Source organism: Castanea sativa, chromosome 11, assembly GCF_040712315.1.
Source record: "Castanea sativa cultivar Marrone di Chiusa Pesio chromosome 11, ASM4071231v1".
Classification (NCBI taxonomy): Eukaryota; Viridiplantae; Streptophyta; class Magnoliopsida; order Fagales; family Fagaceae; genus Castanea; species Castanea sativa.
This window is the reverse complement of record NC_134023.1, coordinates 26,205,723-26,276,633: the sequence shown is the minus strand read 5'-3', so window position 1 is coordinate 26,276,633 and position 70,911 is coordinate 26,205,723. Positions and strand designations below refer to the sequence as shown.

The following is a 70,911-nucleotide window of genomic DNA, read 5'->3' as shown; positions in this document are numbered from 1 at the left end:
CCAAAAGTCCCTGATGATGGAATCCATTTTCTTGCAAACAGTATCAGGAACTTTAAAGCATGAAAAGGTGTACAAAGGGATTGATTGAAGAACAGATGAGATAAGAGTAGTTCTGCCAGCCTGAGAAAGAAGTTTAGCTTTCCATCCCTGTAACTTAGAAGTTAATTTATCCACCAAGAATTGGAAATCAGCCACCCTCTTCCCCCTTAATTTAAAATCTAGGCCAAGGTATTTACTAGGTGAATGAACCAAATTAACCTGTAAAGACTCGGCAAGAGAGATTTGATCATCACTGGACATATTAGGGGAGCAGAAAAGGTATGATTTAGGTAGATTCACACTTTGTCCCGAGAGAGCATAATACCAGTTGAGAATCCTTTGAATACAGTCTAGAGACTTATCATCCTTCTTGAAGAAAAGAATGGCATCATCAGCAAAGAAAAGGTGTGTAAATGAACATCCATTCCTACCTAATCTAATCCCTAGAATCTCTCTTCTTTGTTCAGCTTCCAACAAGGAGAGGGAAAAAACATTTGCACGTAACAGAAAGAGGTAAGGGGATATGAGATCCCCCTGTCTTAATCCTTTAGCAGGTAAGAAGGATTGAGTAATACAACCATTGACCAGCAAAATGTATTGCACTGTTGTAACACACTCCATAATCCATCCAACCTAAGTAGGACTAAAATTCATGGCCAATAGAACCGCCTTCAGAAAATTCCAATCCAGCCTATCATGTCAATCTCTAGCGCCCCAAAACAACCTTTCCTACCCTTCATTTTGCCTAACTTATTAAAATTTTATGTGCAATTAAGATGTTATCAGATATGTTCATCCCTTTAATGAAAGCATTTTGGAAGGAGGTGATGAGTTGGTCCATGAAAGGTTTAAGCCTATTAACTAGAATTTTGGAAATAACTTTGTAAATGACATTGCATAAGCTAATAGGCCTAAAATGATTGACATTCTCAGGACAAGAATTTTTAGGAATAAGAGTAATGAAAGTTTGGTTCAGGGTTTTAAGTAAAAAACCTGTGTGGAAGAAAGCTTGAACACAGTTAAAGATGTCCTGTTTCACCACATCCCAATATTCCTGATAGAAAAAAGCTGGAATGCCATCTGGTCCAGGTGATTTGAAGGGACCAAGTTGGATGATAGTGGTTTCAATCTCTTCATTTGTTATTGGGGTAATAAGGGTCATATTCTGTTGGTTAGAAATCTGTGGAATATGCAATGAACTGATGAAATTGCTTGAAATGTTGTAAGAGCAGATTTTCAATTCCTCCCTGGTCTTCAATTACTTCCCCTTCTTCAATTCTTAGCTGTAAGATCCTACTCCTTGCTCTTCTTTGTTTCACCACAGTTTGGAAATACCTCGTATTTCTATCCCTTAAAACCACCCAATTACACCTAGGCTTCTGAGACCATATCACTTCCTCTCTGTGCATCAGAGTTTCAAGTTCCTCCCTAGTCAGTTTTTCCTTCGTGACATCTTCTACTGTATGAATAGAGTTTTGGATACCTTGCAACTGAGCTTGTCTGACCCGAATGTCATTCTCCACGCTACCAAAAACTTGCTTATTCCACCTGATGAATTCTTTCCTCAAATTAGACAGTTTAGTCTTCAACTGGTATGCTCTAAAACCCACAACACTAAAATTCCAAGCTGCTTGGACCACTTCTTTGCATTTAGAGTGAGTCATCCACATTCTCTCAAATCTGAAAGGCCTTCGCCTGAAGGCTTGAGTGATTTCAAAATCCAGCAAATTAGGACCATTATCTGATCGAGCGATAGGGAGATTTCTAAGAGAGTAACCCGGATAGGCATTCACCCAATCCACACTAGCAAATGCCCTATCAAGCCTTTCCATCACAAAATCTTCCCCATCCCTCTTATTCATCCAAGTAAATTTCTGACCAGAAGCGATTACTTCACACAAGTTTAGATCACAAATAATTTGCTTAAAGGAGTCTGCCCCTGCTACAATGCCCCTATGAAAAGAAAATTTGTCTTCATCATTGAGGACTTGATTAAAGTCCCCAATACACAACCAATTAGAATGGGCAGACAACTTCAAACTCCTTAATGTCATCCAAACCTCTTCCCTTTTTTACTCTTTAGGATGACCATAAACAAAAGTAATAGATAGGGGTTTACCTTTAGTATCCCTTAGATCAGTATGTACAAGATGCTTTGATGCGTGAACAATGTGTAAATTCTGTTGTGGCCTCCAGGCAAGCATCAAACCTCCACTGAGTCCTTCTCTCGGATATTCCCATCCTTCAGTAAAACCGCATTTATCCAAAATTTCTTTGCTTCTATCCTTCTTCAATCGAGTTTCCATAAGAAATAGTATATCTGGCCTGAACTCGAGGGCAATTTTCTGACATTGCAGAACTGTAGAGGATTTGCCCAAACCTCTACAGTTCCAACTGATTACTCTCATGGTTGCTGGGGAAGCTGATTTGGGTCAGCTTCCCAGAACCCATCTTCAGCAGTACACCCATCTTGTCTAGTTTGTTGTACATCCCCTATCTCTGTATCATACACCACTCTTTCAGCAAACACTGAATCTTCGAATTGGCCGTAATCGGTAATCTCCTTCTGAAAAAGACCACACAATAGTTTACGGCGGATGTTCCTCCCTAACCTACCTAGCTCTAAGTGAAATCTTTTCCTGCGAGGTCTATTCCTAGCATTCTGAATCGTAGCAGGGTCTGAGTGCTCTCCTCCACTCAAGTGAGGTAAAGGGCAGGGGTCTGATCTCACTGAATTGGGGGAACACGTCTCTAAGTCTAAGGATATTAGGCCGGGTTGCAAATTGTACGTAAGCCTGTTTCACTAACAGGAAATGGGCCAATCATCTCCCCAGTATTAAGACCAAAGTCCTTATGTGTTGGGCCGGTATTTTGGGCCACTGCATCCTGTGGAGAATTTGAGTTGATAGACTGGGCTTCATTTGGAACTAAATGTGGCTCATTGCTAGAATTCCCAACTTCAAACCTGAACCTGCCACGATCCACTCTTTGAACCAAAGTCTCAATCATTGAATCAGGTGATTCTGGTATTTGCCCTCTGTTCCAAGTTGAATTTGGTAACACTTCTGGACGTTCCGTGTTCAAGTTATCCAAATTAAACATTAATGCAGTGATCGAGTCACTCTCCGTTTCTGGACTGAAGCACTCTGTATCTCTCCATTGACCATTGGTGACGAACGGACCATCACCCTCAATCCACATCCATCTTAAGGTCAATGATCTAGGGGGGAAACCTGGAGGACATTGGGTGAAAGTAGGCACATGTGTGTGGTTATTAGATTGTAAAGGGGTTGGTTGGCTTGGGCAATCTGTGACAGGTGTGGAAAGTGGAGGGGATGAAATTGGAGTGTTAAATGGAGTCCTCAGGTAAGAGTGGTTGTCAAAGTTTGAGGAGTGGACGGTTTGATTTAAGGCGGCTTGGGTGGAAGCCTGAGTATGCCCTGCATGTGATGGGTTTTGGGGATTGTGGTTCCTTTGTACAAAGGTAGATGAACTAGGGTTAGGGAAATGGGGTGTTTCAGGGTCAGGATATCTAGGGAAGATCATCATCTCTATATCGTCCATACTCAGAGTGCACATTTGTTACAGAGCTTGTGAACCCATTCATACTTGCATTGTATCCAAGTCTTTGACCTATTATCCATCTTCAACATAAATCTTGAAACCACTGGTATCCATGGATTCACTCTCACTCTGATACGCATAAACCTTATGTTCCGAGGCATAATGTCCTCCTAGTCCACTCTTTCAACAATACCCATAATCTGTCCTAGTTTCTCAGCCAACTTCGGATATTGATATTCGAGTGGCAATCCGCGTAAGTGGACCCATAAAGAAACAAAGTTCAGGTGTAGTCTATCCAACACTAGGTTAGACCGCCACCTCTCCAGTACAAATAACGCACCATCTACCGCCCAAGGGCTATCATTACACATATCATTCAGATCCTCAATCAAGTCAAAATGTAGCAGGTAGAAGTTTGAATCCCTGCCCACAATGGTCACTGACCCCCGAAGCCTCCATGCAGCATTAAGGATGTGTTGGAGATGACTGATTGAGAACTTCCTATAATCTAAGATAAACCTAATAGCACAGTAGTTCCAAAACCCTCTCTGATTCGCTAAATCCTCTGGATCTGCTTCTATGATGGGGCCATGGCGAGCAAAAGGTACTTCTACATCCTTACTGGATCGAGACACCAACTCAACTTCATCTGCAAACAACTCTGCACTAATCTCCGAGTCACTACTTTCAATCCAACCATAATCTCTGCCATTTATAGGGTCAGCCATTAGGACCATAAGAGACAGAGTATGAAGGTTACATGCAAGGCAAAAGGCGGAGGGAGAAAGGCAAGTTGACCAGAGAGAAAACAAAAGATACAAAAGATAGGAAAAAGAAAGGTGTGGAAAAGAAGTCAAACGACGGCTAAAGGTGAAAAACATGGAGCAAAAAAGGCAGGATGAAACTATGAGCTTGAAAACAGGGATACATCCTACACATGCAAGGGGTGGTTTAGAAGTACAAGGAAGAAATTAAAGGTGGTGGTTGACAATAAAGGAAAAGGACGACAGTATTGTAGAGAACAAGGAGAAGTAATAAGTGATAGAAGCAATGATAAGTGATAAGAAAAGAGGTCAGAAAGTAGACGGCCGGCAAAAACGCCTTAGGGAAAGGGAGAGCTCTCCTAGAGAGAGAAAACAGGGTGAATTCAATAAATAAATCTTTTTTTTTTTTTTAATCTGAACCTTGATTGGCTTTCATTAATCACGAAATTGAAGTACAACTGAGAGAAAGGATACAAACTACATCTGAACTACCTAGACTTAACATTTGGACCTGTCAATAAGCAATACATTCTGAATTATAGGTGGAGAACATCCAATCCACGTTTGAGATGTCTTTGTGCTCCTGGTGATCTAAGATATATTATGCGCTACTCTGTTGTAGTCCCTTTTTAGATGTTTCACACTCCAACTCCTAAAGGAAGACAGCATGGTGAGAGCTCCTTGTAGGATAATACCAAATTCAGCTCCAAATGATCTAGAATTCAGCGCGTATACAGTTATAGCTGAATCAGATTCCAGCAATATTCTAGGCAGCTGCAATTCACATGCTAGCTTTATCCCTTTCTCAATAGCATAAGCTTTAGTCACCTCCACAGTGTAAAGGGCAGGTAGTAGCTTCCCTCTTGCTACAACTGCAACACCCCTACAGTCTCTAATAATCACTCCCACACTAGACAACATACCACTCTCTGATGTTGCTCCATCAACGTTAATTTTGCACACTCCAAGAGAGGGGGGGGGGGGGGGGGCTGCCCACCCCACATTAGGAGCCTGTTGCTTTAAGAAGCAGGCAGTCATGGCCCCATTATAATCTCCCAATAGCCTTTGGGCATACCCCCAGATTTGTGAGAATGGCAAGCATTTTCCTTCATGGACTGCTTGATTTCTGCTATACCACATTGACCAAGCCATTGTGAAGAACACCTCTAGGTCATTAGGCGTGCCAGCTTGGAGAATGCGCAAAGCCACATCCACCAAGTCATGGTTTTCAGCCATTATATTCACTGGGCAGGTTTGCCAGCTCCACCAGACCTCTCTAACCTTACCACACAAGAGTAGTGCATGTATGGTGCTTTCCACTTCTTTTCCACATAGGGGGCATAAGGCATCAGTGTTAACTCCTCTTCTTCCCATGTTTAGCATGGTTGGGATGCCATTCATACATGCTCACCAAGCAAAAATTCCGACTTTTGGTGGGATCTTGAGCTGCCACATCTTTTTCCACAAAGGAGTTTTGCAATCGCTAGATGAGCTCTCGCCTGCCTCAGTCTTTTCCACAATAGGGAGCGCCACATAGTAAGTGCATTTAACAGAAAAAACACCTCGCTTGTTGCCAATCCACACAATACTGTCATTAGGTAGGATGTAGCTCAACGGGATGCTGAGGATATTTTCAGCTTCAAAGGGGAAAAAATGGCTCTAATCAAACCTGCTCTCCATCTTCTCATGTCCACATCAATTAAGGAGGAAACCATGGGGAAGTCATCAAAGTCAAGCTGAGGGGAACAAACCTTATGAGTGGTTGGGGTGGGGAGCCATTTATCCTCCCATATTTGTATTAGCTTTCCATTTCCAACTCTCCATCTAGTGCCTCACCTTATGACTTCCAAACTATTGTAAATGCTACACCAAGCATACGAGGGGCTGCTCCTTAACTTTGCTCCTATAACATCACTACTCGGGTAGTACTTAGCTCTATAAATTCGGGCAACTAGTGTTGATGGGTTTGTGAGTAGTCTCCAAGCTTGCTTTGCTAGCATAGCTAAATTAAAAACTTGGAGATTGTGAAACCCCATACCACCTTGAACTATTGTTTTACACATTTTCTTCCACCCTACCCAAGCCATTTTTGCTTCCTCCTCTTTTTGACCGCACCAAAAGTTCCTCATCATCCCTTCCAAATCCTCACATAACCCCTTCGACAATTGAAAACAACTCATCGTATATGTTGGGATTGCTTGTGCAACCGCCTTAATTAGAAATTCCTTACTACTATGGAGAGCATCTTTTCTTTCCACCTGGAAAGTTTCTTGTGAACTTTCTCTTTTATTTCCGCAAAAACTTGGTTCTTAGACTTTCCAATAACTGATGGTAAGCCCAGATACTTGCCATGCCTCGTATCTTGCATAGACCCCAAGATGTCCAGCTTGTCACACCTTGTTTTGTGTGGAGTGTTTTGGCTAAAGAAAATCGAAGACTTATCTGCATTAATTTTCTGCCCTGATGCTGCCTCATATCACTTAAGAAGTTCAACTAATTTGTGACCCTCATGTCTTTCTGCCTTACAAAAGAGGACGTTGTTGTCTACAAAGAACAAATGAGTGACTTTGGGGTAGCCCCTGCATATGGAGATTTCTTTGAGCTCATGAGAATTGTTAGCGTCAGCAATAAGAGCCGAAAAAGCCACTGTACATAGCAAGAAAAGATAGGATGAGAGTGGATCACCCTGTCGGAGCCCTCTTGATGGCACAATGCTTCCATATGCTTCCCCATTTATTAGAACAAAGTATGAAACAATGGTTACACATTTCATAATCCAGCCAACCTTCTTTTCATGGAAACCCAATCTTTTCATAACCCCTTCCACAAAATTTCATTCAACCCTATCATACACTTTGCTCATGTCAAGCTTGACCGCCATAAAGCTCTCCTTCCCCTCCTTTTTATGATCTAAATAATGTATTAGTTCAAAGTCTACAAGTACATTATCAGTTATTAACCTTTCTGACGAAAAAACACTCTGATTTTTTGATATTATATGGGGTAGAACAGTTTTAAGCTGATTAGCAAGAGTTTTCGATATAAGCTTATAGACAACATTACTCAGACTGATAGGGCAAAATTCCTTCATTCTAGTTGGTTGTTTAACTTTTGGCACAAGGTCTATGTTGGTTTTATTGATATCAGCTATAGACATGTTAGAATTAAGCACATTTAGCACCATGTTTGTTACATCAGCCCCAACAATTTTCCAATATTTCTTATAGAAAATAGTTGACATACCGTCAGGTCCGGGCGCTTTTGTTGGATGCATCTAAAAAAGAGTTGACTGAACTTCCTCGACTATGAATTCTTTGATGAGGCTTTCATTCATGCAGTGCCGGCTCAAGGCCTAGGCAACTTAGGCCTAGGCCTAAGGCCCCACAACCAAAAAAAAATTCCCTACTAAAAAAAGGCCCCATTTTCATTTGTAAAGGCCCAAAATTTTATAAAAATATAATATTTTTAAAATAATTAGTACTTTTTTTTTAAAGTGATGTTAAAGATACTACAAATTTTACTATAGGTTTAAGTTTAAATTTAACTAACATGTCACCAATCACATAAAAAATTAATTCAAACACAAATAAATTAAGTTGTTGAATTTTATCAATTACAGTCATTATCACATTATATTGTGAACATTTTTAAAACCAATTGTTTATTTCTAACAAGGCTTCCAAAATAGGAGACCAATAGAAATTAAAACCAATTGAAACCCTAAAATGTTTCAAAAAAAATGCTGCAAATGTGATAGAACATCAATGATGACTAATCTCCTCTAATAGTTTGAGATCTTAATTTTTGTAAACTAATATCCTACAAAGCCACGCACCAAATAATATTTATCTATCTCTTTCTCTTAAAAAGAATATATAAATTAAAATTTAGGTTACAACTATACTTAACTATGCATAGTTATATATCCAAGTTATAGTAAGTTTCTTTTTTAAAAATATAATATTTTTTTCTAGTTCTTTTTGTTTAAATTTATGGTTCAACTATGATATTCAATTCTCTGTATGAAATTAACCTTAGTTTAATTATTATTATTCATCAATTTCTGTATTTACATCAAATTAGTCTTAATTTAATTTGTATTATATATATTTATTTAATTAATGTTTACATATAAAAAGGCCTCATATAAAATTTCCGCCTTAGGCCCCAAATTTTGTTGGGCCGGCCCTGCATTCATGTCCACCGTTACCTTGGTTGGGATAAGGTGGGTCACTTCCTGAATTTGGCTAGGAAGCGTTGAAGTGTATATATCCTAAAAATAGGATATTGTTGCATCTGCAATACTACTCCTATCCTCGCACCATTGCTCATTTTCATTCCAAAGTCCGGTGATTGTATTCTTTTTACGTCGCTCAGAGGCACGATTATGAAAGTATCTGGTATTGCGATCCCCTTCACTCAACCACTGGACACGCGATCTTTGTGACCACCAGGTTTCTTCACTCTCTAGCAGCTCATTAATCTCCTTTCTAAGCTTGTTTATTTCCTTCTCATTGTGTCCATCCTTATCACTTTTGGTTAATTTAGTCAAAAGCTTATTTTTTTCCTGAATATTTTTGGGAATGTTGCCATACACCTCACTACTCTAGCTTGTCAAAGCAGCCTCACAACACTTAAGCCCCTCGACAATGCTTGCTGGACTTCGTGGGTGCTTCCTCTGCCCCACAAACCCTTTTAGACACTCTATTCTCCTCTGCCTCCAGTAGCTCTATTTTTCCCATACGTTTAGTTCCCACTTCACCCTCGTGGCCCATTATAGAATTTTCACCCCGTGGGCCTTGCTCCCTAGCTAATTTCTTCAACCTGCCTTTACCTTTCTTCTGCCCATTGCTGCTTGGGCCTAAGTCCAAATGACCAATGATGCCTTCTTCATGAAACTCAGTCTTGGGCTTTATTGGGCTTGTCACCTCCCCCTCTTCCTTTCTTTGTTGCTTTTGTTGGCCCATTACTGAGTTTGCATCTCCAACGGCTTTTTCCTTTTTCTTTTTTTCCAACCCGTATTTCAGCAGTTTCTGCGGGTCACTGGTGCTACTCCCTATCTGCAGCTCAGGTCTAGCTTTCTCCAAGCTGTCTCGTCTAGTCACCTGTCCATCCCCCTGGTTTCCTGACTTGTCCAAGTCACCTTGAGCCACCCAATTTTCTGCTTTTTCCATCTCGTGATCTGCACCATCGGTGTGACCATCTGCATTGGACTTCACCATCGTTTCCCTTGTTTCCTCCGTCGGCGACTGTGACCGTTCCATTCCTACCATCCCATTTGAGTGGTTGCTACTATCATTTCGGGGTTTGCTTCTTTCATTGCTTCTTTCATTGTTTCCTTTATATGTGTCGTTGGCTCTAAGCCAATCACCATACTGGGGTTCATGATTTTGTGCAACTATTGGTACTTTGCAATGCCTAATTTCATGACCAATCCTTCCACAATAAAAACACATTACAGGGAGCCTCTCGTATTTAAAGGAGACCCACAATCTTGCACCTTCAGGACTTGTGATATACCCACCTCTTCGCAAAGGCTTGTTCACCATCAGCTCTACCCGAACCCTCATAAATTTGGCTTGGTCAAAATTTTCTGACCTTGTCTCGCTCTCCACATACGTTCCGATTCTGCTTCCTATGTCTCTCCCAGTGTCCTTTGACATATACTTAAAGGGCAATCCCCAAATTTGGACCAAAAATGGGAAGTGTGTAAACTCCATGTTTGCTGCAATCAATCCTTTATTCCATCGCCGAAGAAGTAGTAGGTTATTATCGAAGTTCCAAGGGCCATTTTTTCCCACCCATTTCATCTGATATGGAGAGCTAAATTTGAATTGGAGAATGCTGTTACCTACCTCAACGATTCTGAGGATTGAGCCCATCTTCCATGCCGATCTTAGTGTGCTCTTCAAAGCACGTTGATTCTGCTGCCTATTGACTTGTAGCTTACCAAAGAGGCTTAACGCACATTCCTCTAAATTTTCTGGTCTACTTTGGTTTGTGATCTGAATGTCTTCTTCTTCTTCCTTAGTGAGTTGTAGATTTTAGAGGCTATCTAGTATTGTTTGCTCCATTCTAGTCGACTAAGAGGTGGCCACTGCCTGTGGTTGACAGCACTGCCTAAAGAAAGAGCCCTAAGGGAGGAAAGTAGCTCTTACCATAGAGAGAGAGAAGGGACTCCTACCAGGGGAGAGAGATCACTTATTCAGAGTTCTAATAGAGCCCATTTTAGAGATCAGTCTATTAGGTTCTTAGGATTTAGTCTCTTAGTTCTTTAGGTCTGTAAGGAAATCTTCATCATATGCTTTACTTTTTTACTTAAAGATTTAAGTCATATAACTCTCACGTCCTAAATACCATTTTCAATTCATTTACAAGTGTATACTTTACATTTTAAGCATTTTGCACTGGTTAGAAAATAATTCTATTCTTTTTTGTGTGCAATGCATCACCTTTTGCCTAGTTTTGTAAGACTTTTTCTATGAGCACCACAGTAGTTTGATCGATGGACATTAGTAGTGAAATTTTTTATTTAGGTCTTTCACCTTAGATTTTTTAGTCACTCCCCTCAAAACTAGTGACTTTGATTGTATTTAAGAACAAAGCCATTTAATTTTCCTTTTTATGCTTTATTAAATGTAAATTTAAGTTCAATCAATAAAATGAGGCATTTTCAATATGCTTTCTAAAAATTTCAATTCAAACACTGTAAATGCATGTAAAACATTCGATCTAGGGGACAAATGTGATCAATCAAACCACTCATTAATTGTGAGAGTCAATTAACACAGCATCAACCATTCATGTGGGCATATTTATCCTTTAGGTCGTGATCTCTAACATTGCCATATTACAATTTTAATTAACATTTAACACTCTGATCACATCAACACCTCTAGTTTCTCAATCTAAGGCAAGAACCACTTTATTCACTCATGCTTCGACATGACATTCTCTGCCTTATTACCACAAAAATATCAAGATTTTTTTTTTTTTAAAAGTTAACTTTCATTACCAAAACATTACAAAGAAAAGTTAAAGATATAATTTTTTTTCCAATTACACGGATACAAATAGGCAACATCTAATTTTCACAGTTTAGGTACCCAATTTATGTTTACTTACAATTTTTTTGTTAATTACATGGGTAACAAAATTTTACGCAATATCAAATTTTCACTTGTAAGGTACACAATTTACACCCGCTTGATTTTCGTTTTTGCGAGTTACTTACACTAGTAAGGTACACAACATCAAATTTCCATGACCAAAGGTACACAAATTACACCTAATTTATTTTTATTTTTAGAATTACACGGATACAAAGATCATACACAAAATCAATTAAACAAAATTGAATGATATAAAAAATGAGCACAAGAAATTTATTTTAAAAAACGTTTAACCTTTAAATCACCACCGAAACTTTAAAAGAATCAAATCGCTAACCATTGTTACTGCTTAGTCAAGAAATATATATATTTTTTAAATGGAATATTTTGTTAAGGTTATTAATAACAAAAATTATATGTTGATTTCTTACGAGTCTTAAGAAAAAGGGGAGAAGTTTGTGTCCAGTGTCCAGTTCTACCAGACACACTAGGATACAGACACATGTCCGCATCTCAACGTATCCAGTGGAATTGGCCATTGGACACAAGCCCAATCCAAGAAAGAGATTGTCAATTTTGTTACTATTTGAGTGGAGTGTTATTCCACTAAACCTCAATGGAGGATTTTGTAATTAAAAAAAAAAAATCCTTATAGGAAAAATTCCATAATATCCCACACACAAAATTCAATAAAACCAATTAATAAATAACTAATATAGTTTTAACGATTATAATCAATAATATAAATACACAATAGAATTCAAATAACAAATCCAAAATAAAAGTATAAAGGTAAAAACAAATAATAGACACAAGATTGCAACATAGCTATAGATTTGAAGGTAATGTTCATGAAAATTAAAATCATATCTTACCATCTTCTTCTTCTTCAACAACTTCCTCTTCTTACTTAGCCTCACCATTTTTCATCCTTATCCTTGTCATCGTCACCGTTCTTGTGGCCATAAGTTCTCCCCTTCCATGACCAGCAACCATCTTGAAAACTCGAGCTTTTTAAATCCCCCTCATCGTCTACTTCATCATCCTCCTCATTATCACCATCCTTAATTTTGTACAACTCAACCACATAATCTTTGTCATTGATTTCCTCATCATCCATCTACATGCTCAAAAGAAAACCATATGACATATTAGAGAAGTTTACATACCCAAAATTTAGAAAAATCACATGACCCTTATACTATCAAAACATAAACGAACAAGAAAGGGAAAAAAAATTGAATTTAAGCATGCTACTACTTACAAGCCCAAAATAAAAAGACAATCATTGCCAAAATGGACAAAAAAAAAAGTGAAATTAAGTAAAACTAATTTTACTTTATGCTAATGTCAATATCTGCCATTTTGGCCAAGTCTAATAAATTTATCAACTAATGTTGTTATTCATTTTTTAATGAGATTTAGGCCAAACCATTAGGACAATGGCAAGCCAAAATTTTATTTTATTTTATTTTTTGGGGGGGAGGGGGGTAGGAGCTAAATATAAAAAAAAAAATCAAAGAATAATCTACCATACATACATGCACACACAAAATAATAATGATTTTTTCCATCCAGTTAGTTATTAAACTGTGAACTATATTTAAAATCATACTAACCACAATTAATGTTCTTTAAATATATTAAATCAATATCTTTTTTTAAAATAATTTAGAGATTGCATAGTTAGAGTATACTAATAGTTTTAAAAATTATTAAACATGTAAAGTTTAATTAATTTTAAATAATAAATGTCTTACATACCTAAAATATACAAGTCAATATAAAAAAAACATAACAATAATAAAACTAAAGAAATACCTTACTTTTTCATAGATGACAAATGCAATAATGATGTTTAGCTCCTAACCACGGAACCCAAAATTGTCCTTTTATATAAAAATAAAAAACTGAAAACATGTTGTCCATATCTCTAACTTTCTAAATGACAAATATAAAATAAATAACTAAAAAAGTTTTGTTTTTGGAAAATAAAGAAAACTTTTCTATTTCTTAAAACATATAATTAATTATTAAATTTTTTTTGATTTAATGAACTATGTAAATTGATATGCCAAATAAAAGAAGAAAACAAAGGAGAAGAAGTAACCTGTGAAAGGATGAGGCTTGGAGCACCCTAATCAAGCATCACATTCAACATCGTCTGTTTGCACATATTTCCAATCAATTTTGATGTTTGGGATATGAGAAATCTTGTACCAATCCTCTCCTATCTCCTTTTGGCAACGTTCACCCAGAATTGGACATTGAAAGATATCTAATTTCTTCAATGGAGTTGTACGAAGAAAATATGGCAGAACTTTTAGCTTAGGGCATCTAGAAATTGTCTAGTCTTGAAGACATGGCATTATAGTAGCACCATTAATTTCTTCATTTCTCATTCCTCCAATCCCAACCCATTCTTTCCACTCTTCAAAGAACTAAATTTGAGAGATTTCAATTGTGGGAATATATAGTCTTTTCCAATCCCAAAAATTCAACACCCACATTTTCCAAACTATCAACATCAATTATGCTTAACGACTCAAGGAACGGTAGCTTCCCCAGGGGAGGCAAACCCTTTAACCTTGGGCATGCAAAGAAACGAAGTGTTTTCAATTTCGTCAAAGACATCATCCAATTAGGATATAGCGTGGTGCCTTGATAGTCATAAATCTCTAGATATTCCAAGTCTGGATGTGGCTCTAAGTCATTTAGAACTAATACATTATTATTAATTCTTCTTCATTTTCATCCTCTCCTTCAAACCCTAGATACAAACCACGAAGGTGTGTCTTCTTCTTGAGTTGTGCATTCTTGGCCTCACCTACATCTACCACATTTCCCAACCACTGTATTCTAAGGGTACCTTGAAGCTGGTTTAAAATTTTTAATTCACCAAGTTTACATCCTTTTTTATTGTCCTTACCACTTATAATGAAATGACTTAATGTTGTAAGAGAAATCAATCTCCCAATCCCTCTTGGAAATTGTGTCATTGCATATGTATCAAAAATAAGATGCCTTAAGTTTATTATTTTACTCATCCCTTGAGGCAATTTCTTCAGACGATAACAATTATCAATACACAAAGTTTGTAAATTACAAAAATTACAAATGGTTTCAGGTAATTCTTCTATTTCAACCTTGGTTGATAAAAGGAGAAATCGTAAATGTATCAAATTTTCCATCACATCTGGAATTTTCTTAATTGGACAATCCAAAATTAAAGTCCTTAGACATCTAAAATTTTGGAATAAAATGGATATGAGCATGTTAAAGTTACAATCAATTTCATTAGAAAGAAGAAAGAGACTGCGGATATTTTCTGCATGGTAGACAGAAACAGGAAATAGCATTTCTTTTGAAAGTTTTAATTGCAAATGATGAACACTTTTATAGTCTATCTCCAACTCCTTGTCACCATCAATTGCTACAAATTCATTTGTTATCATTGACTGAGCAAAGTCATGCACTACATCATGCATTTTGCACCTTGTTATCGTGTCATCACTCTCATCTTCCTCAAAATCTTGAAAGAAAGAGCGTATAGCTAAATTTTCAAAATATTCTCCCGCTATGATTTCCATCTCCATTTTTACCTTTGACTCAATATATTCCTGTGCCATCCACTGGAGGACTAACTGATCTTTAGAAAAGAGATAATCTTTTGGAAATACAGCACAATATGAGAAACAACGTTTCAATGCTAAGGGCAATTCATAATAACTCAATAATAAGGGTGCCAAAAGACCTTTTCCAAAATCTTCTAATTCCCACAAACTACTATCCAACATATTCTTCCATTGATCTCTACTCCTCTTGTTGCGCATGAGACCACCTAGAGTCTTTGCAGCAAGTGGCAAACCTTTACACTTATTTGATAGTTGTTTGCCAAGGTCTTCTAAATCTTTATGTTGATCATTATCAGAAAACACTATTTTGTTGATCATCAACCAGCAGTCCTCATCAGAAAGTACACCCAAATTGATGATGTGGACACTCTCCATTCTCTCTGCAACTCTATATTTACGTGTAGTGACTAGAATTTTACTTCCTTTGGCACCATATTCGAGTGCAAATTTGAATGGCTCCCACATCGTGGAGTCTTCAGTCCACACATCATCTAAAACAAGAAGGAACTTCTTTCCCCTAATCAAATCACAAATTTTATGCAATGGAGATTGCAATTCAGTAATATTATGAGGGGATTCAGAGTCAAGCTCTTGACAAATTGCTCTAGCAATCTTACATTGATCAAAAGGTTCAGAAACACAAACCCACATTTTTACTTGAAAATGGGCTTGCACCTCAGGATCATTGTAGGCTAGTTGGGCAAGAGTCGATTTCCCAATACCGCCCATGCCCACTAAGGAGAGGACCTGAGGTTTTCTATCTTCTTGACTACCTTTGCCTAATAGGTTGCTTAGTAGGTCACCCCTATAGTTATCACGACCAATTATATTGGACACATCAACAAAGGAAGTAGTTTTTATATGCTCAACTACATCATGTTGCTTGGTCAAGTCAAATCCATACGTTACTCTGTCTTTGGCAATCTTATCTAATGTTCCACTCAGTGTTTTAATCTTGTGACCAATTTCATGACGCAGAGCAAGGTTTTTAACACGACGGAAACAAAATGATAGGGAAGGTAAGAAAGAGCATACCTTCTTCACAGCACGAGATTTATCAGTTTTTTCTTCTTCTTCTTCTTCTTTCTGAATTTGTGATTTGATCCTTGCAGTGTTCCAAGTGTCCAACACATCATCCATCATGTAGTATACGTCTTTGAGCTGATCAAACCAAAGCTTCACAGCTACGTCGGACACTTGTCTTTCCTCAGCATTGTTGAGCATTGCCTGGACGATTCTGAGACCATCTTTAAGCATTTGGACTTCTTTGTCAACACCCACAATCAACTTTATCTCTTGCTGAGCCTGCTGGGCAGCGATTGAACCCAACTGCTTCAGGAGATCGGTAACTATTGCGTCAACCATAGTTGGAAATGGAAGTTTGATAACAGAAGAAACTGAAAGATGAGAAGGTAATCAATTGAGGTAATGTTCATTTTCTTCTTTCCAGCTTTTATAATGAACAGGAAAATGCCAAAGATTTCCACCTGGACACTCGACATTTGATTAAAGGCAATTATGTAGGGACAACTTATCATTGCATTTTGGCATTGTCAGAAGATTTGCTACCGAATACAGTAAAGCACAAACTTGGAGACAGATAACACAAATTTAGAAGAAAAGAATCAAAGGATGTTCTGATGTTTGGTAGGCTAAAGCTTTTTGTGGTGTTGTTAAGAGAAGAAATATAAGCAAGGAAGATTATAAACATTGCTTCTTGTCTTGATACAATATTTACTCTTCTAGTTATAGTGTTAACTTAAAATAAAAAGAGACTATACGATTACTCTTTGCACTTCGAAAGCTTGATGCGTCGTATATATAAAGAAAAGAACAACCACACAGAGAGAGGCAAAGAAAAGGGAAAAAAAGAATAAGTGAAAGCCGAAGGATCCTCTCACGTGTTAGGGTCAAACTTTTTGGATGCTGTTAAAAAATAATGTACATTTACGCAAGGGATATGGGCATTGCTTCTGATGTTTGTTAGGCTCAAGCTTTGTTGGATTGTATTAAGAGATGAAAGTTTGCCCATGCTGTTAAAAAATGTGCATTTGCTCAAGGAATATTACAAGCATTGCTTCTTGTCTTTTGATAGAATATGTATGCAGTATGCTTCTAGTTATTGAGCTTAAAAAAGAGACTATGAATGCGTTTGGATCCAAGTCTGCGTCCCACGTCCACGTTTTGCTTCCCTTTTTTTTTTTTTTTTTTTTTAACCCAGCCGCAGTGTTTGACTATTCAGCCATGAACAGTGCACAAATGCACTGTTCATGGGTCCCACAAATTTCACTTTTTAACAACTTTTTCATTAAAAATGGGTCCCACAGTACTATTCACACATTTAAAAATTATTTTGCTACAGTGTTTTCAGTTTTCAGTTTTCAGTTTCAGCAAAATAAGTTCTATCCAAACGGACTCATATATGACAGCCTTTGCACTTTGAAAGCTACATGCTTTGCCCCTACAAATGGCAATGACCTAACTTTAGGCTTTTAATCATTTAGCATGTACTCTTCATTTCCTTGTCTAAAAAATAGTTGAGTAGGTTTTGAAAATCTTTGGATGAAAGGGGATCAATCAGTTATTAATAATTCCTATGATTGAGTTGTTACTACAGTGAGTTTGGATAGAAGGTGAGGAGAGGGGGATAGAGGGAAGGCATGGGAGGGATGAGAAGGGTTTAATTGACCTTTTTTGGATGTGTTTTGAAACGGGAGGGGAATGGTTCAAGGGGATTTGGACTATAGTGGGTATCAACCTTCTTAATTTTTAATTGTTCCAAATGGCATAAATTTGGAGGGGAGGTGTTCTAATTATACTAATATATATATATTATCAAAATTTACCCTCATCTATTTCTTTAAAATTAGCAAAAGATGGGTATAATTATCCATTTTTATCATGTCTTATCATTTCCTCTAATTTCCCTTATAATTTTTTTAAAATAACATGTAAGTAAACACCATACAACTTATTGAAACCAAAGAATATGAAACCATAATTTACAATGAAAATGATTTTTAGCCCCTCAATAGATTAAAAAGGCATGCAAATACTCACATATCGTAAAGTCAGTATGTTGCAATTTGGTATCAACATCCTTAATTTCTCATTATATTGAGAAAGTATGGCAACATCATCTTTCTCACAAAATGTGAATTACGTAATGTCTTTCTCACAATATAAGAACTTCGTTAATGTGAACTACGCAATGTCTTTCTCACAATATGAAGACTTCGTAATGAACTTTGTATCATTACAAGGTTCGCACTTTGTGAGAGATGATGCAATTGTTGAACACGAGATAATTATTGCATGATATGGGACATGTATTGTATTTCCTTAATCAGATTCTCTCTTTTTTTCTACGGTAAAATATCATTTTCAGCCCTAAATTATTACAAAAGTTCGTTTTTCGTTCCTAAACTTTAAAAGTTTGTTTTTCGTCCCTAAATTTTACAAAACGCTCTTCCTTTCATTATTTTGTTAATGTCCGTTAGTTTATGTCTTATGTGGCATAATGAAGATCTGAAGTGGTAATTGACTTGAACTAAACCATTTTATTTAAAAAAATAGGGAGATGTGGCTTATAATGATTCGTGCATGTGGATTAAAAATTTTAGTGAGACAAATTTATCCTTCACACTAGTCGTAGTCGTGTGTTTCCTGATGGAAAATCCTCAACTGGAAACCCCATCACCCAAATGTTAAAATTGAATACCCAACGCCCAACCCCTCCCAGAAGCTCACCTTATAGAAGAGAAGAAATGATTGAAAATTCTAAAGCTTAGAGCGAGAGAGCGCTTATAGCTTCATTTAATTTTAATCCACTCCAAGGCTACCGCTTCAACTACAAACCCATTTCACTAGAAGTATTGCCTCACACATATAGCTCCAAATCAAGCAAAAGTTTTTGAGTCCCAAACTATAAAATACTTTAATTTTTCGCTCTGTTCAAGAAATCGTTGTTTATGCATATCCAAACTTAACAACTAATCAAGGTAGTGGGCTCCAAGTTATCTTTTCTTTTCAAATCTATAAGCAAATACAGAATGCAAGGATTTTTGTCAACCAAGGGCTCCAGATTTCATTGGGCTCAGGGGAACGGGTTAGTGCCACTGTATCTTGTTTTTGTTGCTGGCGCCTAGATCTCTTCTAAGAGAAGCTAGGTGCAGTTGGTCGTAAGAACCGAGCAGAAAGAATCATTAAAAAGGGTAAATTTGTCTCGCTAAAGTATTTATTCCATATGTACAAATTATTGTGAGCCACGTGTCCATATATTTTTAAATAAAATGGTTTAATCAAAGTCAGTCATCTCGTCAGTACTCCATTAAGCCACATAGGCCATAAACTAACAGGCATTAACATAATGATAAAAAGTAGAACACTTTGCAAAGTTCAGGAATGAAAAAAAAAAAATTCCGATAGTTTAGGGACCAAAAAAAAACTTTTGTGAATGTTTAAAAATGAAAATGATATTTTACTCTTTTTTTTTTCTATTTGGTCGTACTTATCTATCAGCAGTGCAAACGTACAAAGGTTAAGTAAATTATAGTAGAATCAAGATGAACCAATAGTTATAGATCTGCATTTGATGCGAACATTACAGATATTCTCTAGATTTTCATTCTGAAGGACCCAAGATATAAAGATAATAATGGTTAATGAAAGGATAAAAGATACGTCACTTGCTTAGAATCTAGAAATGGTTAATGGAAAGATAAAAGAGAAGTAAGATCCATCCTACGTGTTTATACACTTATATTCCATACACAATCATTGGCATTCCTTCTGTCTAGGCTCAGACTGGCATTTATCATCATACAAACTACATGATCAGTCAACTGAATGAAATTCAAAAAATTTACAAGATTCAACCTAGTTCTCATACAATGAAGGAGAGAAATTCCTCCATGATTGTGCCCAACACATTACATTGACTCATTTCTTTGCCAGAAACTTCTTAGGAAGCTTATCCAAAGGCGTAGATTTCAGCAGGAAAAGCCTGGCAGCACGCTCTTGCAAAGTACCTCCACATTTCAACCCATGTGCCTGCAATTCAGACTTTAACCTTTCCATGCCAAGAACCTATCATTATAACAGTGGAAAAAGAAAACATTAGACTGATGCTGTAGAATCAGTGCCCCACTGACTAAAATCTGGGATTAGGATAAGAAATGACAGTGACATTACTGGTAATAAAATTGACAACATGAAATAACTATTGCTTGCACGTGGCCTTCAAAAAAAGTCATGTTCATAAATCAAAAGGGGTGGAAATAAAGTTGATACATTCAACAAAAGCCATAATGCATAAAACTTAAGTCTCAAGATCTAAACAAAATGCAGAAAAATAAAGTGCCTTCCTTCTGATGCAAAAAATTCTTTATTTACTTGATATTTGGAGAGTAAGCTTAGTGGTGCGAAAAACCAAATTAGACCCATACATACCGATTGATTTCATTGGACCAAACTGATCGCTATTGATGCTATTAGAGAGGTTGGTTGTTATTTGAATTTTACTTCCACATATCATGCAAAATCTCATTATGAAGTTACCTCCTTTGCATCTTCGGTGTAATTTGGGGGGCCAATGAGCTCTAACTCTACTGGCACCTTCTCTCCTTGCAATGTTAGGTGAAGGGGGGATCGTAGGTTCAAGAACCATTGGGTTTGTGAGTAAATTAGTAAATCACCACTGAAAAAAGTGGGGGCTCTATTTAAATGGCCTACGGATTTTAAAATAAAAAATGGCGTTGAAGTTTTATTTATACTGCAGTGCTGATTCCTACATTCCTATCATACTTGGTGCTGATTCCAAGCAACTTTAGGTACTGAAATCTAGGTTCTATCTATTTTTCTCTTTTTATTTATAAATGTTGATTAAGCAAACCCTATGGGCTGATTCTAGGTCGTATCCCCCTTGTTTTGTTCTTTTTTCCCCCCTCAAACATGAGTCCCCCTCTTAGAGTATATTGTCATGCATCAAATTTGGTATCAGCGAAAACCACGATCCGAATTCCAAGCAAAACCATTGAAGCCACAACGAGAAGTAAAGTTGCTCCACCACCACCATGAATTCCTCCCTTCACCATCCACAAAAATTCAGAACCAACAAAACCTCTAGCTGCTATCAGTAATACAACCTAGATCACCAAAAAAAGAGGAAAACAAAAAAATCAAAATCAAATTACCAAGTGCCATCATGGCAATCACAATCAACAGTACAACCATAAACCCGACCTTTAAACCCACTCGCTCCATCCACAAACACCAAAAATAGCAGTCCTCCACACCAGAATTGGCCCAATCGATCAAACCTTGTTAAGCCAAGTCATGCTAACTCTCTTTCATGACTGATTGAGAATCTTTTTTTTTTTGATAAGTAAGAAGAGAATATTATTAAAGAGAAAAACGAGAAAAATACAGAGAGTTCACGGTAGTGAACACAAGAAAAAGGAAACAAAAGACAAAAGCAGCCCCTAGTCTATCCTAATAGATGAAAGAAAATCCAAAAGGGTAGAACAATCCAAGAAACCCCAACATTGAGACCAATCAAAGAGGGTCCGCTGGCAAGACTCTAATAATCGAACCACAGTTTTCCCCTCATCCTCAAAAGACCGCTGATTCCGTTCAGTCCAAATAGTCCACCTTAAGCAGCCTGGGACCAAATTCCAGATGTCAGAACTATGCTTCCCAAGCCAATTATACCAACAAAATAATAAGTCCACAACTGAACCTGACTGATTGAGAATACACCATAAGATTTTTGACTTATTGCCACCACAATCAGCCAATGCTGTGAGGTTCAGCTCAGATGCTGAGACCTAGCTTCCTATCATGCTTGGTGCTAATTCCAAGCAGACCTAGGTTTTGATGCCTAAGTTCTATCTATTTTCCTCTTTTTTATGGCTTGATGCTAATTTCAAGCAAACTCTAGGTAATGATTCCTAGGTCTATCCCTTTGTTTGTTTGTTTTTTTCTTTTTTTGTTTCCCAAACACAAGTCCCGCTCTTAAGAGTATATTGGCCTACATCAAGCAACCTGTTTGGTGTTAATTCCTACGCCCATCTTGTATCTTCCCTTTTTTTTTCCTCGTTCTATTTTCAATAATCTCCTTCCTATTCCTTTTGAATTTGTCCTGCATCACTCATGCTTTCTAATCACCATGGGAGAAACTTCGACATGATGCAAGTCCAAGGAAAATGTCACTAGTAAGATAAAGAAAGTAAGTGCAAGGAAAGCACATAGAAAAGCAGAATCACCTATAAAATGACTGCACAATAACTTATAATGTTGACTACAGAGGATTTAATGTTATGGAACTAGGAATTTTTGAGATGTGCAGTCAATAAAAGAAGATCACTCAGAAAGAAAATTGTTCTAGAAGCAAAGGGAGAGAGGAATCAAGAGGAAATGCACAATAAGGAGTTGGAATCAGAAGTAAAGAGGTAGGCTACGTTGGAGGATGTTTAATGGTGCTAAAAATCAAGGGCAATATGGCTTTAGGAAGGGTCAGCAATATTAGATCCTTTGATCATTAGCAAACTCACACTGGTGAATATATCACATTTAAAAATTAGAATTTTTTTATAAGTACATTTAAAAATTAGATATGGATGGGGATGTCTATAATGAGGAAACTGAGGTTAAGAAACAAAATGTTGGTTTCTATGAAAAGCTCTACAAAGAACCAGAAGATTGGACACCACAGGTGGATGAGTTGCAATTCTCCTAGTGTAGTCAAAGGCAAATGGCAACCTTAAAGCCAAGTCCTTATGATACAAGACAATAAACTCTAGGAGAGGACCGTAAGTGTTGGAAACAACAAAAAATAAAGCAAAGGGATATGACCTAGGAATGAGCAACTAGGATTGCATGGAATCAACACCAAGTGAATAACACAGATTATATAACATAAGCATCAATACCAGCCATATTAGGAACCCAGTAATCAGCACATGGACTTGGTTTGAATTAGCACTAAGCATTGGAAGAAAACATCCAACCCAACATTTTTAAATCCATCATCAACTAGTTACAATAGTGAACTTTGGGCCTTTAATATAGTCCCCAAATTATATCAAACATGAAAAGAAAATAAACTCATAATGAGATTAGAATCATTAGATCATATATGCAAATAAAATTTAAATAACAATCAAATATCTCTAATAGCATCAATCAATGTCAATGAACAAAAATCAAGATCATTTAGTTCCAACAAAATCAATCACCATTAATAGGCCAAATTTTGTGTACTCATAACTCTCCCGAGGTGGGAGAATCAGAAACTTGACACATTGAGTATAGCTCATGCCAACACTAGATGGGTCACAAACCTTGTGCTGGGTAGGGTTAAGGAGTGCTTGAGTTAGGCCTTTTTTTGTATACATGGGGGTCAAGGTAGGTTGAAGGGTTTGGTTGAGTAAAGGAATAATTTGGACAGGGATTGATTTTTTTTTTTTTTCCCTTTTAAATGGAAGGCTTGTGTGCCAAGAAGTTTGGGTACATGTCTCTCCATTTCAGGGCTGAAGTTCGCCAACTAAGAAACAATTGCAGGTTTGGGTAAAGGTGTGGGTTGCTAATGGATTAAGTTCTGAGTTGTAAAGGTTCAGGCTTTCTTTCCTGAAAAGGTCAGGTGGGCTTCATAGGTCAGGTCAAATGCAAGCCTAGGGTTTTTAACAAACCAATGCAGATGCAAGTATCTTTTCATAGTGGAGTGGGCAAAGTCTAGCCACACTGATCTTTTTTTGTTTTGTTTTGTGTTGTGTTGTCTTTTTGAAAATGGGTTGGGTGAAGCACTAATCGGGTGGGAGTTGTTATTTGTCTTCACAATGAAGCTTCTCCTATTATGCTTTTAGCAGCAGTGTCAAAACTAAAAGTACATTTGAGTAAGAGTGAGACTGTTCCTATGGGAGAATTTGAAGATAATTCACATCTTTGGCAAATATCCTATGTTGTTCCTACAATAACAGATTTATGAGTGCAATAGCTTTCAAAGATTAGTAATTGGAGTTACTTGACTCTCTCTTTGACATCTTACACTCCAACTTCTTGAATGAAGATGGCTTTTTAATCAATTGAGGATAAAGTTGAATAGGTTTAGTGTTTGCACTTTCTATAAGTCTCTAAGAGGGTCCAATGGAAGATTTCCTTGGAAGAGTATATCCTGCACAATGGCTCTGGAAGACTACATGGTGCACAACGGCTCTAAAATAATGTTGCTTTCTTTGTGTAGACAGCAACATGGGCTCTTGACAGGTGATACCTTATTAAAAAGGACTGTTTTATTAGAGTTGCATGTGTAAGTATAGCAGTAAAACTGTGGACCATTGTTAATCCACTGTGAAGTAGCCTGGCTGTAGGACATTTAGACCTCTGTTCTAACCATGTTTGGAGTCCTTTGCTCTTAGTATGTTAACCATAAGTTCTAACATGGATATGAAATCCTCCATGTGTAATTGTGTATAGATGTGAAATTCCCAAGTGCAGCACCATTTTCAATTGTATCTTCTATTACAAACCTCTAATGTGAAATGGAATGAATGCCACAAATTGGTAAGTCCCAAATTGTGCATGGTGCATGCCTTAAAGACCAAAGTTCATGTACTCATCCTATACTCACTCACCAAATGATGCATATAGACTGTGGTCCTGACTATAGATATAATCTGATATCAGTTTATTGACAAAAATACTTCACCCAAGTATACAAGATGTATATAAATGGGATCCACACCAAATTTTCAGATGCACTGCTGAGTTCTATCTATTTTAATTTTACTGCTAGTTGTTCAAGCATGTAAACATTCAACAATGCAAATGATACATATATTAAGTTTATGAATATGTTAAAACAACTAGAATCCATTTTTGGGGTGAAAATAAAGGAAAAGAAAATACACACAAGAATTGTAAGTAAAGCAATTGTGGACGCATATAGAAAACACAAAAGGTACAAATGAGAGATCGTATTTAAGTTTTAACAACATACCTCCATTTCTTCTGCCGAATTAAATTCATCAAAATTGAGCGGCTTTTCCAATTCTGCAGCATTAGTAGTCACAACTGTTTCCTCATGAACACTCGATTTTGAGTCCAAATTACCATTGGTTTGAGAATCAACCGATAAGCTCTTGTCACAAGCTTCCCTATTTCCAAAGTTCAAAACATTGGCAGTTTCTTCCACAGCCACAGCCTCAGGTGTAGAATCTGAAAATGATACACTTGTAGTCTCAGACATCTCCTTGTCGCAGATCACAGGTTCAACCACCTCAGCGCATCCATTAGATTCCACTATTTCTTGCAAAACAATATCTTTCTCTCCCTCAGAGCCACTCTCACTCTCACAAGCAACCTGCTTCTCACCAGTAACCGAACCAGAACTCCCCTCAACTTCCTCCTTACTCAAATCAGAATGATTCTCGCCATTCAACACAACAGATTTCTCCTTCCTCTCCTCCTCATCCTCATCCTCATCCGTGTCGTCACTATCACTTTCGCCCAATTTTCTCTTTCCCATCCTAACCAACCACAAAAAATTAAAACCATAAATAGCAACATACATACATACATACATTCAAACACACATAAATACAGAACAATTTAATCAAAAACCATGAAATGCATACCAAATGTTAGCGCGCTTTGCCTCGGAGGTTGCGGCGGGACCTGCCTTGCGCTTCTTGAGGGCGAGGGCGTCATTGACAGAATCAAGCACCTCCGCGACGCAGCGTTCGGACTCTTCCCGATACTTGGCGACGTACTTATGAGCAAGGCCGTCTCCGACGCCTTTCTTCCCCTTCTTGGCCTTCTTTTTGATAAAGTCCTCAGCAATCTTCTCCAGCTTCCTCTCCTCCTCCTCAGCTTTCCACTCCTCAAGCCGCTTCTCCGCGTTGACGTGGCGCAGCCTCCGCCCGCTCATGTCGCGGCACGCGTCGAAGTTGTTCGTCTTCTTCTGCCCGGCCTTCGTCGCCGCCCCACGCAGCAGCGACCCGAACCCGCCCTTCCCGCCCGCGAGTCGACCCGACAGTTGCACGCTCGGGAACAACGATGTGCCCTCGGGGCACCGAATCAGGGTCTCGTCTGACACGGAGCAGAGTCCGGTTGTGACCAGGCGTTGCTGCCCTAGGGGTATTTTGGTGATTTCATGGACGCGGTGCTTGATCGCGAGGGCTGGTACGGTTGGGGAAGGGAGTCTTAGGGTTAGGGTTTTTCCGTCTAATAGTTTCACGAAGAGATGGTAGATTTTGCTGCTGTTGTCCTCCTCCATGGATGAAGCTTCGATCAAAAATCGAATTCTCTTCTCTGGTTAGATCTGAGAGAAGCGAGAGTTTTAGAGTTCTAGAGAGAGAGAGAGAGAGAGAGAGAGATCATATACACTAGTGGTTGACTTTTAGCGACGACATTAATATTCGTCGCCTAAAATAATCTTCTGCAACCAATGCTTAACCTCTATCTAGACGTGGGAAACGGGTCGGTCGGATTGATTCGTATTTTTTTACCTGAAATTCTTTTTTAAATAAAACAAAATGTATTTATTATTTGAAAAGGGGTAATTCTAGCGTACCTTTTTCTGGATACAGAACTCACTAAGGCAACCTGTTACACAAGGTTACCAGAACATCATATTTAATGGTACCATTTTTATACTGTGTAATACTAATATTATATGTAATTGTATTTTTGTCACATTCGGTGGTTCTTTTATTTTTTTCTCACGTTTGATGGTACTATCTTCACATTGCACAGTACCAACATCACATGTGGCTGTACTTTTGTCACATTCGGTGGTTCCCTTATTTTTTTTCTCACATTTTATGATATCATCCCCACATTACGCAGTACCAACATCATATGTGATTGTACTTTTGTCATATTTGGTCGTTCCCTTATTTTTTTTCTCACATTTTATGGTACTAGCCTCATATTGTGCAATACCAACATCATGTGTGACTGTACTTTTGTCACATTTGGTAGTTCCTTTTTTTTTCTCACATTTGATGATATCATCCTCATATTGTGCAATACCAACATCACATATGATTGTACTTTTGTCGCATTCGGTGGTTTCTTTTTTTTCTCACATTTTATGGTACCAGCCTCACATTGCGTAGTACCAACATCACATGTGATTGTACTTTTATCACATTTGATGGTTCTCTTATATTTTTTCCTCACATTTTATGATACCATCATCACATTGCGCAGTACCAACATCACTTGTGACTGTATTTTTGTCACATTCGATAGTTCCCTTTTTTTTCTCACATTTTATGGTACCAACTTTACATTGCGTAGTACCAATATCACATGTAACTGTAATTTTATCACGTCCGGTGGTTCCCTTGTTTTTTTTCTCACATTTTATGTTACCAACCTCACATCACACAGTACCAACATCACACGTGACTGTACTTTTGTCACATTTGATGGTTCCCTTATTTTTTTCACATTTTATGGTATCATCCTCACATTGAGCAGTATCAACATCACATGTAACTATACTTTTGTCACATTCGGTAGTTCCCTTATTTTTTTCTCACATTTGATAGGATTATCCTCACATTATGCAGCACCAATATCACATCTCACTGTACTTTTATCACATTCCCTAATAGTCTTATTTTTTCTCAAATTTAATGGTACTATCTTTATATTGAGTAGTACCACCATGCCGCACTTTCATATAATAAAAAAAATTTAGTCTCTGCTCTCAGTTTCTGAATCTCTGACTTTCTTCTCCTTTCTCTTGGTTTTTCGATAGTCTATGCCTCTCCAGTTTCGTCTCTCAAATTCTTCTCGTCCAAACCATCCACAAAAACCTATCTAGAGCAACGATTGCTAAACAAAACCCAAAGCAAGACCCATAAATGAAGAAACAGATCCCTAAGCCATGAACGGTCCCTCGCCAGCTCTAGCGAGGGAATTGTTCTCACCAAACAAAAGAAATTCATTGTTTATTTGTTGTCCTGTGTTCCCTCTCTCTCTCAACATTGCTCTCTTTCCTCTCTCTCCAACTTCACTCCATTTTCAAAAAGGACCTCACCATTAATTGACCTCGCCAGTGCAGGGAAATGGGTTTTACATGGCAACGATCGAAACCCATTTTAGGTACTGTAGAGTTGGTTTGAAATTTCCCCAAATTTGTTTGATTTGTGCTTCATTTTTTCGCCAAAATTGCTTGATGATGGCATTTGTGAGGTTTGTTCATTCCAAGTTGACTTTTTTCCCCCTATGTTCTATTAGAAGAATTTGATAAAGTTCACATTTTTATTGATTTTTTGTGAGGATTTGTGTTTGTTTGGGGTTTGGTTTTGATAGGTATTTATCGTTTTGGTGATTGGTTGTTTTGTTTATGGTTATATAATCTTGCATGCATTTCATAAATTTGGTATCCTCTGTTTGGTTGTTTAGAATGTATTGGGAAAAGAGAATAAAATGGAATCTCAAATTTCAATGTTTCACGTTGTTTTGGATTTGAAAAAAAATGATAACTATACATATGGGTGGGGGTTTACCCTCCACCTTGTCCTTACAAGGAGGAGGACCTGCCCTTTGAGCTAGAACTCATTGGTCTTGTAACAAACTTAATATGAATGGTCTTTGATGACAACCTGGCGTTCACTATACTTCAACACTTTTTGATCACTTTATGAGCAAATTTATTCCCCTTCTAGTTGTCAAACAATGCCTTTATAGCCGTTACAATGACTGTAATTTCATTGTTTTGACTTTTTTCAATTGGTAAGTCACGTACACCCAGTGGGTCTTGAACCCACTTTCAACTTTCTCAACCAGGGGTGGAGTTGCCAATTGAGCTAGTGGCTACAACTCAATGGTACTATTTCAACTTTGCTATCATCATCCAACATTTCACTGGCTAACCTTCTAGATGATTGATCTATCGTCCTTTATTATAGCCAGATTAATTGCAGAAACATCTTTTGACCAAAATCCCTTCAATGAACTTGTAACTACACCTTCGCTAATATATGTTGAAATTAAAATTGGAAGATAGAGAGAAAGTCTAGCTCATTCTTATTGAATTCTAAAAATGCTTATTAATCAGTCAACCTTGAGAGTTGACACCAATATTGTAGTAATAACCACCATAAACCACTTTCTAAAACTCATTATTGACCATGATCTCCTCCAATGGGGCATTGAAGGCAAGAATGATGGCAGCGGCCAGTAGTGCAATTGTCTGATAGTTTCACCATGATGCAGCCATGCTATTCAGCATCATTATGTTGGATTTATTAATGATGTAATTAACTTAAATTGTCAAAATTTGCAGATGGCTACCATTGTCATTGTTGCTCCTAGTTATAAAGTCAAAGATGTCTAGGGGTAAGTGATATGGCTTGCAATGGAGATTACCAGCCAAAAACTACAAAGTACTTGTGGAGGGCTTAGCATAACTTGCAAGAATATGTACATGTGTTTTATACAAATGGAGGATTTGTGTTTGTTTGGGGTTTGATTTGATGGGTATTTATCGTTTTGGTGGTTGGTTGTTTTGTTTACGGTTAATTAATCTTTCATGCACTTCAAACTTTTGGTATCCTCTGTTTGGTTGCTTAGAATGTATTAGGAAAAGAGATTAAAATAGAATCTCAAATTTCAATGTTTTGTGTTGTTTTGGATTTGAAAAAAAATGATAACTATAAATCTGAATGGGGGTTTACTGATTTTTGTTTCCCTGGGTTTAAATTGATGGGAAATTTTGGGAACCAAAAGTTTGAATTCCCTTCACTTTTCCCACCTCTTCTCTGTAACTAAACAGAGGTGCAAGGCTTTTGCAATTTGCACTGTAAGCTTTAGCTTTTCGTGTAATTTGTCAAATTCATTGGTTGTACTACAAAGTTTGTAAAGGTTTATCAGTGCTAGGCTTTTTGTATTGTTATCTCTCAGTTCTCAGGCTAACTGTTTAATTGGTATTTGATTTCCCCCATTTACCTCATTCTATGAATAGCAAATTACTTAAAATGAAACCCTTTTCTTGTCTGAGCACTGACATGTATTTTTTGGCTGATCTCAGGAATATGTGTATAATCGGCTTCAATTCAGTTAAAATTTAAGTCTTGTGCATCATTTTAATTTGTTCATTTGTCAATTTTATCAGTATATTTACTTATTTTATTGGTTTACAATTATGGTTGGTATTTCTCCTTTGTGCAAGGTTTTGTCTACTTGATACTCATATACTTACAAGATTTCACCCCCAAGTAAATGGTGAACCCTTGGAAGACGTATGTGAAACTCTCTACTGTTCTTACGAGTTCTCATGGATTAACAAAGGGGTCCTTGTCCTTTCGTAATTATCCAGCTTAAATCATGCTCAAACCACAAAGGTAAATGGTGAAGGAATATGTGTTTGTGTCAATTATAATTTTTGGTTTCTACATCTGTTGTTGATCATCTTCATTTTTTTATAATTCGGGAAATCTAAATAAAACTTTTGAGAATTTCACTGTTTTGGATATCATTTGATTGAGCCATTTGTATACATTATTTGGAAATGTAGAATATCTAATCGAAGACGCCTTTTCTTTTTTTGACATATGTGTTTGTGATTGTTAGAGTTCAGGTCTTGCCTGTAATATTACATCCTTGTAATATTACCTTCGTTTTACTGATTAAAGATCTTGTTGGTTAGATTGCATGAAGAGTGGGGTTTTTTATTTATTTATGGTGGTGTTAATTACTCTAGTGCTTCCTTTTATTTCCTCTATATTTTGAATTAGATACCTTTTGTTTCAATCATGTTTCTTGTAGAGTTTCATTATTAAGCCTAGTTCCATTATTAGGGTGGGTTTATGTACATTTGCTGCTTTCTGTTTTCTAATGTGGGTGTTTTATTAGTTTTACATTGCCTAATATATGGCCTAGGAAGTGACTTTTGATTTTGAACTTTGTGGGTTTTTTGAATTTCTATATTGCTATTTTTGTGAGTAGTGTGATTCTTAGTATGCATAACAAGTTTTGTATTAAAAGATCAAACAAGACAGCAAATTGAATGATATGATTTTTGGGAATATTGATTCGTTATTCTGATTTAATCTTGGTGTTGTGATTTCCTGCCATTTATTTGCTGGATTTAATTAGTTGGCCTTAATGTTTTGTGAAATTTTCTTGATCAGGACTGTGATGCTTTGGTCCCTTTGGGTGACAACAAAGGTTATAAAAATCATTTCATACCCAATCATACCTTGAGAGGTGTTGATAATGTTGATTTCATCTAGGAGGAAGTTGAAAAGGCTTGGCCGGGTGGTACTTTCATGTGCTGATATTGTTTCTATTGCCACTAGAGATGGGATTATGCTAGTCTGTTCTCTATCCTGAATTTTCGTATGTTCTCTCTCTCTCTTTAAGATATATTTTTTTTGTTAATATTAAGGGTTCTTTAAGCTAACGGTTTTAGTAACAGCTTAAGGTTTATGATTTGATGATTGATTGTGGATAATGATATGCTTAAATGAAACTTGGGGAAAATGTAAGAAATAGATTTTAAAAGAGTTGTCATTTTCATGACATTTTTATATGTTGAGGACTCTATCAATAAGTTTGTAAAGTACATATTGATTGTGGGGAAAGCTTAAAAACTTAATGAATTGAAAATATGTTCCTAGTGATTTTTGCTTTTTTGTTTCCACAAATTGTTACATAAAACTTTACTAGTTGTTTCAGGAGCTTGATATGGACTTTTGAAGTTTATGCTGAGAAGCATGGACTTCTTTTCTAACTTGACATTGATTTTTTGAAGTTTATGCCAAAACAATTGAAATTTCTCACATTAGTGAAACAACTATATAGGATAATCATTTAATGTTTTAATGTTCTTTATGATTTGCTTAAAGCATCGTGATTAACTACGTATATGTTATGCTTTCTTGGACTTGGAAAAGTGATTATATTAACAATAATGTTCATGTGGAGAGGACCATGGAGGTAATGTATCTGATGTGAATATTAAGAGGACAAATGGTTGATACTGACGGAAAAAGAGGGAAATTTTTTTTCTTATAGTAGTTATGAAATTTACTGTGTAGAATAATGTCTTTGAGGTTGGGGAAAGTTTTTAGTCACTGTCAATGCATATACTTGTTATGTCATAGTTTCCATTGGAGACAATTTTAACTATTTGTTTATCGTTTGGAGAGATTAACAGGCTTATATCCCTATTCTTCTAGTTTTTTGAGCAAGTGTTTCTAAGTTGGTGCTAGATTCTGTTTTTGAATAAAAGAATTAGATTGCGAATGCTGTGGAAGAGGAACTCGAAAATGAATTTCTCTGTCTGCTACTCTGGTTTAGTATTAGTCAAGTTACTTGACTAAATTTATTTATCTTATGTGGTGTTTTTGTTGAACAAGCTACTAAGCAATATGATGGTAATACTGAACAAGCTTATGTGGTCTTTATGCTGAACAAGCTATTGAACAATATTAAGGCAAATCAACTAAATGCTAATTTCCATTGCAAGAAATGCATTTCAATTTTCAGTACAATATAATATAATGAATGGCCATTACAATTGTCATTACATCAAATAAGATTAGAAACTGACTATTTTTTCAAAACAATTGTCACTACAATCTTTTACAATAACTAGACTACAATTCATCTATTCTAAATACAAGTCCTTGGCCATTTGCTTTCACATTGCCAAACTAATTAGCATTCTCTAACTGCAGAATTTTAGCTTCCAACTTGTTAGCCTTTCGTACTAATCCGGTGATAATTTGCTTAGCTCTGGTACAAATTTCTCCATCAATCCATTGTACAAAGTTGTAATTTACACTTTTCTGCAATTTTAAAATATGCAGACAATTATCCAAGTTTGATAATCTGACCAAAATCTGACCAAAACTGGGTAACCAACAAGCATTCTATCCTTAGTAGGCATGCCTTATCAGCCATCACTTATCTTTGCGGCCTTATCAACATTATCAATACGCACTCTATTAGCATTAGCAACATGCACTCATTGCAATTTCAGAAAAGCTTGTGTCATATTAGAGCCAATGTAGAATACAAAAAATTTATAAGTCACATAGCCAAATTCCTCTCTATTTATGCTACTAAGTTTCAAAATCAACAACATTGTGGAAGTATTCATGCTACTTAGTCTCAAACACCATGCCAACCGAAAGGTACCAAATCAACCATAGTATCCATGCCTTGAGAGGAATTTTTGTCATCCTATTTAAATAACATCAAAGCAAACAAGTGAGCTTAAGTTTTATACAAAGAAAAAGACTATGACTAACAAATTCAAAAATATACAAAACAAGCCTAGAAATATACAATCGACTTCAGGAATATGCATAACAAACCTAGAAATATACATAACAAGCCTAGAATCAGGACAAAAACACTGCTAAGAACAAACATTATAATCAAAATAGAAAAAAAAAAGTTTTTTCCTTTCAATATACTTGAGTTCAAGATATATATAGGACAAGCTGGGCAAATGGGACAAAAACATTACTAAGAACAAACATATCATCAAAATAGAAGAAATCAAGTTTCTTCTTTTCAATGCACATGAGTTTAGAAATATACAGAACAAACCTAGAACGTAACAAATTGTCTACAATAAGAAATTGGTTCAAAGCAAGGTGCTAAGAGAGGGTATACAATCCTCCAAAGGTCAGAAGTACCACAATATAACTAGTTAAAGGCTACAATATGGACTCTTCAATATCCAAGAGACTTGCCTGACTTACTACCACCATCAGGTGCAAAAATGATAAAGGGCTAGCTGAATTCATCCAATCAGCATACAAAAATAACAAACGGACCAGAAATCATTCAAAATGTACCCATTCAAAATGTATTCATCCAATTGACAAGGTGCTTAGAGTGACTAGAAATCATCTTTTTTATTCTTTAGTTACAAGGGAAATCGAATGTTGCTTGCACCTTAAAATCAATCATTTAAAAAAAAAAAAAAAACTAACCAATAGCATCCAATTATTGCCATGAGGGAAAGGGAATGAAAAAAAATGTGATAAATGAAACCAAGAAAGTTTCATTTATAACATAATAGAGTGACACTATATCTAAACCTTCACAGCACATTCATATATCAAAACATAAAGATTGCAAATAAGAGAAGAAAGCACTTTGAGTTGACAAATAGCTCCTTCACCATATAAGAAATCTCATCATCTCACATTTTTAAAACATATAAGAATTAAAAAAATGTGTATAATCATATAGAAAGCCTCAAAAAGATTTGGTATATAGTAGAGAGTAAACAAAGAAATATTACTACTTGTCTCAGAGATTTGCACCAAAGATGACCCAAAGAAATATGAGTAATCATATAGAATTAAAATTCAAAGATCTACAGCCACTGCCACAACCACCAGAGAAATGAAAACAACGAAAACACAATAGATAGTTTAAGCAAAATCAATCTATATAGCTGATTATCAAAAGATCTGTTCTTTTTAACAAAATAAATTAATAATTAACAAAACAAAGGAATAGAAAAGAAATTTGGATCCCAGATCTACTACAGCAAACTATTGTTCGTTAAAATTCTGAGAAAATGCAGTAAAATTAAATTAAAAAAAAAAAGGAAGTTTCTGAGTAAATGAATCTCCCACTAGTTACTAACTAACTAACTTGTTCCCTTTCCATTACATTACATGTCTATCATTACAATAAACAAACAAATAGAAGGGAGCACATGTTAGCTTGTCTAAGTAGATTGCCCTATGTTACCACAGTTAATATCTTCAACTCATCGTGTCTCAACCAAGGTTTTCAGAGCCAGACCAGACCAGGAGGTCGGACCATGAAAACCGAGAACCGTATGGAAATCCAATTTTTTAAACATAGAGAACCGAGTATATGTGGCAATTCCGTGAACCCCTAAAACCGGGATTGAACCCCTAAAACCGTGCGGTCCAACCCCTTAGCAATTTTTTTTTTATAATAAAAACAACTTAACACAATTTTATTTTAGTTAATTAAATTATGCATCTCTTAAAATGAATAAAACAAAATTATAATTAAAATCCTTCAAAGATATTCAACTTTACTTCAAAAATTAATCATAAGTTTTAATGTTTTCATGGTTATTATTTTATTTTATTAACTTTCTTATTTAATTATTAAATATATGCTTAAAAATCATTAAATTTCCCTCACATATATAAATATATTAGTCAATTTTGCTAGTTTTATAAATTTAATATCTATATTTAGGCTTTAATTAATTATTAAATTAATTATAACATCATCACAGTTCGACCCTGGTTCAACCTCTGTTTGACCTCAAAAAGCTTGAACATCTCACTTTTACGGTTTAATGAATGGTCTGGGTCTAAAAACCTTGGTCTCAACCCCAACATAAAACAATGCTATTATTAAAATGTTTGCAATTCATCAATTTCATAACATATCAGACCAAAATCTTGACCTGCCCATCATGTTTAACTCTTCTCTCTCAATTCATCTCTAAAAAACACAGGGGTCTGATTCTAATGATATCTATGTGTCTATAAATATAAAACAATAATTATAATCAAAACCCAAAATGGGCAGGTCTCAAAAGCAACCAAAAACCCAAATAAATCCACAACCCATGAAGAAACAAAAACAGCAGAAGCAACAAATCTCTCAGCCAAAATAAGTTAACAAACAACACCCAAATCTCCTATCAAAATAATAAAAATAAAAACCCAAATCGGTTAATAGCATTAGGGATTACTAACAATGAATAAAACTAAAGACAAATCATGCGTTGATAGTCAAAGAAACTTTAATAATCTGTATATTAGTAGTAAAATCAACTTTGTCTGAGAGAAAGACAAACCTATTTCAAATATCCTCGCCGGGCAAAGAACGGCCGATACTGTTTTTCTTTTTTGGGTTTTGTTTAGCTGCCCTGGGTTCTTGTGGTTGATTAGTAAGAGAAGAAGCCGAATTCTGGGTTCTTTAGATAAGCCGACTCGGAAGCGTGATATAGAGTCCGAAGCGTGATAAAGAGAAAGAAGCATGATAGAGAGAATTTTGTTTTTCAGAAGAGAAGTGCATAGTGAATACTGGGTTCTATTTGTTTTTTAACTTATATATATAACTTGTTTGACCGGTAGCAAGTGTTTACTCTAAATCACTCAAATTTTTTTTTTTTTGAGAGGAAATCACTCTAAATTAAATGAATGGTTCAAATCAAATTTTTATTTATTTAATGGTTTAGATTTAGGTGGGTACCATACCCCAAAAAAAAGGGTATGGTAGAATGACCCTATTCATAGAGGCGCAGTTATCAGTAGGTAAAAGAAACTGTCTGCATTCTCTCTTTCATTTGTAAAAATATGTCCCAAATGAGAGAAGTGCGTCCGCAACAACCAATTCCTCTGCTAAGCAAGAACCATCTGCTGAACTACATAATCTTATTCAACATCTTGGCATGACTATCGGTAAAATCAGTGATAAGATTTAGGTGCGTTTCCAAATCCTTGGACTCCTCGATCACCACCCTTCATCTCAACCTACCTTAATAACAACAACAACAACAACAAAGATAATGATAATGGTGATGTCATACATATGCAGTCATTGGATACACGTGACTTGAATTCTTCTTACACTAACAGACCACCAGTCTGTATTGTCTTTTTTAACCGCACGTTTGATAGGATTTCCGAGGTTGGAATTCCCTTTCATTTTCCTTCTAGGTATGTCGAAATAGTCGGTTCGTGCAATGGCTTATTGTGTCTCGCTGATTCTGATAATGATATATATTTGTGGAACCCCATCATTAGAAAATTTAAGAAGTTTCCTGATACTTGCTTAGGAAAGCTAACCAATGTTAAACTCAGGTTTGCATATCATTACGAGAATAATGACTACAAGATTGTCAGAATTTCATCTCCACCTTTTTTGCAAATTGTGCCTCTATCTGAGATTGAGGTGTACACATTAAGTTCGGATTCATAAAGAAGGGTTAGAATATCGTTGAGAGCCAATGGTATCTACTGCTTTAAAAATTATCTTTTGCCAACCCCCTTGGTTAGTGGAGCTTTACACTGGAGGGCAGTAGTCACAGAAGGAGAAGAGAATCCCATAGATAAAATGATTTTTATGTCATTTGATGTCAATAGTGATAAATTTAGAAAGCTAGCACTGCCTCATGATTCTACTTATAACAACCCCATTCAAAGATGTCTTTCATCATTCAAGGGGAAACTAGCTTTATTACAAGTGAAGGTAGAGAACAATCTGGCTTTCAATACTCAATATGGTTGATGAGGGACTACGGTATGGTTGAGTCTTGGACTAAACTTTTGTTGTACCATATGAAAGACTAGCTCACGGTGCTGCCTTTACTGAGTATGGTTCACTTCTGTTGTTTTGGTACATCCACAGACTGGGAAATAAAAGAATAAATACAAGTTTGTTTTGATTGACGCTGAAACTCTACTACTGGAGAAAAGGGATCTTGATATCCAAAATCCTCCATTTGTAGCTAATTTCATGGAGAGCCTACTTTTACTTGATGGTGCAAACGTGGCATCTTACTAAACATTGGTATGGATGAACAGAAACCTTTGTTATTCCTTTTCCTTTAGTTGTAGTCATGATAGTATTGGTAAAAGTTTCATCTTTATTCCAGGTTTACGTGGCTATTATAAATTAGTATATGAGATTTGTATGTGAATGGTTGTTGCGTTATAAATGTTGTTATTCCTTTTCCTTTTGTAGTACTTATCTAGTACTTACCTAGTGAGCATGTTGCCCTTCCAAGGTCATGTCTTACTTCCCTGGTTCAAGCTACACGGTCTTTGTTGTTTTTGTATTATATTTATTAATTTAAATTTAATATCAATGAGAGGGAGCTAATTTTTATGACATTGTGTCGGTTGCGCAATATGTGATCTTCCTATATCATACTATCTCTGGCCTCTGACAGATGTATCGAGGTGAGGAATGCTATATAACTATGCTTAGCTGGGTTCAATTACATGTTTGATGTCAGCAGATGTGGATTCACGTGTTTAGAACTTTAGGGGCTGAAATGTTGTGTTTCTATGAGTACCGCTGTGTTCTTTATTTTAAAGAAAAATGCTATGGTTTATACTACTAAGAGCATTTGCATTTGGTATTGCGAATGCTATATGTAAGAAAATTTTAGTATTAATGCACTAAACAAGCCCAACATCCGGACTTGTAAAAACTAACTATTGTAAAAAAATTTGCAATAATGCTACAGTGCAATTGTAGCTCAATTCTATAAAAAAGAACTAATATTTTATTCACTTTATCAATTCCTCTCTCTCTCACCGGGTTTTGGGTTTTTGTTTTTATTTGAGTTTTGGGATAAATTATTTTATTGTGTAGAAATATTATTTTAATATGTTGTATTGTAAAATAAAAGTTGGGATACTGAGAGTATTGTAAAATAGTATGATATAATTGATAAAATAATTTTTTAGGATGGTAAAATAAGATATGATAAAATTTTGGGATGTGAATGCTCTAAGGGATTTGTTCGCTAAATTTGTTTGGTTAACGAGGAAGAACCTAAAGGCATATTATAGAGATGTTAGGTTGTGAGGTACATTTACTTTTGGCGTAAATGCACTTTTAGTCCCTACATTTTTACATGATTTCTATTTTGGTCCCTACATTTTATTTTTACTACTTTTAGTCCCTAAACTAATTAACGTGTAACATTTAAATCCTTACCGTCACCCAACTAACAGAAAATGCTGATGTGGTTGATGGAGGAATTAAAATATACTAAAAATACCACATCACCCATGACACATCAGCACGTCAGCATTTTAATTAATAAAAAAAATAAAAAAAAATAAAAAGCTAGTTTAGAAAATGAATAAAAAATTCAAAATAAACATTAATATTTCTTTTTTCTTTTTTCTTTTTTTCGTAAGAACCTTCATGCTCAAGCTTAGAAAATTTCAAAACCAGAAAAATGAATAAATCTCTTTTATTCAGTTGAACCAACATTCATCATCTGCTTCCAATACCCAAGAATTCATTTTTCCATTTCTTTTCATTGTTCTTCGGAACCAAACAAAGCACAACTAGATCAGCACAAAAAAAAAAAAAAAAATTCTTTCGAAAACCAAATAAACCCTAGCAATTAATTTTCTTTCTAATCATTCTATTTCCCTAGCAAACAAACAAAACACAAGAAACTCAACAAAACCAAAACTTTAGCTAAAAAAGAAGAAACCCAGATCGGAAAGAAAAACCCAAGACGGATTTGCAGACGGAGATGAGTGGACTAAGGATCGACTTGGAATCGGCGAGGGAGTACTCGATCGACTTGCAGACGGAGACGTTTGACGCCATTTTGACGGTTGTTGACAGCGTCGGCAACTTCCTTGGTCATCGTTTTGACGATTCTTGCACTGGATGTTCTTCCCACGCTTCGATTAGAGTCTCTGTCGCTCCTTTGCTCCAACAGTCCTCACGTCCCCCTCCTCCTCCTCCGCCGCTGGATTCGGATCTCGGGTTGGGTCGGGTGGTGTGGCGCGAACCCGGGTGATCCATTTAGGGAGATGGGTCGGAGGTTTGAGTGGGTTTGGGGATTGAGAGAGAGAGAGAGAGAGAGAGAGAGAGAGAGAGAGAGAGAGAGAGAGATGGTGAGAGAGAGAGTGAAGAAGAAGCATCAGACAAAATGGTGAGAGAGCATGTAGGTTCTTACGGAAAAAAAAATAGATTAATATTTATTTTAAAATTTTATTTATTTTTTGGGCTTTTTATTTATTTTTATTTATTTTATTAATTAAAATGCTGAAATGCTGATGTGTCATGGGTGATGTGGCATTTTTTATGATGTTTTAATTCCTCCGTCAGCCACGTCAACATTTTCTGTTAGTTGGGTGACGGTAAGGACTTAAATGTTACGCGTTAATTGGTTTAGGGACTAAAAGTGGTAAAAATAAAATGTAGGGACCAAAATAGAAATCGGGTCAAAATGTAGGGACTAAAAGTGCATTTATGCCTTTACTTTTCCTAGGCATTGATGGGCTTCTAGTGACCCAATTTATTCATGAGAAAATTCGGTTGATGAAGCATCCATATACCACTTTAGTTGTATGTCATCCCAAGAAATATTTTGAACCAAAATTAACTTTTTGTTTTGACATCAACTAGTCATCAACTGGCTCTACTCCATCAAATGAAGCTGATTCCAATACTATTTCGTTTTTATTTGCCTATATAGTTGAGAAATTACATTGGAAAAATATCTAAATTCATTTAGTTTTTTTTAATTAATTTTGCTATTCTTACGAAATTAATCTATATATTTATACTCTTCATCATGGTTTGACATTCAGTGGAATTTTAGTCCGACCTTAAAACCATAAATCTCTTTAATATTCAGTTCTTTTTAACTGTATGGTTTCAAAACCATGAATTAAGTTGAGTTGTTTGAGTCTTGGCAGGGTAAGTTTGGGCGACATCGTAACATAGATTTTTGGAGACTAGTGCCACATTGTTTGATATGGTGCATTTGGTGTGAAAGGAATGCTAGAAGCTTTGAGGGATGTGAACGTTCTATGCTAGAGATTAAGTTTTTTTTTTTTTTCTTGCACACTCTCTTTGATTGGAGTGTGGTCTTTTCTCATTTTCTTGTTCTTCCCTTCCTATTTTACTTGATCGTTGTAATTTTGGTTCTTGATTTGTGCCCCCATAGTACATCTCCAATGTACTCAATTTGGCTCTTTTATTAATAATATTTTTAAGTTATCTATAAAAAAAAACATGGATTAACCTGATTCTTTACCTCCATTGTGTTTTGGTAGAATATTTGGCGGAGAGGTGCAAAAAGGAAGAAAAAGAGAGAGGACTGTAATGTTAACTATCTAGTTTCTAGGAAGCAACTGACAATATGAAGGTTATGGTGATTTCCATTCATGTTTAATAGTGTTTTCTTTACAAGGAAAATCTTGATTTGCTTCATTAGCTTCACTTTATGCTTTGCTTTGAGGCTTTGTCTAGAAAGAAGGTGAATTTGGGTAAAGAATGAGAGGAGGGCAATGATAGGCATTTCGGGTTGAAAGGTGAATTGTCACCCAAGGCTGGCCCTTCCACTAGGCCAATTAGGCAATTGCCTAAGGCTCCCAAGTGGAAGGGGGCCCCAAAATTTTAAAAAAGAAAGGGTATTAGGGGCAAAAAAAAAAAAGTTTCAGATGAATTACAAAAATCTGGCACATCCTTTTAACCAAAAAACAAAAATTTTGGTAGATCCGGTTAATCATTGGTTCTAAAAAAAATCATTGCCCCAAAATAACATTATTATTCTCTAGACAAACCAAAAATCAATTAAATAAACTACAAATCCGATCTAAGAGATTAGCCACAAAACAATCACAAATCAAAACAAATAAAACAACTCAAATCCCTAAAAATTTTACATTTCTCTTTGCTCTCCGCCTCTCTCTATCTCTCATTCTCTCTGATTCTCTCCACTGTTCTCATCTACTCAACAGCTCAAGCAAGCTTCCTCAGTTCCTCTGCCTAGACCACCTTTCTCAACTGCTCAAGCAAGCTTTCTCGGTTTCTCCGTCCCTCTCAACTGCTCACCGTATCAGGTTCAGGTATAAATATTTGGGCACTTGGCTTTCTCTTCATTTTATTTGTTAAGATAATAAGATTGGGCCCTGGTTTTGTTTATCAGTTTATGGCTGCCTGGACTGGACGTTAACTTCACGTTTGTTTGGGCCTTCAATTTTTTTTTTTTTTTATAAAGCCTGCGTTTTTTTTTTTTGGGGTTATAGATAGGATTTGTTTTGTGTTTTTTTGTGGGTGGGTCTTATTAATAAGGGAAAAATTTGCCAAACAGTATAATATTGGGAAAATTTTAGGCGGATGGCATGCGTTCAAAGTTTATTAGTTAGTTGGACTGTTTTTTGGAAATCGAGTACAGCAAAATCGACTTCCAGCCAAAATTCCAGTCAAAATCGAGTTTACTATACTCGACTTCCTTTTTTATCCATCTTAGAGCTAATTTTCGATAGGAAGTCGAGTATATTAAACTCGATTTTGGCGATTTTGGCTGAAAGTCGATTTTACTATACTCGATTTTCAAAAAAGAGTCCAACTAACTAATAAAGTTTGAACGCATGCCATTCGCCTAAATTTTTTTCAGAATTATACTGTTTGGCAAATTTTGCCTATTAATAAGCCTTGTGTTATGGCTGACTAACTGTGCTTAAATTTTTGTTATGCTTGTGCTTAATTTAATTTTAATTTAAATCTTGTGTTTTTATATATATATATTTTAGTTAGTGGTTATATATTGAATAAATCTTTATTTATGGAGGTTGAGATTGCTAAAAACTTGTTATTGTTCAGTGAAACTACAACAATACTTTTTATATAAATCAAGTTCTATTTCTCATTTGCTCTACACTTGAAAGTTATTTTTTATTTTAGTCTTTATAAATATATTGTTTGATTAGAAATGTCTACTAGAAAATATGCATCTGGATATGAAAAACTTAAAAAAAAAATTAATTGAGTCTTAAAAAGGATCAATGGATAAATTTGTTATTAGTAATAAACAAAATTTAATACAAAATTTAAATGAAAATATCATAAATGAGCAAGAAATTCACCAAAAAGAGTTAGAAGATAATGAAATGATACAATTGCAAGATAACAATGATGTTCAATTTTACAATACAACAAATATTGATAATGAACTTCGAAGTAATTTAGAAGAAAATGAAAATAATAATGACATGTTGAATTATATTCCTTCTAATATTTATGATCTAGGTAATTGGAAAAATATTGACACAAAATTAAGAGATTTATTAGTAGAAAGATGTCTAATTAGAGACAATGATATAATTTTTCCTAGAGGTGATGACACTAGACATTTTTTTGCTATTCATTACACTCAAATATTATCAAATGGGGAGAAGCATGATAGAAAATGGCTAGTGTATTCAAAAGATACGGACCAATTATTTTGTTTTTGTTGCAAGTTGTTTAAATCTAAATGTACTGGCCAACTATGTAATAAGGGAACTCGAGATTGGAAAAATATTAGTTCTAAAATTAGAAACCATGAAACAACTAGAGAGCATATGACTAACATGAACACTTGGCTAGATTTGGAAATGAGATTGTCAAAAAATAAAATAATAGATAAAAATATCCAAGAACAAATTAACAAAACTTATAAGTATAAAAAAGACCCAATTTTTAGTTCTCGCCTTAGACCCCAAAATGTCTAGGGCCAGCCCTATTGTCACCCATATCTTAGGTTGTATTACCAATAATATTTAGGTTATTTGCCTAAATATTATTCAAGATTTTAGTGTACATTGGCAACATGCCTTTTTTTTATTAATAAAAATTGTTATTTATCCAAAAGAAAATGTTATTCAAGATTTTATTGAGGGTGGTTGTTTATATTTTAGGGCTGTTCTATAGTGGTTTCGAAGATGCTGTGTGTGTGTGTGTGTATAGAAAGGCAATATTACTCTTATCAAGAGCACTCTTTTGAACTTGCTGACCTTACTTGTTCATATGGTAAATGTGAACTAAATGAAGTGTGTTGTAGTAAAGGAATGATAGAATAAATGAATGCAGAGTGAGGAGGAAGGATGCACCAAAAATTTAGGAAGTTAAAAATGAATTCAATCTTATTCAAATACCTCAATCTGTAGTACATTGATATGTATATATACTTGTGTCTATATGTGTATTGAAGCCTATCTAATCTTTATAGCTCTACAATTTGTTGTAACAATACAAATCATATCAGTAAGTACTACAGACTTCAAACTAACTCTAACAATTGTAACTAACACTACTATACTAAAAGAAAACTGTCTTCAAACAATGATAGTCGTTTAGCACTATATCATTGGGAGGGAACGATCATTCGCGTTGTACCGAATTGTCTCCTTGCTTGACAAGAACTACCTGTTGAGATTGAGTGAGATGTCATTTACTTGCATAATAACTAGCATGATCTTAAGCAACATTTCATATTGTCTCAATAGCAAAATAGGATTGAGAAGTTGAAGTAAGAATTCTCTGACGGTGGTGTAGGTGACAAGTACATATAGTTTTTTAGTTTAAATTCATTAAGGATCCATTGTAAAACTCCTCTTTACATCCACCAATAGAATAGTGTATTTTCAAATTAATGAATATGGGCTAATGCACACAATCACATCCTTGTTAATAATCCCAAACTAATAGTTCAATTGAAGAGTCGTTGAACTAGGATGCTAGGTGAGGAAGGCAGGAACAATGGCATTAAGATGGGTTTGAGGCAGGGATTGACATATGTACAGTATATGCATCGTGTGAAAAGGTTGGTTGTAGAGGAGAACAATCTTAGGGACCATTTGGATTTGAAGGGGAAGGGAGGGGAAGTAGAGGGGAGTAGAGTAGAGTTTGCTGAAAATAGGCTAATTTTAGGCAAATTCTACTCTACTCTACTCTACTCCTTCTCCCTCCCCCTCAATCCAAATGGTCTGTGTCATTCAATGATTTAATAACCATGGCATTGAGCCGCTTAAGAAGATTCTTGAAGAGTGATGAAAATCAACAAGCATTCAAGGATCCATTACATATTCCAGTTGGGTCTATTATAAGAGCAAGATCCAAGAAAATCAAAGAAGCACTTAATGGGCTGATTCAAGAGATTTGGGCTGATTCTCACGCAAGACATTCCAAACTTGGCCCAAAGGATGATGCAGACATAATAAATTTAATTCAAGCTATTGAGGGCTGATCTGGCTTAATTGGAAGTGATTTATGGCGTGGATTAATGGCTGATTGACTTTCCAGCTCTATATCAGTTAACAAAGATTTTTTCCTATTCTGGAACGGTTATTTCAGACCAAATCTACCTGAATTTTGGGCTTTTATTATTTAGAACGTTTTTTTAGCTTTTTTCATTGTTTTTAGGTGCATTTAATGCTTTTAGGTCAAATTTGATTCCTGATATAGTAAGGTATCAATTAGGAGTTATTTTAAAATATATTTTCTTGTCTGTCAAGTTTTATGGAGGCCTTAAATAGGCCCTCAAGTCTGTAAACGTTTTTCAGATATTATTGAATAAAAATCAGAAAATGTGAGGCTTTGCTCTTTTTTTGGTTCTTTAAGAACTGTGAACTTATCAGGGATTCTTCCTTGTGGCATTCAAACTTTATACCTTCGGTTCGTGATTCTTTATAATCATTGGGTCAAGGTCAACTTATACCTTTGGTTCGTGTTTTGATTATAAACGTTGGGTCAGCATTTCTATCAAAAATCTGAATTTTAGCTTTCTTGGGCAAATATTCCAATATTGTTTGTTGGGTCTCAAAGCGTGTCGATTGAGGTTTGCATCAAAGAGTTTGCTCAATAAAATTGATTTCTTTGGTAACATAGATACCAAATATAGGAAGCCAACTTGTTTGCAATTCATTTGGCATACAAATTATTTAAATTGTGTAATCTTCGTATTTGGGTTGCTCCATTCTAGGCGTTTTAACTATTTCACATTTAGGGTGTATTTAGATATCGCTTATTTTATTGAAAACTAAAAACAATAAAAAATAATAATTTTCGGTTACTGTTCACACTCGCAAAACAATGTTCATTTGCCTTAATGCACTGTTCATGTCCCATAAACAGTGCAAGAGGCGTTGGTAAAAAAAAAAAAAAAACGCTAAAACGCAAACGCATTGTGTTTTAGCGTGACCCAAATGGGTACTTAGGTAATACTAGTTGCAGCCTCGCGCGTTGTGCGTGATAATTTTTTAAGCAAAATACTATTTTAGTCTCTAAACTTTGTAGAGAGTTTTTTTTTTTACATTAGTTTTATTATATATTCATGATCTCATCTATAACATTTTTTACCATTATCTGGTTGATGATTTGCATAGCAATGACATTAAATGAGAGTTAGATTTTTAAAAGTCATGGTGTATGAAGATTTTATATATGTGTGCATGCGTGCACACAAAATTTGCTATGCCACTTGGCATAATATGAGACATTCTATATTAAAGTGCTTGTGTTGACCTTTTGCAATGACATTTACTAGCCATTTGTATTTGGAGGTGGTTCGCTGGTTCCCTTCAACATTTTGAAAATGTCTGTTTGTGGAATAAAAGATCTTTCTTTGAACCAAAAAAAAAAAAAAAACATAAATTCATACCTATCATAAGTTCATAATTTCATCTTCTAAAACTTAAGTTGTTGCGAAATTGTGAATTCAATCATGTAGCTATTATTCTAACAAGATTGAAGTTGAAACAATCATATGATTCATATATCAATATCTAGGCTCAAAGTGCTATGAAATATTCAAAGATAAAATTTCATAAAGTAGGTAAGTAAATGCCATTTACAATGTCTCAAAGAGGCTATTTAGTAGGGGCGTGTAGCCAACCCGCCAAAACCAACCCAACCTGCCGGGTTGGGTCGGTTTTTAGGGCTTGGTGGGTTGGGTTGGGTTACAAAATATTTTTTAAAGCGGGTTGAGTTGGGTTCGGGTCATAAAATTTCAAACCCGCCGAATCCGACCCGATCTACCCATATATTTAATATATATATTTAAAATATATTATATAAGTAATAATTTTTTTAATAACCAGCTCTTCCTATCCTATATAAAAGCTAATTAGTTCACACAAACCTTAGTAAATTACTATTATTGTTTAGTTATTAGTGTTGTATACCTTTAAGGAGTTACATTGATACAAATCTTTAGATTTTTTTTAATATATTTATATTTTTCTTCTCAATTTAATAATAATATTAACAATAATATTAAAAATTGTCCAACTTATGGGTTCAACCCGACCCAACCCAACTCAAGTGGGTTGGGTTAGGTTGGGTTGAACTTATGTGATGGGTTGTGTTAGGTTGAATTTTTTTAACCCACTATGGTGGGTTGGGTCAAAAAATCCCCTTAACCCGACCCATGCACACTCCTACTATTTAGAATAGCCTTTCGTAACCTGAGAATTCTAGCCCTTTATCGTACACATTACAATTAAATTCTAACTACATGCTAATAATAATAAAAAAAGAGTCTGGTTAATGTGTGCTCTTAGAGTATACATTAACCATATATTTTTAGGAAATTTTTAATGGAAAATTGAAAAAACTATTAAATTATTTAGTTACTTTTTCATAAAGTTTTTTTCTAAAATGATTTACTAACATATGCCCTTAGGGCATACGTTAGAAAATCCCTGATGAAAAAAGAAAAAGAAAAAGAAAAAGGACATTGATGAATAAAAGACAATGGATTGAAGGGTCTTTTTCCCTTGGGATTAAATTTTGGGTTTTTATTTTTTTATTTTTTGAGTTTCCAATGTTGATGGAATTTAGAAATAACAAACATGCTTTTATTTTTATTAAGCATAATTCTTGGTTTGGGAGGAGAAAGTATAGTTTCCAGCATACTAGATCAGTATCATCTAGTTGGTGTTTCATGGTCCAAAAAAAATTGATACCTATAAGAAAAAAAAATGACAAATATGTACACTAGCTCGTTTAAATCAGTACTTCCTTCTAATTTAGAAATTTTATTCCAAACTGATTTTATTTAATAAGCAAAAATTGGTCTTATCTTTTTCTACAAAAAAAAAAAAAAAAACTCATTTAATTGAAAAGTACAAAAATACCCTTCAAAAATTTCAAAATCCCGCCGCCTAATTTATTCAAAATAATAAGTACAAAAATACCCTTGACACGCTTTACTTTATGCAAAATAAAAAATTTATCTCTCTCTCGCTCAAAAATCAAAATCCTCACTTTCTCTCTCTCCCCTCTCACCCTATCTCAGTATCTCTCTCTCCTCGCTGCCTAGACTTTCCGATCAGCCTCTCGTCATTCTCGACCGCACGTTCTCCGATTGCGAGATCGGTCTCTCGCTCTTAACTCTCGCCGTCGTTTTCCTGACCACCGTCGGATCGTTCCTCATCTCGGCGTTGATGCTCGGCTTCGCGAGATCGTGTGCGCTCACGGTGCGTTTTAGAGTTCAAGAGGATCTCTTCCTCGACGATCAAGATCCAGCGAATTCCGGATTCCTCTCCTTTCTCGGCAGCGCTGCCTCTTCCGCCGCCGCGCATATCAGACCTTCGGACTCGAACGCGTAAGAGGAGGGAGGTTAGTTCTTTCAGATTCGTTATTGTGAAATTCGCTTTTCATTTGCTTGGGAAATTCTGCGCAAATGATAGGGTTTTGATTTGAATTGTGCAATTTGTAGACCTAATTTTTGTAGACTTAGTTTGAGATTGTGTATTTTTGATTCTCAATGAATGTTGTTTTGGCTACTGAGCTCTAATTCAAATGGCATTACGAGCCATACAATTGAGATCTTTCACTCTTAATGCAGTTTTGGTTTGATTATGTTGGCAGTAATGGTTTTGGTTGATTTATTGAATTTTTAGTTAATCTAATTTATTTTTGGTGGAATGTGCTTGAAACTTACATTTTGCAAAAACAAATTGTATTCTTAAAATTAAAGTCTTCCCCTGATGAGTGGTTTTAGTTTTCGAGGATTATATGCTGAGAATTTGGGATTTTTTTTTCCAATATGTATTGGTTTTATTTGATCGATGCATGATTGTCCACCTGTTGTTGTCTCATGTTTTTGGCAGTGTTTCTGGTTTTGTCTACATGTGGAAGCTTTCTTGGGCATCTTCCTTTCCCAAGCTTTTGGCATCTCCGGCTTTATTTCCAACAAAAACCCACCAATCCCTACACTCAGAAAGGTATGCAATTTCAGCTCCTCTCTCACTTTCCCTCTCTGTTTATTCTTTTGATAACTCGTTCCTTGAAATTTGATAGAATTGTAGAAATAGTTGAAAAACCAGTTGGTAAATCTTGGTTTTTGGTGCCGGGTATGTATGCAAGTGGACTTAAATCATTTTTAGCTGAAAAGATTTAATAAACAATCTAGTTCCTAATTGAAGGGAAAAATATTGACTTTTTCAGCATCATTAGTAGTTTTAAGCTTTGGATAACCACCCCATTTTTTGATTTTGTGAGAATGTTAGAAATAGTTATAAACTCAGTTGGTAAATCTTGGTTTGTGGTGTAGGGTATGTATGCAAGTGGACTTAATCATTTTTAGCAGAAACCCATTATGTGGATTTAATAAGCAAACCCAATTCCTAATGGACTTATGGAAGAGAAAAATAAATATTTTCAGCAACATTAGTAGTTTTTAAGCCTTGTAGTAGCCTAGTGGAGAGCCCACAAAACGGTTTGGAGGGTTGCATCTACAGTGATTATTATCAACTATATAATCCAATTTGATTCTCTGCGCTGTAAAAATTAATTAGAATATAAGTTTTTGAACCTAGTTCTAATAGTTTTTTAGCATACATTTCTTGGGATTTTTTTCTTGTTCTCTTAGTTTTTGAACTTATTAATTGGGCTTCCGATTTGATAAGCTTCTCAGCTAGTCCAATATCCATTGATGAATTGGGATAGCAGAAAGTAACGATTGACAGCCTTTGTTTTGACTTGTTCATCCAATAAGCTTTTTAGCCAACTCATGCATAAATGCCCCTTTTGTCGTCGTAAACCTTGAGCCAAGTTATTTAAAAGCCCAAGATGTATGTTTTCTTCTTTTGGTTAATAATCAAATCGAATCAGTTGAACTATATGTATATATATACACACGCATACACACACGTGCCTTTTTTAGAGTTTTGCGTAATTTACATATGCTATGAACCTGGTTAAGTCACCCTATTTAATCTTCTTGGCCCTCTCCACCACCTTTAATAGCAGATGACGTGTGTCAGGACTTGATGTAATGGATTGAAATTAAAGGAAAGCACAATCTGTCATGTGAGCTAGTGGGCAGCAAGATTTAAATAAATACTTTTGAGTGTAAATAGTGACCATTTCTGTTAATCACTCATGCTTCAGTCATTCAGAGATTCATTATTTGTGGGCTTTTGCAAGAAAGGTCATGATGTGCAATACAGTTTATACTTTAAACGCTTAAATTATTTTTCAGATTTCTCTTGCTTGTTTAAAGCATATCTTATTTCATATGGTTAATTTATGATCAGGGGAAGGGTGTTGAAGAGGATATAATGGATATGATTGATAGAGAAGCAGATGGAAGTGATAGTCTTGAGGGTTTTGTTTTATGTCACTTTATTGCTGGAGGAACAGGCTCAGGTTCTTACTACTCTGTCTTTACTGTTCACCTATAAAACCAAGGTTTTAAAATATTTTGTATATTTGGGGACAACACTTATCCTTTTACAGCATTGCTGAGTAACTAAAGTAAATCTTACACTTACTCTTTGGCATTATTTTAATGGAAATTAGAGCTGATTCATAATAATTTAGAGAATGAACTAAAACGCTTTGTGCTGGGTGTTGGACTAAATCCAGATTGCACTTGGCAGTTTAAAGATGAATAAAAAATGGAATTATGAGAACCTCAAGCACAATTATTATCATTAAATTTTAACTCAATGATGGGTATCTATTACTTATCTTTTGTATTTGTAGTATTTGCACAGTTGCATGTGCATGAATGCTTGAAGTGCTTCCTTACTTATGTACTTTTTGTGTGATCTCACTTAAAATGGTGCAGGTATGGGTTCATATCTGTTGGAAACTCTAAATGAGCGCTTCAGCAAAAAACTGGTTCAATATTGAACATCATCCAAGGGGAAGTGGACCCTACTCAGGTAATATTTGAGCAATTTCAGAATATTTTCATACAAATTCCTATACAATTGATTGTATGGATAGACTAGCTCTATGTTTTTATGTGATATACTGTACTTAAATATTAGTTTCTTTTAACTTTTGGCCATAAAAAATTGAAATTTTTTTATATTGCCAATGAGCTCTAGGCTTTAGCTCAACCAGTAGCCCCCTCAATGTTAAGCTTTAGGCCCAATCCTTTTTAAAAAGAAGCACTTTAAGTTCCACACCTTGGAAATAAACCCACACTAAATAGCGAAGACTTTTTTTTTTCCTTTTAGTAACTAAAATGCCATCAATAAATTGCATTTATTTTATCTTAAACTTTCAAAACTTGCATTTGGACCTAAAATTTTTTTGTATTTATGTTTTGAGCTCAAAACTATCTTAAAATTGCATTTTGACCTTGAACTTTCTCATATTTATGTTTTGATTCTAAAACTTTCAAATTGTATTTTGACCTGAAACTTTTCCCATATTTTATGAATTAACCCTAGAACATTCCCAAAAATTGTAAAAAGTTGCATTTTGAACTTAAACTTTCCTATATTTCTGTTTTGACTCTAGAACTTTCTCAAAATTGTTTTTTGACCCCCCAAAGTTCTTAAAATACCATTTTGTCCTCAAATCTTTTCTAAAATTGCAAGAAAGCCTTCCAACTTCTCAAAAATTGCAAAGCGGCTCCTCAACCATTAGAAAGTTGTTTGAAAGCATTTTAAACATTTTCTAAGTTTTTTCAATCATCTTTAAATTCTTAGTTCTACTTGTCTTTGTTTAAGATAAATACGGTGTAACTTGTTTGATGTGTATATTTGGAGTTTTGCGCCTACTTTTTGATGGATAATTATGTGTACATGTATCTTTATGGTTTTGTATAAGTGATATGGTTTCCGGACCTCACAACTTAAAACACAAACTCTATCAAACAAAAGCCCAATTTGAAAAGCCATATAATATGCCCAAACCAAAATAAAATTAAATATATTCAAACCCACCTAATCCCATCAGCACCTAATCCCATCAGCAATCAAACTCATACAAAAATTACACTTGGGACTCCACAACTATATTAAAATAATAATATTTTCTTTGTCAAATGATATTGTTTTCACATTTTATAGATTTTAAAACATTGAGTTTCTTGTGTTTTTTAGCGTTAGAAAAAAAAAATGCTTGGAGAGAGCTTGCTATAAAATGCTACGCTATGGATTAAGGTAAGCTTCATCAAATTTGTCATGCAATTTGCTTTTCTAGTAAATGTCATGCAATCACATGTTTAGCTATGCTTTTTAGTCTTTATTTCTAGAATAAATTATTCACATGTTTATGCTTTTTGCATATGTCTACATGCACATGCATTTTCCATATCATCTCTTAGGATAGATTTATGAGCTTATATAATCACATGCTCATGCACTTTTCCATGTCATTCTCTAGGGTAGGTTTTACAAGTTCATAAGCTCAATAATTAACCAAAATGCCAAAATTTTTTGATAATTTTTAAATGTTGAACCAAAAATCTGAATAATGTTTTAGAACTCGTTTTGTTTTGTCTATTAGAATAGAATATTTCAGTAAAAGCCTATTTCAACGCACAATTTCAAGGTTACCATTAATATATATAAATAAAATTATCAATTCAAAAAAAAAAAAATCAAATAATAAAAATAGAAATGACTAGGTGTTCTAGTAGTAATGTTATTGTATTATTAGATTTCTCATTGGGTGGGTATATGGACCAATCCAACACATTAGCCACCTACCTACTTGGATGGGGAACACACTTAAAGCCCAAAACCATAAAAATATTTGTGTGAAGCTTAATGTCTCTTTATTTGTTATCTAATAGAGAAATTATAATATCCAAGTTCCCCGCATCTTAGTGTTACACACTTGTTTCTCTAGACCCACCACGAAATCCTAGAAAAAGTACACAAGTATTTTCTTACACAACTCCTATCCGTCCATCTCAAACACTAAAAACAATAAAAATAAATCTATTGCCTCACAAACCTTCAAAACCAGAGGAATCTCCAATCTCACTTTCCTAGAAAACCCCACATCTCAGTGTTACACATCTAATGTACACAGTTTTCCATTGAATTTTCATGACATCGTACATTCAATGAATTTGAATTTTTCTATGAATCCGGACTTTCTGTCCAACTATTGTACACAATTTTCCACTGAATTTTCACAATATTGTAGATTCAACGAATTTGTATTTTTCCTAGAATCTGAACTTTTTGTACATTTAGAGGGCGTTTGGATCCAAGTCTGGCGTCCACGTCCACGTTTTTGGTTTTTTTTTTTTTTTTTTTTTAACCCAGCCGCATAGATGGACTTTTCAGTGATGAACAGTGCACAAATGCACTGTTCATTGGTCCCACAAATTTCACTTTTCAGCAACTTTTTCATTAAAAATGGGTCCCACAGCACTATTCACACATTTAAAAATTATTTTGCTACAGTATTTTCAGTTTTCAATTTTCAGTTTCAGCAAAATAAGTTCTATCCAAACAGACCCTTAATGTACACTGTTTTCCATTGACTTTTCACGTTATCGTACATTTATCGAATTTGAATTTTTTCATCTAGTCGGACTATCTGTCCATCTACTGTACTCAATTTTTCATTGAATTTTAAAGATATCGTGCATTCAACGAATTCAATTTTCTTTCATGAATTTGTAATTTCTGTAAATCTAATGTATAGAATTTTCCATTGAATTTGCATAGTATCGTACGTTCAATGAATTTGTATTTTTCTACAAATTTGGACTATTGGTCCATCCAATGTACACAATTTTCCATTGAATTTTCATGATATGTACATTCAACGAATTCAATTTTTTCCTCAAATTTGGACATTCTGTGTACCTAATGTACATAATTTTCCGTTGAATTTTCACTTTCGTACATTCAACGAATTCAAATTTTTCCTCAAATATGGAATTTTTGTACATCTAATGTACACAATTTTTCATTGAATTTTCACAATATCGTATATTCAACAAATTTGAATTTTTTACGAATATAGGGTCTGTTTGGATAGAGCTTATTGCTGAAAACTGAAAATTGAAAACACTGTAGCAAAATAATTTTTAAATGTGTGAATAGTGTTGTGAGACCTATTTTTAATATTTTTTTTTGAATAAAGTGCTTGTGGGTCCCATGAACAGTGCGTAAACAGTGCAGCTACAGTGCGTGAACAGTGAAATTGGTCTTCCGCATAGTAAAATAACGTGCATGAACAGTACCGGTTACTGTTCATGCACGTTGAAAAAAAAAAAAAAAAAAACGCAGAATCTCAAAACGTGGCCACAAAACGCACTATCCAAACTAAGCTATAGACTTTCTGTACATTTACTATACATAAATTTTCATTGAATTTTCACAATATCGTACATTCAATGAATTCAAATTTTTTTCGCGAATTTGAACTATTTGTCCATCTAATATACTCAATTTTCCATTGAATTTTGACAATTTCGTACATTCAACGAATTCGAATATTTCCACGAATTCGAACATTCTTTACATATAATGTACACAATTTTTTGTTGATTTTTCATGATATCGTACTTTTAAGACATTGGAATTCTTCCACCAATTTCAGCTTTCTGTACATCTAATGTACAAAATTTTTCATTGAATTTTCACAATATCGTACATTTAACGAATTCGAATTTTTCCATGTATTCTGACCATCTAATGTATTTAATTTTCCATTGAATTTTGATGATTTCGTACATTTAACGAATTTGATTTTTTTTTTACGAATTCAGACTATCCATACATTTAGTGTACACAATTTTCCATTGAATTTTCACCATATCGTACATTTAACGAATTCGAATTTTTCAACAAATTTGGACTTTCTGTACATTGAATGTACACAAATTTCCATTGAATTTTCACAATATCGTGCATTTAACGAATTCAAATTTTTCAACGTATTCGGACTCTCTCCATCTAATGCACTCAATTTCCATTGAATATTGATGATTTTGAACATTCAATAGATTTGATTTTTTCAATGAATTTGGACTTTTTGTACATTTAATGTACACAATTTTTCACTGAATTTTCACGATATCGTACATTTAACGAATTCGAATTTTTGAACAAATACGAACTTTTTGTACATCTAACATACACAGTTTTCCATTGAATTCATGATATCTTACATTCATCGAATTTGAATATTTCTATGAATCTGGGCTTTTTGTCCATCTAATGTACACAGTGTTCTATTGAATTATCATGATATCGTACATTTAAGGAATTTGAATTTTTCCAGGTATTTGGACTATTTGTCCATCTAATGTACTCAATTTTTCATTGAATTTTGACGATTTTGTACATTCAACGAATTTGATTTTTTCAACGAATTTAGACTTTTTATACATTTAATGCATACAATTTTCCACTGAATTTTTACGATTTCGTACATTTAAGAAATTAGATTTCTTCCACAAATTTGGACTTTTTGCACATTTAATGTACACAAATTTCCATTGAATTTTCACGATATTGTACATTTAACGAATTCAAAATTTTCCATTTATTCAGACTGGTTGTCCATCTAATGTACTCAATTTTTCATTGAATATTGATGATTTCGTACATTCAACGAATTTGATTTTTTCCAACAAATTCGGACTTTCTGTACATTTAATGTACACAATTTTTCCACTGAATTTTCATGATATTGTCCATTTAATGATATTTTCATGAAAGGTATACAATCCTGCCGAGGTGGTGTTCGTATCTCCCACCTCCTATTTGCAGATGATAGTTTATTATTCTGTGAAGCCAAGCTTGGTGAAACCTGTCAACTAATGGACATCCTTGCACTATATGAGGCGGTTTCAGGTCAGGCCATTAATAGACAAAAAACTACCCTTTTCTTTAGTCCAAATACTAGACAGAGGGAGAGGGAAGCAATACAAAATTTATTGGGAGCACAAGTCATGAATAATTGTGAAAAATATTTGGGGCTACCTATGGTGGGAGGTAAATCCAAAGTGAGCACTTTTAGGGAGCTCGAAGGGAGGATAACAAAAAGGGTATTGGGTTGGAAGGAGAAAACCATATCTAAGGCGGGTAGGGAGATCTTGTTAAAGACGATGGCTCAAGCAATTCCCACATATTCAATGAGTATTTTCAAAATCCCCAAGAAGGTGTGTGAGGGAATTAATTCGGTGATGGCCAAATATTGGTGGGGGCAAACTTGGAGTGAGAAAAAAATACATTGGATAAATTGGGATCGCTTGTGCACCCCAAAAAACAAGGGGAGGATGGGTTTTAGAGATATCCATGCATTCAACCTTGCTATGCTTGCCAAGCAAGCCTGACGCTTAGTTACTGAAACTCACTCTCTCTTTTATTGGGTGTATAAGGCGAGATACTTCCCACGGTGCTCCTTTATGAAGGCTGAGATAGGGAGTAACCCATCATTTGTTTGGCGCAGCCTGTTAGCGGCTAGGGACCTCATCATTGAAGGAACGGTGTGGCAGATTGGTGATGGCTAGAATATAGATGTTCGAAGACAAAGGTGGCTGTCCAATCCCCCACTCTTCAGACCAGGAGCAGACACAAATCTGAAGGTGGGGGACCTTATTGACCAACATACTAAGCAATGGAACAGGCAGTTGATCTATTCCACCTTCTTGCAATCCACAGCAAAGGAAATTTTAAGCATTAAGCTTGGCAACCTACAGTCAAGAGATAGGCTTCGATGGAAGGAAAATAAAAACCATGAGTTCTCGGTCAAATCAGCATATCAGGTAGCTCTTCGCTTAAATAGGGCTGAGGTGGTCGAACATTCACTGGCCTGGGAAGACAAGAAGTTCTGGAACAAGGTATGGAAGTTAGGGGTACCACCGAAGGTCTGAAACTTTGTGTGGAGGGCTTACTCTGATATACTACCTACTCGGGCTAATCTATTTCGAAGGAAGATACCAATCGATCCACTTTGTGCAATATGCGGCCAAGTTGATGAAACGGTTGCTCACGCACTATGGGATTGTCCTCTAGCTCGAAACGTATGGGCACTAGTAAGAGGTAAGCTGTAGAAGTGTGGAGCGATGGCACCAAACTTTCACCTACTTGCTAGACAGATGGTGGCTAAGCTCACGGGACTTGAATTGGAGTTGTGGGCAATGGTGGCTTGGTCTATATGGAATGCGAGGAACAGGTACCACTTCGAAGCGAAGCAGTCCCAGCCAAGTGATATTCTCCATGGTGCCACATCGCTGCTACAGGACTATCAGAGGCTAAACCGAAGCCTTGCTCGACCCTAAGCACCTGAGCGTGCTATGTTGCTTTGGCAGTGCCCGCTAACGCGTAATGTGTGGGCGACTGTTAACGGAAAGCTGCAAAAATGTGACTCCTCGGCTGAGACGTTTTTTAGTTTAGCCAAATCTCTGAAGGAAAAGTTGTCTCGGAAGGAGCTGGAGACATGGGCCATGGTGGCATGGTCCATTTGGAACGCGCGAAACAGGTTAGTTTTTGAAGCGTCTCAAACCCCGCCACAGGCGATTCTCAAAAGTGCAGAAACGTTATTGGAATATTACCAACGGCTATTACGTAGCATGCCTAGTAACTGAGCACTTGGTGTGCTGTTCTCACCTTTTGGGACTATTGTATACTTTATAGTTTTTTCTCTCTTTTGGTTGTACTGGCTGTTGGGGCCTGGCCGGTGGGTGCCACCCCTAGCGCACTCTTTTGTACCTCTTTTATTTTTTAGTAATATACTTCTATCTTTCAGTCAAAAAAAAAAAAAAATTTGAATTTTTGAACGAATACGAACCTTTTGTACATCTAACGTACACAGTTTTCCACTGAGTTATCACCATATTGTACATTCATCAAATTTATTCAAATTTCCATTAAATTTGATGGTTTCGTACATTCAATGAATTTGCTTTTTTCAATGAGGTCAGACTTTCTATACATTTAATGTACACAATTTTCTATTGAATTTTCACGATAGCGTACATTTAAAGAATTCGAATTTTTCCAAGAATTTTGACTTTCTGTACATTGAATGTACAAAAATTTCCATTGAATTTTCACGATATCATACATCTAACGAATTCTAATTTTCACGTATTCGAACAGTCTGTCTATTTAATGTACTTAATTTTCCATTGAATATTGATGATTTCGTACATTCCACAAATTTGATTTTTCCAACGAATTTGGACTTTTTGTACATTTATTGTACACAATTTTTCAAGATATCGTACATTTAATGAATTCTAATTTTTGAACAAATACAAACTTTTTGTACATCTAAGGTACACAGTTTTCTAATTGAATTTTCACGATATCGTACGTTCATCAAATTTGAATTTTTCTACGAATTTGGACTGTCTATCCTTCTAATATTCGCTGTTTTTCATTGAATTTTCAAGATATCGTACATTTAATGAATTTGATTTTTTCCATGTATTCGGACTATCTGTCCATCTAATTTACTCAAATTGCCATTGAATTTTGATGATTTCGTGCATTCAACGAATTTGATTTTTTTTTCAATGAGTTCAGACTTTCTATATATTTAATGTACACAATTTTTTATTGAATTTTCACAAGAGCGTACATTTAACGAATTCGAATTCTTCCACGAATTTGGAATTTATGTACATTAAAATGTTCTCAAATTTCCATTGAATTTTCACGATATCGTTCATTTAACGAATTTGATTTTTTCCATGTATTAGAACTATTTGTCCATCTAATTTACTCAAATTTCTATTGCATTTTCGCGATATCTTACATTTAACGAGTTCGAATTTTTCCATGTATTCGGACTATCTATCCATCTAATTTACACAAATTTCCATTGAATTTTGATGATTTCGTACATTCAATAAATTTGTTTTTTTCAATAAGTTCAGACTTTCTATACATTTAAGGTACACAATTTTCTACTGAATTTTAACGAGTGTACATTAAACTAATTCGAATTTTTCCACGAATTTGGACTTTCTGTACATCAAATGTACATAATTTTCCATTGAATTTTCACAATATCATACATTTAACGAGTTCTAAGTTTTCCATGTGTTCGGACTATCTGTCCATCTAATTTACTGAAATTTTCGTTGAATTTTGATGATTTTGTACGTTGAACGAATTTCATTTTTTCAAAGAGTTCAGACTTTCTATACGTTTAATGTACACAATTTTCTATTGAATTTTCATGAGAGCGTACATTTTACGAATTTCAATTCTTCCACAAATTTGGACTTTCTGTACATTTAATGTACACAAATTTCCATTGAATTTTCGCGATATCGTACATTTAACGAAATCAAATTTTCCATGTATTCAAACAATCTGTCCATCTAATGTACTCAACTTTCCATTAAATATTGATGATTTCGAACATTTAACGAATTTGATTTTTTCAACGAATTTGGACAGTCTGTACATTTAATGTACACAATTTTTAACAAAATTTACCCAATATTGTACATTTAACGAATTTGAATTTTGAAATGAATTCGAACTTTTTGTACATCTAATGTTCATAGTTTTCCATCGAATTTTCACGATATCGTACATTCAATGAGTTTGAATTTTTCTACAAATCCGAACTCTATCCATCTATTGTACACAATTTTCTACTGAATTTTCACGATATCATAGATTCAACAAATTCGTATTTTACCAAGAATCTGAACTTTTTGAATATTTAATGTACGCTGTTTTCCATTGACTTTTCACGTTATCGTACATTTATTGAATTCGAATTTTTCCTTGTTGTCGGACTATTTGTCCATCTATTGTACTTAATTTTTCATTGAATTTTTACGATATCGTACATTCAACGAATTGAATTTTCTTTCATGAGTTCGTACTTTCTGTATATCTAATGTGCAAAAATTTCCATTGACTTTGCACGATATCGTTTGTTCAACGAATTCGATTTTTCCCTTAAATCTGGACTTTTAGTAGATCTAATGTACACAATTTTCCAATGAATTTTCAATATCGTACATTCTACAAATACGAATTTTTCTTCAAATACGAACTCTTTGTATAGCTAATGTACACAATTTTCCATTAAATTTTCGCGGTATCGTATATTCAAAGAATTCGAATTTTTCCACCAATTTGAAGCTTCTGTACATATAATGTACACAATTTTTTGTTGATTTTCACAATGTCGTACATTCAACAAATTGGAATTCCTACACGAATTTGAACCTTCTGTATATCTAATGTACACAATTTTCCATTGAATTTTCATAGTATCGTACGTTTAACGAGTCCGAATTTTTCCATGTATTTGGACTATTTGTCCATCTAATTTATTAAAATTTCCATTGAATTTTGATGATTTCGTACATTCAATGAATTTGACTAATTCATTGAGTTCAGACTTTCTATACATTTAATGTACACAATTTTTTTCAACTGAATTTTCATGATAGCGTACATTTAATGAATTCAAATTTTTCCACGAATGTCGACTTTCTGTACATTTAATGTACACAAATTTTCATTGAATTTTCACGATATCGAACATTTAACGAATTCAAATTTTCACGTATTCGGACTGTTTGTCTATCTAATATACTCAATTTTCTATTGAATATTGATGATTTCGCACATTCAACGAATTTGATTTTTCCAGCGAATTCGGACTTTTTGTACATTTATTGTACACAATTTTTCACTGAATTTTCATGATATCGTACATTTAATGTATTTAAATTTTTGAACGAATATGAACTTTTTGTACATCTAAGTTACACAATTTTCTAATTGAATTTTCCCGATATTGTATGCTCATCAAATTTGAATTTTTCTACGAATTCAAACTTTCTATCCTTCTAATATGCGCTGTTTTTCATTGAATTTTCAAGATATCATACATTTAATGAATTTGATTTTTTCCATGTATTTGGACTATCTGTCTATCTAATTTACTCAAATTGCCATTGAATTTTGATGATTTCGTGCATTCAACGAATTTGATTTTTTTTTTTCAATGAGTTTAGACTTTTTATACATTTAATGTACACAATTTTCTATTGAATTTTCACAAGAGCGTATGTTTAACGAATTCGAATTCTTCCACGAATTTGGACTTTATGTACATTTAATGTTCTTAAATTTCCATTGAATTTTCACGATATTGTACATTTAACGAATGAGAAATGATATGTCCACAACATTTTTACAACAAATCCTAAGTGGCAGGATGTTACTGGTTGTTATTGTTGGGGCAAAAAAGTAATCTTAGTGTTAGGTTCAAATTTGAACCAATAACAACTAACCACCTATGATTTGTTGTAAAAATGTTGTGGACGTAGCACCTCTCTTAACGAATTCCATTTTTTCCATGTATTTGGACTTTTTGTCCATCTAATTTACTCAAATTTCCATTGAATTTTGATGATTTCTTACATTCAATGAATTTGATTTTTTTTTTTAATGAGTTTCGATATTCTATACATTTAATGTACACAATTTTCTACTGAATTTTCACGAGAGCGTACATTTAACGAATTCTAATTCTTCCACGAATTTAGACTTTACATACATTTAATGATCACGAATTTCGATTGAATTTTCATTAAATCGTACATTTAACGAGTTCTAATTTTTCCATGTATTCAGACTGCCCATCTAATTGACTCAAATTTCCATTGAATTTTGATGATTTTGTACATTGAACGAATTTGATTTTTTCAATGAGTTCAGATTTTCTATACATTTAGTGTACACAATTTTCTACTGAATTTTCCTGAGAGCGTACATTTAACAAATTTGAATTTTTTCACAAATTTGGACCTTCTGTACATCAAATTTACATAATTTTTTATTGAATTATTATAATATCGTACATTTAACAAGTTTGAATTTTTCAATGAGTTCATACTTTCTATACATTTAATATAAACAATTTTCTATTGAATTTTCACAAGTGTACATTTTTTGAATTTCAATTCCTCCACAAATTTGGACTTTCTGTACATTTAATGTACACACAATTCCATTGAATGATCACGATATCGTACATTTAACGAATTCTAATTTTCCACATATTCAAACTATCTGTCCATCTAATGTACTCAATTTTCCATTGAATATTGATGATTTCGTCCATTCAATGAATTTTATTTTTTCAACGAAATTGAACTTTCTGTACGTTTAATGTACACAATTTTCAATAGAAAATTTCCAATGTTGTACATTTAATGAATTTGAATTTTGATACGAATTCAAACTTTTTATACATCTAACATTCACAGTTTTCCATCAAATTTTCACGATATCGTACATTCAACGATTTTGAATTTTTCTATGAATCCGGACTCTCTGCCCATCTATTGTACTCAGTTTTCTACTAAATTTTCACAATTTCATAGATTCAACAAACTCGTATTTTTCCAAGAATCTGAACTTTTTTAATATTTAATGTACACTGTTTTCCATTGACTTTTCACGTTATCGTACATTTATCGAATTCAAGTTTTTCCATGTTGTCGGACTATCTGTCCATCTACAGTACTTAATTTTTCATTTAATTTTCACTATCGTACATTCTACAAATACGAATTTTTCTTCAAATATGAACTTTTTGTATAGCTATTGTACAAAATTTCCATTAAATTTTCATGGTATTGTATATTCAACAAATTCGAATTTTTCCACGAATCCGAACTTTCAGTATATATAATGTACACAGTTTTTCGTTGATTTTAACGATATCCTACATTCGACAAATTGGAATTCCTACACGAATTTGGACCTTCTGTATATCTAATGTACACATTTTTCTATTGAATTTTCATAGTATCATACATTTAAAGAGTTCTAATTTTTTCATGTATTCAGACTATCAGTCCAACTAATTTATTAAAATTTCCATTGAATTTTGACGATTTCGTATATTGAACAAATTTGATTTTTTCAATGAGTTCAGACTTTCTATACATGTAATGTACACAATGTTCTATTGAATTTTCACGATAGCGTACATTTAACGAATTCAAATATTTCCATGAACTTCGACTTTCTATACATTTAAGGTACACAAATTTTCATTGAATTTTCACGATATATTACATTTAATGAATTCAAATTTTCACGTATTTGGACAGTCTTTCTATCTAATGTACTCAATTTTCCACTGAATATTGAAGATATCGTACATTCAACGAATTTTATTTTTCCAACGAATTCGGACTTTTTGTACATAATTTTCCATTGAATATTGATGATATCGTACATTCAACGAATTCAGACTTTTTGTACATTTATTGTACATAATTTTTCATTGAATTTTCACGATATCGTACATTTAATGGATTCAAATTTTTCCACGTATTTGAACTATTTGTCCATCTAATGTACTACATTTGCATTGAATTTTGATGATTTTGTACATTCAATGAATTCGAATTTGTCCACGAATCTTAACTTTCTGTACATATAATACACAATTTTCCATTGATTTTTCACAATATGGTACATTTAACGAATTTAATTGTTTCCATGTATTCGGACTATCTGTCCATCTAATTTACTCGAATTTCCAATGAATTTTGATGATTTTGTACATTCAACGAATTTGATTTTTCTCAATGAGTTTAGACTTTCTATACTTTTAATGTACACATTTTTCTATTAAATTTTCATGGGAGCGTACATTTAACGAATTCGAATTGTTGCATGAATTGGGACTATATGTACATTTAATGTTCACAAATTTCCTTTGAATTTTCATGATATCTTACATTCAACGAGTTCGAATTTTTTCATGTATTCGGACGATTTATCCATCTAATTTACTCAAATTTCAATTGAATTTTGATGCTTTTGTACATTCAACGAATTTGATTTTTTCAATGCGTTTAGACTTTCTATAAATTTAATGTACACAATTTTCTACTGAAATTTCACGAGAGCGTACATTTAATGAATTCGAATTTTTCCACGAATTTGGACTTTCTGTACATCAAATGTACATAATTTTACATTGAATTTTCACAATATCGTACATTTTACGAGTTCGGATTTTTCCATGTATATTAGACTATCTGTCCATCTAATTTACTAAAATTTCCATTGAATTTTGATGATTTTGTACATTGAACAAATTTGATTTTTTTGAGTAGTTCAGACTTTCTATATATTTAATGCACACAATTTTCCACTTACTTTTTACGATTTCGTAAATTTAAGGAATTTGATTTGTTCCACAAATTTGGACTTTCTGCACATTTAATGTGCACAAATTTCCATTGAATTTTCACGATATTGTACATTTAACGAATTTAGATTTTTCCTAGTATTTAGACTATCTGTCCATCTAATGTACTCAATTTTCCATTGATTGTTGATGATTTTGGAACAACCAATGAATTTGATTTTTTCAACGAATCGGACTTTCTGTACATTTAATGTTCATAATTTTCCACTGAATTTTCACGTTATCGCACATTTAACAAATTCGAATTTTTGAACGAATAGGAACATTTTGTACATCTAATGTACACAGTTTTCCATTCAATTTTCATTATATCGTACATTCAACGTATTTGAATTTTTCTACGGATCTGGACTTTCTGTCCATCTATTGTACATAGATTTCCACTGAATTTTCACGATATTATAGATTCAATGAATTCATATTTTTCTTATATTCCAAACTTTTTGTACATTTATTGTACAATGATTTGCATTGACTGGTCATGTTTTCGTACATTGATTGAATTCGAATTTTTTCTTGTAGTCGGACTATCTGTCCGTTTACTGTCCACAATTTTTTATCTTTTTAACAATATTGTACCCTCAACGAATTTAATTTTCTTTCATGAATCCTTACTGTATGTATATCTAATGTACAAAATTTTCCATTGAATTTGCATAGCATCGTATGTTCAATGAATTTTTACTTTTCTACGAATCTAGACTATTTGTCCATCCAACGTACTCAGTTTTCCATAGAATTTTCAAGATTTCGTATATTCAATGAATTCGAATTTTTCCTCAAATCTAGACTTTTTGTACATCTAATGCACACAATTTTCCATTGAATTTTCACTGTATTACATTCAACGAATTCAAAATTTTCCTCAAATGTGGACTTTTTGTATATTTGATGTACACAATTTTACATTGAATTTACTTGATATCGTATATTCAACAAATTTTAACTTTTTCACAAATTTGGACTTTCTGTACATCTACTATACATAAATTTTCATTGAATTTTCATGATATAGATCCTTCAACGAATTCAAATTTTTCCGCGTATTTGAACTATTTGTCCATTTATTGTACTCAATTTTCCATTGAATTTTTACGATGTCTACATTCAACGAACCCGAATTTTTCCATGAATCCAAAGTTTTTGTACATATAATGTACACAATTTTCCATTGATTTTTCACGATATTAAACATTCCCCGAATTGGAATTCTTCCTCAAATTTGAACTTTCTGAACAGCTGAAGCATAGAATTTTCCATTGGATTTTCATGATATTTTACATTTAACGAATTCAAATTTTTTCATGTATTTGAACTATTTGTCCATCTAATGTACTCAAATTTTCATTGAATATTGATGATTTTGTACATTCAACGAATTTTATTTTTTTTAACGAATTCGGGCTTTTTGTTCATTTAACGTTCACAATTTTCCTCTAAATTTTCACGATGTCGTACATTTAACGAATTCGAATTGTTGAACAAATACGAAGTTTTTGTACATCTAATGTACATAGTTTGCCATTGAGTTTTCATGATATCATCCATTCATCAAATTTGAATTTTTCTACGAATCCAGTCTTTCTGTCCATCTAATGTACACAATTTTCCACTTAAATTTCATGATATCGTACATTTAATGAATTCGAATTTTTGAATGAATACAAACTTTTTCTACATCTATCGTACACAGTTTTCCTTTGAATTTTCACGATATCGTACATTTTTCGAATTTAAATTTTTCTACGAATCAAGACTCTGTCTATCTATTGTATACTATTTTCCATTGAATTTTCACGATATCGTACATTTAACATAGTTGAATTTTTCCATGTATTTTGTCTATCTGTCCATATTATGTACTTAAATTTCCATTGAATTTTGATGATTTTGTACATTCAACGAATTTTATTTTTTCAATGTATTCAGACTTTCTATACGTTTAATGTACAAAATTTTCCACTGAATTTTTACGATATTGTCCATTTAACAACTTCGAATTCTTCCACGAATTTGGACTTTTTGAATGTTTCATGTACACAAATATCCAATGAATTTTCACGATATTGTTCATTTACCGATTTCAAATTTTACCATGTATTTGGACTATTTTTCCATCTAATGTACCCAAATTTCCATTGAATTTTTATGAATTCGTAGATTCAATTAATACGATTTTTTCCTTGAGTTCAGACTTTCTATAAATTTAATGTACACAATTTTCCACTGAAATTTCATGATATCGTACATTTAACGAATTCAAATTCTTCCACCAAATTGGACTTTCTGTACATTTAATGTACACAAATTTCCAATGAATTTTCGCGATATCATACATTTAACCAATTCAAATTTTTAAACGAATACAAACTTTTTGTACATCTATTGTACACAGTTTTCTACTGAAATTTCACGATATCGTAGATGCAATGAATTTGTATTTTTCCAATAATCAGAACTTTTTGTACATTTAACATACACTATTTTACATAGACATTTCATGTTATCGTACATTTATTGAATCAAAATTTTTCCATGTAGTCAAACTATCTGCCTATCTATTGTACTCAATTTTTTTTTGGATTTTAATAATATCATATATTGAACGAATTCAATTTACTTTAATGAATCCGTACTTTCTGTATGTCTAATGTACATAGTTTTCCATTGAATTCCCACAATATCGTGTGTTCAACAAATTTGAATTTTTCTATGAATCTGGACTATTTGTCCTTCCAACGTACACAATTTTCCACGGAATTTTCATGATATCGTACATTGAACGAATTCCAATTTTTCCTCAAATATGGACTTTTTGTACATCTAATGTACACAATTTTTCATTAAATTTTCTTGATATTGTATATTCATTGAATTTGTATTTTTTCATGAATACGAACCTTTTGTACTTCTACTATACATAAATTTTAATTTTAATTTTCACGATATCGTACCTTCAACGAATTCAAGTTTTTCTGTTTGTTGGAACAATTTGTCCATTGAATATACTACATTTTCATTGAATTTTGATGATTTTGTACATTCAACGAATTTGATTTTTTCAACGACATCAGACTTTCTATACACCTGATGTACATTTAACGAGTTTTAATTCTTCCACGAATTTGGACTTTCTGTACATTAAATGTTCACAAATTTCCATTGAATTTTCACGATATGTTACATTGAACGAATTCAACATTTTCCACATATTCAGACTGTCTGTCCATTTAATGCACTCATCTTTCCAATGAATACTGATGATTTCGTACTTTCAAAGAATTCGATTTTTTTCAACAAATTTGGACTTTCTGTACATTTAATGTACACAATTTTCCTCTAAATTTTCACGATATCGTACATTTAATGAATTCAAAATTTAGAACAAATATGAACTTTTTGTACATCTAATGTACACAATTTTCCATTGAATTTTCACGATATCGTATTTTCATCAAATTTGAATTATTCTATGAATCCTAACTTTTTGTCCATCTAATGTACATAATTTTGCATTGAATTTTAACGATATGGTACATTCATCAAATTTGAATTTTTCAACGAATCTGGACGCTCTGTCCATCTAATGTACACAACTTTCCTTTGAACTTCCACAATATCGTACATTTGACGAATTCAAATTTTTCCATGTATTTGGACAATCTGTTCATTTAATTTACTCAAATTTGCATTGAATTTTGATGATTTCGTACATTCAACGAATTTGATTTTTTCAACAATTTCAGACTTTTTTATATATTTAATGTACACAATTTTCCATTGAATTTTTTCGATATCACACATTTATCAAATTCGAATTCTTCCAGGAATTTGGGCTTTCTGTACATTTATTGTACACAAATATCCTTTGAATTTTGACGATATCGTACAATTAACGAACTCGAAATTTTCCACGTACTCGGACTATTTATCCATCTAATTTACTCAATTTTCCAATGAATATTGATGATTTCATACAATCAATGAATTTGATTTTTTTTTCAACAAATTCAAACTTTTTGTACATTTAATGTACACAATTTTCCTCTGAATTTTCACGATATCGTTCATTTAACAATTCGAATTTTTTGAACAAATATGAACTTTTGTTACATCTAACGTACACAGTTTTCCATTTAATTTTCACGATATCTTACATTCAACGTATTTGATATTTTCAACAAATTCGGACTTTCTATCCATCTATTGTACACTTTTCCACTGAATATTCTCGATATCGTAGATTCTCCGAATTCGTATTTTTCCTATATCCCAAACTTTTTGTACATTGAATGTACATTGTTCTCCATTGACTTTTCACGTGAAGTACATTTATCGAATTCAAATTTCTCCATGTAGTCGGACTATCTATCCATCTAATGTACACAATTTTCACGATATCGTACATTTAGCTAATTCCAAATTTTCCATGAATTTGGACTTTTCTGTACATCTGAGCAACACAATTACCCATTGAATTTTCATGAAATAGTACATTCACCGAATTCCAAATTTTGAATGAATCTAAATTTTCTATACATCTAATGTACAAAATTTTCTATTGAATTTTCAGGGTATTGTACCTTTAATGATTTCAATTTTTTCTACGTGGTCGGACTATCTGTCCATCTAATGTACAAAATTTTCCCTTGATTTTTAAGATATCGTACATTTAACGAATTCAAAATTTTCCACGTATTCGGACTATTTGTCTATCTAACGTACTCAAATTTTTATTGACATTTAACAATATCATACATTCAATGATTTTTTTTTTCATGAATCTGGACTTTCTGTACATCTAATGTACAAAGTTTTCCATTGAATTTTCAAAATCAACGAATTTAAATTTTCTATGAATTTGTAATTTCTGTCCATCTAATGTACACGGTTTTCCTTTGAACTTTCAAAATATCGTACATTCAACTAATTTGAATTTTTCAATGAATCCGAACTTTTGTCCATCCAATGTACACAATTTTCCATTGAATTTTCAGGATATCGTGTATGTAACGAATTCGAATTTTTACGTGAATTTTGAATTTTCTGTACATCTAATCAACACAATTTCCTATTGAATTTTCATAAAATAGTACATTCAACGATTTCGAATTTTTCCACAAATCCAAACTATCTGTACTTCTAATGTACATAATTTTCCATTGAATTCTGACGAATTCATACATTCAATGAATTTGAATTTTTCCAGGAATCTATATTTTCGGTACATCTAATGTACTCAATTTTTCGTTGAATTTTCATGATATCGTATATTCAACGAAGTCGAATTCTTCCACAAATTTGGACTTTCTGTACATCTAATGTATGAAATTTTCCATTGAATTTTCATGATATCGTACATTTAACGAAATTGAATTTTTCCATGTATTTGGACCATTTGTACTTCTATTGTACACAATTTTCCATTGAATTTTCTCGATAGCGTACATTCAACAAATTTGAATTTTTCAATGAATACGAACATTCTGTACGTCTAATGTACACAATTTTCCATTAATATTTCATCATTTTGTACATTCAACGAATTCAAATTGTTCCAAGAATCTGGACGTTCTATTCATCAGATGTCCATTTTTTCGTTAAATTTTCACGACATCGTACATTCAACAAATTCAAATTTGTGCACAAATCCGAATTTTCTCTACATCTAATGTACACAATTTTCCATTAAATTTTCACAATATCATACATTTAACAAATTCGAATTTTTCCATGTATTCGGATCATCTGTCCATCTAATATACTCAATTTTCCTTTGAATTTTGATGATTTTGTACATTCAACGAATTCAATTCTTTTAATAACCCCGGCCATTTTGTACATCTAATGTACAAAGCTTCCCATTAAATTTTCACGATATCGTACATTAAAGGAATTGAAATTTTTCTATGAATCTAGACTTTCTGTCCATCCAATATATACAATTTTGCATTGAATTTTCATGATAGAATACCTTCAACGAATTCAAAATTTTCCTCAAATCTAAACTTTCTATACACAATTTCTATTGAATTTTCTTATATCCTATGTTCAATGAATTTGAATTTTTCCTCAAATTTGGGCTTCTTTACATATAATGTACAAAATTTTCCATTGAATTTTCATAATATAAAATATTCAACAATTCGAATTTTTCCACGAATCTGAACTTTTTGTACATCTAACGTACACTATTTTCAATTGAATTTTGACGAATTTGTACATTCAACGAATTCAAAATTTTCAACGAATCTGGATTTTCTGTACATCTAATCTACACAATTTTCCATTGATTTTTCACGATATCGTACATTCAATGAATTTGAATTCTTCCACAAATTTGGACTTTCTGTACATCTAATGTACAAAATTTTCCATTGGATTTTCATGATATCATACGTTTAACGAAATCAAAATTTTCCACGTATTCGGACTATCTGTCCATCTAATGTGCTCAATATTTCATTGAATTTTAACGATATCTACATTCACCGATTCAAAATTTTTCATGAATTCAGACTTTCTGTACATCTAATGTATAAAGATTTCCATTGAATTTTCACGATATCGTACATTCAACGAATTTGAATTTTTCTATGAATTCGAACTTTATGTCCATCCAATGTACGCAATTTTCCATTGAATTTTAACAATATCCCACATTCAATGAATTTGAGTTTTTCCTCAAATTTGGACTTTCTGTACATTTGGTGTTCACAATTTTCCATTGAATTTTTACTGTATCGTATATTCAATGAATTCAATTTTTTTCACGAATCCAGACTTTCTATACATTTAATGTACAAAGTTTTCCATTGAATTGTTCTATGAATCCGGACTTTCTGTCCA

General features: G+C 34.0%; 2 protein-coding genes and 1 pseudogene across 2 annotated transcripts; 1 reads left to right on the top strand and 2 right to left on the bottom strand.

Moving 5' to 3' along the window:
- Window positions 1-13,620: 13,620 nt before the first annotated feature.
- Window positions 13,621-16,479, bottom strand: LOC142616287 (putative disease resistance protein RGA3; annotated as a pseudogene).
- Window positions 16,480-19,802: 3,323 nt separating this feature from the next.
- Window positions 19,803-26,595, bottom strand: LOC142617104 (uncharacterized). Its single transcript, XM_075789800.1, has 3 exons — window positions 25,749-26,595; window positions 25,112-25,640; window positions 19,803-20,202 (listed from the first exon to the last, which is right to left on the bottom strand). The coding sequence occupies exons 1-3, from the start codon at window positions 26,387-26,389 to the stop codon at window positions 20,056-20,058; spliced, it is 1,317 nt and encodes a 438-aa protein (XP_075645915.1). The 5' UTR covers window positions 26,390-26,595; the 3' UTR covers window positions 19,803-20,055.
- A 12,784-nt stretch (window positions 26,596-39,379) lies between these two features.
- Window positions 39,380-52,474, top strand: LOC142616286 (uncharacterized). The gene is made up of 6 exons (XM_075789165.1): window positions 39,380-39,623; window positions 48,116-48,246; window positions 48,741-48,854; window positions 50,169-50,280; window positions 50,705-50,801; window positions 51,975-52,474. The coding sequence occupies exons 1-5, from the start codon at window positions 39,380-39,382 to the stop codon at window positions 50,767-50,769; spliced, it is 666 nt and encodes a 221-aa protein (XP_075645280.1). The 3' UTR covers window positions 50,770-50,801; window positions 51,975-52,474.
- Window positions 52,475-70,911: the final 18,437 nt, after the last annotated feature.

Coding starts and splice junctions, on each gene's coding strand:
- LOC142617104 (XM_075789800.1), bottom strand. CDS start 26,389: ATGGAGGAGGACAACAGCAGCAAAATCTACCATCTCTTCGTGAAACTA. Junction 25,641..25,748: donor GCAAAGCGCGCTAACATTTG/GTATGCATTTCA, acceptor GTGGTTGGTTAG/GATGGGAAAGAGAAAATTGG. Junction 20,203..25,111: donor ATTCGGCAGAAGAAATGGAG/GTATGTTGTTAA, acceptor TTATAATGATAG/GTTCTTGGCATGGAAAGGTT.
- LOC142616286 (XM_075789165.1), top strand. CDS start 39,380: ATGAGTGGACTAAGGATCGACTTGGAATCGGCGAGGGAGTACTCGATC. Junction 39,624..48,115: donor GGATTCGGATCTCGGGTTGG/GTCGGGTGGTGT, acceptor GGTGCGTTTTAG/AGTTCAAGAGGATCTCTTCC. Junction 50,281..50,704: donor TGCTGGAGGAACAGGCTCAG/GTTCTTACTACT, acceptor AAAATGGTGCAG/GTATGGGTTCATATCTGTTG.